Genomic DNA, 68600 nt, shown 5'->3' on the forward strand with positions numbered 1-68600 from the left:
CTGGGTGGGCATTGTGTGTTTTCAACAGTTGCGCTGAGCGCTCATGGCAGGGCCTGCCTGAGCTTTGGCTCCAGGCAGGAGGGAGCCCTGCGGGAACCATTTGAGGACTTACAGGCCAATGCCCCCTCAACAAGGGAGCCATTCAGAGAGGGACACATGGACATTCCAGGGAGAGCAGACTGAGGATTGGGAGTGGAAACAAGGTGTGTATCAAGATGATAAGGAGGGAGTCTGTGCTGAACAGGGGACTGTGGGTGGCTAAGCATTGATGACCAAGCATTGGTGGCTGGCTCCCTTCCCAGCTTTGTGGACCTTCCTTGTCTTTGGACTGGGGCCTCCCCAACTCATGGCACTAGGGCCACACAGGACACCTTCCTGGGTAACCCTTGGCAGACTTTTTAAATGTCCATCGGAGGTCAGGGCTGTGGCCTCCTCCTGGAGAACAGGATCAGAAAGACTGAAATGTCCCCCTAAAAATGCTGCTGCCTCCACCCCACCTTTGTCCAGCCATGGGGTTGCAGCCACTGTCCAGGGGTGACAGGCCATAAGATCATGGCCACTTATGTTCCCAGAAGTCAGTGGGCACCTCTCTCTCTCTCTCTCTCTCTCTCTCTCTCTCTCTCTCTCTCGGGTCATGGTTGCTGGGTCCCATGATGGAGTCCAGGATGACTACCTGCAGGAGAATACCTCCTAGAAGATCAGAGAAGGATGGATAAGGCTTGGATGATTAGAGAAGGTACCCCAGCTGAGGGAGACAGCCTGGGCAAAGGTGTTGAGGTGGCAATAAACCTTTTTTTTAACTGCAACCTAGAGAGAGAAGGGGCCAACCCTGCTTTAAGACTAAAAAAGCCGCAGTCCAGAGAGTCTCCGGGGCTCTGTGGCTCCTGAAACAAGTTTATTGGGTTCATTAACTTTAACAAGTGACGAAGACACGCCCCCTCTGCTCTGCTCGCCCAACTCAGAGGACTGGTTCCTGCTCGGCCCCTGAGGTGCACAGGATCCCCATCCTCAGGCTACGAGATCAGCCCGCCCCCGCCGTCGGGCCGCGGAGCTCCAGACGCCCTGCACCCAATCGGAGCCCGGCCCCGCCTACAGCCCGTCCTGCGCTCAATCCTTCTGGGCTAGGCTCTACCCCTACCGCTATCCCTTGGCGTGGCTCCGCCTCCAGCCTGAGCCGAGCTTGGGCCGCACCTAACTTCGCCTTCGCTCCGCCCTAACTTCGCCTTCGCCAATCACCGGCCCCGAATCTCCTATGGCCCCACCTCCGGCCCCGCCCCGGCCCAGTCCCGGGCCTGACTCGCTCCGGCCCCACCCCCTGCCCGCCCTGCGGTCGGTGCGCGGCGGCCTGGAAGGCACCGCCCGCAGACGCTCGGAACTGTCGACCTGGGAGCTACCCGTAGAGGGCCGGCGGCGGGAGCGGAGTGGGTCGGGCGGGGCCGAGCCGGGCCGGGGCCGTGTGGGGGCCGGGCAGCGGCCGGGCCGGCGGACGGCGGGATGGGCTGCACCGTGAGCGCCGAGGACAAGGCGGCGGCCGAGCGCTCCAAGATGATCGACAAGAACCTGCGGGAAGACGGCGAGAAGGCGGCGCGGGAGGTGAAGTTGCTGCTGTTGGGTGAGGCCGCACCCTGCGCTGGGACCCCCCGATTCCCCGCCCAAATCCCCGACTTTGACCTGAGCACTAGGGCTTCGAACTCTCAGACTCGGCCTGGACCCCCACACCTGGACTTGAATCCCCCCAAACCCGCCTGGCAAGGACATACAAATAATGGATCAAAACTCTGGGTTGGCCTAGACCTGTGATCCATAGCCCAGACTCTTAGATCACATCCTCAACTCATCCCAGACCCCAAACCCCCAAATACAGCCACCAGTGCCCCAACACCCGCTGCCCAGAACTCTGCTTCACCATCCACCCTTGCTGACCAACCTCACAGATCCTCAGAGCCCCTGCCTGTCCTTCCATACTTCCCTAGACTTTACCCAACCCCCCAGAATCCCACTCGGCCCCCACCTTCAGGCACCACCTGTTCCCTCACCTGCTACCCCTATTCCTATTGGGCATGAGTATCTCCAAGGCCCCTCCCAAGCCCCCACTCACTCCCTCCTTCCCCCTCTGTGCCCCATCCCTACTCTGGACCTTATATCCTCCATCTGTGCACCTTGAACCCAAGGGACCTCTCAAGTGGGATGACTGCTTATAATCTCTCTCTCCAGCCAGAACCCCCAAACCTTTAGAGACCCCTGCTCCCTGCATCTGGCCCAGTAGCTCCCTCTCTGCACACATCTCTCCTCAAACCCTCTGCTCCCCTGCTCTTAAGTCCTCTCCCACACTCTGGCCTTCTCCAGGTTCCCCCACCCCTCCTACACCAGGTGGGCCGGGCTGAGAGGACTGGTCCCAGACCTCTAAGGGGCTGGACTGAGGCTCCACTGGTCATGTTGGGGGAGGGGACCTGGCCTCAAGCTTCCCAGGGAGTTCTGCTGGCTATCTGTTTCCCAGTTTCTAAACCCTGTCTGGGCCAGTGAGGGGGGCGTCTGGGAGTAGGAGGGAGTGTGGAGGAGTTTGGGTTGCGTTGCCTCCAAGGCCAGGGAAGATGGTGGCTGCTTGAGGGGTGGGGGGAAGTGGAAGTGGTGAGACAGCCGACATATTGCTGCCCCCGGCGGGCAGGCCAAGGAGATCTGCTGATGGGTGCTAGTCTTCCTGCACCCTTTCTGGGCCCAAAGGCCTGGGACGTGGCCTCCGGGGGTGGGTGGGCCTGTCGGATCTTGAGGCCCTGTGAGGGGGGAGTGGTGGACCTGCTGGTTGAGTAGTTGGGGGCCTGCTGGGGGTGGGCTTCTGAGATGGATTTGTGCAAAGGCTGCGGGCCTGGTAGTTGTCCCTGTCCAGCCTCCCCCTGGGAGCAGGTGTGGTGCCCAGTGGCGGCCTGATTTTGGGGGGTTTCAGGCATGGGGGTGAGGGAGGCCCTCGCGGCAGCATTGGAGGCTGGACCTGTATGTGGGGGGGGTGTGGTCCCTCAGCCCCAGAGCCGCGTGGGGTCCCCAGGCTGTGAAAATAGGGGCTTTTCATGCTGAGTGTTTGGCCGAGGGACAGCGTGTCTTCCATCCCGGGCCTATCTGTTGACTGTCCCTGGGGGCCTGGCCTCAGGGGCACAGCCCCGGAGGTTTCAAAATGGCATCCGCTCCTCTGCCACTGCGGGGAGGAAGAGAAGGGGCGGGAAGGGGCGGCGGCCCAGCCTCCTGGGCTGTTTTGCGTTGGGCGCTTGCCTCTTCCTGTCTCTGCTGCGAGTGCGGCAGCGGCAGCGAGTGGGTGTCGTCGACGCGGCGGAATGCCCATCGCTGCTGCCCGCTGGGCCTGGGGAGGGTGCTTCCGGTACTGCTGCCTCCCAGTGCCCGGCCAGGGGGTCTCTAGCCAGCCCCTTCCCAGGCCGATTGCAGTTATGGCAGTGCCCGAGAAGATGTGGGACTGGGCCATGGGGCTCCTGGCCTGTTCTGTGTCCTGACCCCATCCCACCAGACTTGCTCCTTGGAGCCCCACTCAGGTTTTAGGCCTGGCCACCCCTCCCATGCTGGGCCGGCAGCAACCAGGGGTGCAGGGTCCCCTAGAAATGCTCAGCATTTTCTAGACTGGGGAGTCCATCTCAGCATTCTGCCCTTCTGGCCTTTGCTTCCTCTGTGAAATGGGCTTCCTGGGTTTGGGCCAGAGGAGTGCTGTGCCCAGGATGGGGGGAACAGGGACCTCGTGGAGGTTCCTGTTGGGAGTGGGAAGTGGGGGCTAAAACCCTGCAGAGGATGCACTGTAAGGGGCTGGGAGACCAAACTTTGCCTGAAATTGAGGACTCCATCTGCCAGGACTGCCTGGAGGAGGATCCTGGCTGGCCATCCCTTTCCTATCCAGGTACAAGGAGGTGATGGGAGCCTAGCTGAGGCAGCTTCAGAGAGCTGGGTGCCTGTCCCACGTAGCGGAAAGACTCTGTCCAGGCAGCGGAACTCAGGCTGGGCAATTGCCAGCCTTGCCTCCCAGCCAGAACCACGCCTGCTGCCCCACCCGCATACTGGCTCCTTCCCGTCCTGGGTTGCCCCGCCAGCAAGCAGGCATAGTCACTGTCACCGTCACCAAGGCAAAGGCAGATGTGGTACACACTAACTGGTGAGAGGGTTTTTTCTGGCAGCTTGGTAGGGGGAGCAGAGTTGCTGATACCACCCCTACTTCAGCGATACCCCCGCCTCTACCCAGTTCAACTTGACTGACCAGCTATCCCCAGGTAGAATTTGGGGACTCAGGCTGGGCACTTAGGGGAAAGTAAACCAGAGTGTGTGTGTTTAGGGAGTGACTGATTTGTTTGGGCTCGTGTGGGCAGTCTACAGAGAAAGGAGAGACAGTGCCCATCGCTGGCCCCAGGAAGGCTTCAGGGTATAAATATAGCAGTTCTCTCTTGCCCCTGGGACTTTGTATCTGTTCCCTTCACTTGATGTACTTTTCCACCTTTTCACTCCTACTTGATTGTTCTTCAAGACTCTGCTCAGGGATCGCCTCCCAGGATCCTTCTTTGACAGACCCCCTTCTCCAAGGATCCTCTGCCCCCCGCCACCCGCCTCCCCAGCGCTACCCCCATCAGAGCGTGGTATTTGTCCGTGTCACAGCTGCCCTCCCTTGCGACAGGGGCAGGGCTGCGTCCTGTTCATTTCTGAGCCTTCTGTGCCAGCATGGAGCCTGGTACCTGTTGGGTGCTTCTTGTCTGTTTGTTGAATGAAAGAAGTGCTACTGGTGTGAACTTGGTCTTGGGGATGGGTAGATGGAGGAGCAAGATGGTGGTCACTGAGCCATCGCCTGCCATATCATGGGCAGGTGGCAAGGGATCAGTGTAGGGCCAATGACCAGGACTGGGTTGGGGGGAGACTGAGGGAAAAGTTCTTCAGGCTGTTTCCTCCTGGTCTCATCAGGCTATGCTGACACCTCGGAGACAGCCCTTATCCCACTCCATGCAGATCTCTTGCTGACGAGTGTGCAGCCTGTCACAGGGCACAGCACACAGTAGGGACTTCAACTGTTCATATGGGAGACTGGCTTTACATGCTTCCTTTCAGCTCAGGCTGTTTGGGGACTGTTGCAGGCCCGCCATCTCTGCCACTCCAATAGAGCCTGTCTAGCTCTTAGGGCTGGAGCTGCCCCATAGTCATGTGGCTCAGACCAGAGTAATGCTGCAGGAGTTCTTGGCCTGGCCAGTGCGGAGACTGCACATACAGGGGCTCAATTAGGTTTATCAAATGAAAAGGAGGGGAGTTTTGTGACCTTTGTCCTGTCTGTGTCTCTCACAAGGGGCCTGGCACACTGTAGGTGCCTATTCAGTGTGTATGAAAAGAGTGAAACTATTGCGAACATCCGTGAACAGGGATAAATAATTCTGGGGCTGCTGCTTGGAGCTTGGTGTAGCTGGAGTTAGTGGGAAGGGCTAGCCCAGGATCCTGGCTGGCTGGATAATGGGTAGAGGCTAATGATGCCTATGAGTGCAGGGGGGTTGCTTCCTGGAGAAGGGGTCCTCTGGGTAGCCTTGAAAAATTAGCAACATTTGCCAGGCTCAGGCATTGGGGGCAGAGGGACCAACTCGGTTCCCAAGCCTTTGGGTGGGTGTTTCCTGGCCTGTGGCGAGGAGGGCTCACCCTCCTTAGACTGGCTCTTGGGGTCACACAGACCTAGGTTCAAATCCCAGCTCCACCTAGTGTACTGGCTGAGAAACCCAGTGACAGGTGAAATCCTAGTAGGTGACCTGCTCTCCATCCATAACCTGGGACGTGGTGCCTGCCTATAGCCACAGGTGTTGTGGGGACAGTACACCAAAGTCTGGGGGTGTGAAAACAGGTGGGGGACCCTCTGCTGACTCACGCAGAGCTGAGAGTTTGGTGGGGAGGGATCTCCCCAGCCTGGAGGCTGCCTGGCCACAATATGGAGCCCCTGGGAACCCCCTCCCTTTCCCTTAGGCAGCTGCTCACAGCAAGTGGGAGACTGAGGCTTGCAGACATTGGGTGCCATCTGGAGTGACACACTGTCCTGGGGACCTTAGGCCCAACCTCTGGGGACTGAGCCACCTTCCTGGGGGTCTAGGGTTGGGGGTGTGGTAGGACCCTGGGTACCACGTGGGCCGGTACCCAGGCCAGCCTCCAGCCTCCCTATTCTCCCCATAGCCTTCACCATCCCACCATCCCGCTATCCCGCTATCCCGCCGTTGGGCTGGAGCTCATTAGCACTTGAATGGGGGGCGGGGCAGCTTGGGCCTCTGAGTCTCTTCTTCCCACCCCTCCCCCAGGCTAAGCCAGGCTTTGTCTTCCTGAGTCGGTAGTGCAGTGCTGGGGCTCCCAAGTTAGGGAGTGAGTAGGGGTCTAAGCCATTTCTGACCCCCTCTGCCTGGGTCCTGCTCAGGCCTCCTGGGCTCAGCCCCTGCCCATGACTCCAGTGTTGGTGCAGCCAACATGAAAAGTTGTACCTCTAGGATAGGAGTGAAACTGGGTCCTTCAAGTGATACCCCTGAGCTGGGAGACTGGGTGAATAAGGGCAGTTTTGCAAATGAAGTGACACTGGAGCTCAGCTGAGGGTATCCCAGGAGGGTTGGGGGTTGGAGAACCCCAGACAGAGGTCAGAGCGGGTGGTAAGGACAGAGGGAATGCCTGCCACTGTGGCCGGAGGTGGAAGTCAAGCCAGTTGGGGAGCTCAGGCTTCCATGCCAGGCCCTGAGGCAGCGTTAAGCCACCCACTGTGCTTGAGTTGGAGCCTAGGCTGCCAGATGGGGACTGGCATGGTCAAGGACCTCTTTGGGTTGGCCCAGGGTTGGCCCTGGGCTGGCCTGAGCTGCAGGATCCCTGGGTAGCATCATCGATACCCTGGGTAGCATCATCGATACCCAGGCCTGCAAACGTTGCCCAGTTGCCCAGCAAGTGACAGCAGGTAGCACTGGGGGTGGGGCCTGATGGGATCCCAGTGAGGTCCCTAGGCTCCAGCAGAGCAGGGACTGGCAGTTGGGACAGCTTGGGCCAGAGGCAGGCACACTGGTCCTGTACACCCTGCGCTCGATCTAAGTCCCTAGATGTGTCTCTCTCGGTCTCTATCACTAGAAGCCACCCATTCTTTTGGCAGGAACAGGATGGAGGAAGCTTTGTCCACATAAGCCCTTAGCCTCTGAGGGACCAGGGACTTGCCTCACCACATCCCCAGCAGAGGACGAGACAGTCCGACCCAGAGCCTAAGTGCTGTCTCCCCAGTAGGATGGGGGCAGGGTGCAGGCCAGCTTCTGTCTCACCTTCCCAGTATCTCAGGGCAGGAGTCCTAACCTAAAAGTTCAGTGAGGGAAAGGAGTTAACAGGTTCTGGCCAGGCCACAGCTGATGGGCCTGCCTAAGAATGCCCTGGGGAGGGCAAGGACTAGGCCCTTTGATGGTGGCCCTACTACCTGCTGCTCTCAGGCAGCCCCTCCCTCAGCCACAGGTGCAGGGTGGGGCCCCCTCTGCCCAGCCCCACCCAGCCTCTCTAGCCTGTAGCTCTTGTTCTTACTAAACCCCAAACACTCCACCCTCACCCCGATGCTGCTTTTGGGGCTATGATCATCTTGGTGGTTGGAGGAATAATCTCCCTGGAATAACCACACATTCCCTAAACTGGGCTGGACCTTCAGTGTTGGCCTTCTGGGTACACTTCCAAGGCTTGGCAGTAAATGCCAGGCCAGTTTGAGCCAAAGCCTAGAGGTGGGATCATATAAGGCTTGTTGAGAAGGTGTCCTTATGGCTCGGAGGATTCCGGGGTGCCAAGGCTGCTACAGCCTCAGAATATCCAGAGGGGGTGTTGATGGCAGCACCTACTGTGCCCCAGGCTGGAGGAGGGGCAGTGAAGTCTGCATGGCAGGGCTGGGCCTTTCAGGGAAGTGGTGTCCACACCAGAGGAAAAGGAGGAAGCAGCTGGAGGAGGAGGAGCCCAAAAGGGGAAGAGGCTAGAGAGCCGCTCACACTCTGCACTGGGGTGCAGAGTGTAAGCCAGGTCAACTGGGGGATTTAGAAGGTGAGCCCCACCTGTGCAGGCTCATCTGCATATCGCTATGGTCGACCCTACTGGTAGTCACTGGGTTGGAGTCAATCTAGACAGCTCTGTCCCTCGTCCTGTCCCAGCAACCACTGGGCCCAAGATCTCAGAGAAGGTGGCGCCTCTGAGAAGGATTCCAGGCCCCTCCTTTGACCACAGGAAGTGGTGGATGGGAGAGGGATGCCGGCAGGGGGGCTAGCAGGAAAGCAGAGGGCTGCTCCTGTGTTCCCGAGCAGCCATTGCCCTCCGAAGCCGGAAGGCCGGCTGCAGGCCCAGATGAATACCCGGAAATGGAGCAGCAGCCCGGGGATTAGCTCACTCTGGGTTTCCCCTGCCTGGGGGTAGACAGAGGGGCCCTTGATCCAGCCTAAGGATTCCCCCCACCCCACTACTCACTGGGCCTGGGGGTGCCTTCACTGGGCCTCAGTTTCCCCTCTGGTGATAACAGCAGCTGCCTCTGATTGATGACTGTCGTGTAGGGCTGGTCTCATCGTATTTAACCCTGCAAGGCTGGGACTGACATTACATCCACTTCACTGATGCAGAAACGGAGGGTCTGGGACATCATGTGACTTACCCAATAAGTGGAGACACCAAAATGCGACCCAGGTAGTGACCCTGAGCACCTGCCCCCAACTATTGTCACCCCTCAGGAGCCTGTGCCCAGTTGGCAAGAACTGCTCAGTCAGGATGACAGGCAGATGCTCTGGGTGCTCGTGTGTTCTGCATTTGCCTGGAGGGGGGACCTCAATTCTTCTTTTAGGAGATTGAAAGGGGACCATCTGCCCAGGAGGATGGGACCCAAGACTCTGTGCGTGAATCTTTCTCCTGCTTAAAGCCAGAAATCTGCTGTGTGGCCATGGGGTGACCTCGTCCTAATATATCTGGCCCGTGTCCCCTCACAGGAATACTTAGGTCACAGTCAGGCAGCTTAGCGCTTCGCTCTTCCCCTAACATTACGCTTGTGCTTCCCACAACCCCCAGGCTTGGACTGAGACCAGGCCTGAGGAAAGCTCAGAGGCTGTCAGAGTCCAGCATGGGGGCCCCTGAGCCTGGTCTGAAGACTGGGAGTTGTCCAGATGAGGAGCAGGGAAGAGTGTTTCACGAGAGGGTCCCCACTAAGAGCAAAGCCCGTGTACGGTACTGTGTGGCGACTGATATGTCTGTGGTGTGGGCTGGCTACAGCATGAGACGTGGTGAGGCCGGTCCTCATGCTACTTGGCCTCCAAAATCCAAGTTTTCTTGCCTTGCCTTCCCCCACGGAGGTTCCCAGGGTTTTGCTCTGGGTTGTCAGGCCAGGCCCTAGGGAACTGAGGAGCCTAAAAGACTTAGGAGAGCTAGAGCAGAAGCAGCAGAAGCATCAAGGTGTCAGTGGGCCGTGAGGCCACACACAAAGCTGAGAACATGCATCCTCATGGCCAGTTAAGACTTCGGGGCCCAGAGCGCCCACTCCCCCGTCTTCCTCACTGTGTGACCTCAGGCTGTCCTCTCCTCTCTCTGTGCCCAGTGCTGGGACCTGTGATGTCTTGATTCTCAGCACGGTCCATGGCTTGTGAGCACATAGGCAAACTGCCCGCTTGGGCTGGACAGTTTGGGGTGGGTGTGAGGACCCAAGGGAGGCTGCTCAGGGCAGGCGTTGGGCTTGGCACACTCCCCTGAGGGGTACATTTCATAGATGAGGACACTGAGGCCCAGGCATGGGCATCTCACCCAGGGTCTACCACAGTGAATCAGGAAGAAAGGTAGGGGTTATTCAGATTCTTTGAAAACAGCAAAGCGATTCCTTAAATGAAGAAGCCTCAAGAAGAGGGGTGTGCCAGTGGCCTGGCTCCTTGTATGACCTGGGCCCTGTCCAGCACCGCCTGGCTCCTGTGGAGGGTGAGACCTGTAGCCTGAGTGGCCAACAGTGCACAGGTCTCAGGGCCTCCTCTCCTCCAGGGTGGCCTTCCTTACACGGTGCCTCAGTTTCCCTCTGTACAGTGGGCAGGGCCCCACTGAGGGAGACACAGCCCTGCCCTGGAAAGCCCTCTCCATGTCTGGCAGAACCCGAGGCCTGTTTCCCTTGCACAGAGAGCTCTGACTTGGCAGTAGCAGGCCAGGCCCTGGTTGTTGGTGCTTCCCTGATGGGCATCATGAAGCCGTGGAAGCCGCTGGAGGCTTCCCAAGTGGCAGAGACTGGAGGGAGGGAGGTTCCGGGTTTGTTGGGGCACCTGGAGGAAGCCAAGGCCATGCACGTGGGTGGGGGTGTCACAGGGTCCATCCAAGACCCACTGCCCAGCCCCTCACAGTGCCAGACCCCAGCTGAGCCTCCTTGGCGGGAGTGAGGGGGCCAAAGAGCAGCACCTGGAGGAAGGAAGAGACGCCAGGGGCGGGGCTTGGAGGGCCTTTGTCTGGCGGGGCCCTCTCCCCCTCCCTGCCGTCTCCATTGTTCCCTGGCGTGCCGCGTCTCTGCGGGCCGAGGGCTTCCCAGGCTCGGGAGGGGGCCGTGGCTGCGGCACCTCCCCCAGCTGCCCCTAGCTGCGGCTGCTTTCCAGAAACCAACGCTCCTCTGCGCCGCCCAGCCCCCACCTCCTCCACCGGGCCTCTGGCTGACGGGCTCCCCCTGGTGGTGGCGGGGCGGGACCCTAAGGCTGCAGGGGAGGGGCGGGAGCTATGGGGCCCCAGAACCGCAGGCTGCGCTGGAGACGTGGCACCTTCCTGGGATGACCGTGGGAGGTGCTGCCAGGGCTGCCTTAGGGGTGGGCTTCCCAGGGCTCACCCCTACCTTCCCCCAGTGCCCCCCCCCCAGGGTAGGCCAGTGGAGGGGGTTGGGAGGGGGGCGGTGGGGGCGAGGGGGCGGGCCCGTGCTGTGGGTTTGAGCTGGGCTGCTGCCCAAGTCTACCCTGTGGTCCCAGCCACTGCCGCTTCTGAGAATCTCTGCCCTCAGGCCTGCCACGTCAGTTGGCTGCTCTCCCAAGCCCCACATGTTCCAGGGGAGCCCACCAGCACAAAAGCCTCTGCAGGGAGGCCTGTTACCCAGCCTGCCCAGCCTTCTGGGTGAGGAGAGCCAGTGAGCAGTGTCTGCCGTGAGGCTGCTGGGCGGGAAGGAGTACCCCGCTGTGGAGAAGTGCCGGGTTGTGAAGGGAAGTGACAACTAAGAGCAAAAAGCCAGCAAAGGAGTGAGTGGCTCTGACTCTGGTCCCAGGTTACACAAGTCCCGCCAGGGAACCACCGCTGCTGAGTCAGCCTCTTAGCCACTGGTCATTGCCCTGTGCTGTGCTTTGTCTGAAAGCCTCAGAAACTCGCCTTCAAAATGAGATGGTCACAGCAGGCCCCTCTGCATGCTGCAGTTGTAGTGACCTATGCAGCGTGGTCACTGTGGGTTGTAGGAAATGAGAGGTTTGGGGAAATCTGTCATCTTCCAAAGGGTAAAAGAAATAGTGATAATAACTTTGATCTGAATGCTCACCGTGTGCCGGGCACTCACCCGTCTCCTCGGACGAGATAATGGTGGTATCCTGTTTCGCAGATGAGGTGCCAGAGGAAGGGCAGGATAGGGCTGCAGCTCTTGGAGATCTCAGGGAGAATCGGGGTGGACACCAGGGCTCTGGCAGGTCTGGACCTCCCTCTGGGAGAGGATCTGAAAGTGAGAGATGGGCCTGCTGGCCACTCGAGGCTTCACAGCTTCTGCAGAAGGGAAAGTGGGGCCAGAGAGGGAAGTGGCATGTCAGGGCCTCCCTGCAGGACAAAGGCTTGTCTGGGAGGTAGAGGGTTCAAGATAGACCACAGCAGAGACCTGATGTTGGGGCTTGGGATCAGCATCAAGCCATTGGACCAGTGGCCCTGTCTCTGCTGCAGAGGCCCTGCTGGCCTTGTTCAGGCAGGTGGAGCCGTTCTTTCTCCCTTCCCCCATCTGTTCCCTCCTCTGTTGGGGCCCAGCGCTCCCAGAGTGGAAGCAGATGTTCTAATGCAGAGCAGCCGCTGTCGCCCAGCACATCTCGGCAATTACTGCCTGCCCGCTGGGGGCCCAGCAGCTGCGCCCCGGGGCAAGGGCTGCAGAGGCTTCTTCCTTGGTGGGAAGAGGTATGGCCCAGTGGGAACACTGAGGGCACCCCAGGGATCCTCTGTGGGTCCCTCTGGTCTCAGCTGGAGAAGGAACGCCTGGTGGGCCCGCTGTGGGTAGGAGACTCCTGGCACCTTCTACTGGCTGAGTTCCCCCCACCCAGCACCTTTGCAGCAATCCGGATCCAGCTAGTGAAGACCCCTTCTCTGAAGGGAAGGTGCAGGGCTGGGTGGGGAGAACTGGGTGCCTAGGATTAGCAAGGTACAAGCAAACTCTGCTCCAGGTACCAGCCTATCTAACAGGGGGACATCATCAGGCCCCGATGGAAAAGGAGTTCCTGGGGCATCTAGCTTGTGGGCTGCCCGAGAACCAGGGTGTCCACCTGGATATCATGCTGTGGCCCCACCCACCTCTGTCCCCTGATCTGCTTGCTGTAGCTGCTCCTGGGCCATGCCTCTGATTCTGTCCTGGTGTTCTCCCCTGCTTTCTGCTTGGCTGCCAGCACCACACCCTTGTCCTGCCACTTAACTCCTTCCCTCTTGAGTCACAGCTGCTGGAAGGACAATGGAACTGCTTTGAGTCCAGGGATGGGGGCTCCATGACCTTGGTTTGTCCACCTGTCAAATGGGAGTTGTTCTGCAATGACCCCTGCTGGGGGCAGAGAATGTCCTCCTAACTCTTTAAAGGGAGAGGAAGGGAGACTGAGGCTCGAAGGGGACAGGGAAGGGAACCTCAGTGTCTGCCAGGTCTGCCGCGGCTAGGAAAATCAGATGCAAAGCAAGTTTGTGCTGTCATCCCCATCTCTGGGCAGGGTCATGGAGTGGCCCACACCCTTTACCAAGAGAGTAATCAAAGGGCCAGACAAGGAGACTGGTGCCTCACGTGGACGATGGTCCCAAAATCACCCTCACCTGTGGTCCCCTACGCCCTGGAGATCTACCCGCTCTGAATCTCAGTTCGCCTGGCTGGGGACGGCATGATCGATCTGACCCATCACTGTGTATCCTTGGCCTCCACTCTTGCACTGGGCCCCCAGTCCTGGCTGAGATTTGTGGCTCCTGGGTCTTCCTTTGCTCCAGGATGTGTTCCCTCCCTCCTGCTCTGTGGGAGCAAGTGACTAGGTGGGAAGGACAGCCAGGCGGTCACCTGGCCCTCGTGGTTAGCCAGTCCAGTGCTGTCCTCCCTGCCCCGTGGATATTCTGGGCCCTGGGAAAAGGGCCTCAGTGATTAGGCATCACCATCAGGCCTTCCCAGGCCCTCTCCCCATGTCCCCGCTCTGCAGGTGGGAAGTGTTAGTGTGAGGGGTCCTAGCTGTTCCCCTGCCATGCACAGCCCAAGGGAAAGGGAAGGATGTTGCCATTGACCAGAGCCCACACCCAGGGGAATGCACTGGGACTGGGGCCACTAGTGCCCAGGGGCCGGACCGATAGAGGGGCTCGTGCCCCAGCCTGCCCAGAGCCTTCCCATTTGTGCCACCCCCAGTGCTCCCCTATCCTGGGAAGCAGGCCTGGGACAGTCAAGCCCAGTGATTCCAGGCAGCTGGTGGTGTTTGTGAGGCCTCCTCAGGGAGGCCTCTGGGTTGTGGACATGCCCAGGCTCACAGCTGTGAGGGCCGCAGCTGCACCTCAGGTTCCTCCTGGTCAATGGGGATCTGGGGTGGGAGGTAGGGGGGATGCAGGCAGGGCCTCAGCAGGGTCTGCTGCTTCTCGGAGGGCACTGCAGAGACTCGGACCTGTGTCTGCCTGGGAAATAAACCCAGTGGCAAGGACTGTGTGGCCCAGCCACAGTACCAGGCATGCAACATTGCAGGGTGGGCCACCTGCAGAGGGGCTATAACCGTGTGACAGCAGCCTCTCTCAGTTTCCTTTTTTTTTTTTTTTAATTTTTTAATTTTACTTTTTGGCCACGCCCTGCGGCTTGCGGGATCTTAGTTCTCCGACCAGGGATCGAACCTGTGCCCCTACATTGGAAGCGCGGGTCTTAACCACTGGCCTACCAGGGAAGTCCCTCAGTTTCCTCATTTTCGAGGTGGTGGTGAGAGTAGAGCTACCCCCGGGGCTTGTTGTGAGGTTACTTAGTGGGCGTGATAGGCATAGAATAGCATCTGACACGTAGGGAGCACCATTCACAGCTCGGCCGTGATCATCATTGCTGATGTTATTGCTTGCTGCTCATGGTAGTTTGTGTGTTAGCACCTTCATCCTCTGAGGTTGTCTTAACCAACCCTGAGGGATATGGGGGCCAGAGTCCTCAAGTGTGACTTCCCCACAGACCCCACCACACACCCTGCTGAGCTGTTCAGAGGGACAGACCCGCCACAGTGATCAGGAGGGTTGGGACACACGTAGGTGGAGCATGGGGCAGGTGTGCCCAGCAAAGAGAACTGCATGGGCAAAGGTCTGGAGTTGGCAAGAGGAGATGCCTGGCGGTGATGGGGCAGAGCAAACAGTCTGGGCAAAGGCTGGGAGGGAAAGCCAGGCCCAGCTGAGGTGCGCTCTACTTGGAGCTCAGGACAGGGAGCGAGCCGCAAAGGGAAGAGGTGAGACCCTGCCTCCAACCCCTCCATCCCCCAGCCAGGAGTTGAGTGGCCTTTCTGGTCTCACACTTCCCTGCAGACTCCCTGGGGAATGCAGATTTCTGGGCTGCACCCCTCGAGATCTGGCTGTGTGCCTGGGATGGGGCCTGGGAATCTGCTTTTAAAAAGATGAAAAAAAAAAAAAAAACACCCTCCCGAGGCATCGTCCTGCAGCATCTGAGCCACATTTTGAGAAGGGCTGGGCAGGCCAGGCATCATCGTCGTACATGTCTCCCTGCCTTTCTGAATCCTGGCTACATGATCTTGGGCCAAGACTTTAATTTTCTGAGCCTCAGTGTCCTTGTCTGTAAAATGGGAGAAACAGTACCTATCTCTGGGGCTGCTATGACAGTCACAAGAGAGTGCCAGCAAATCCCTCAGCAGTGGCCAAAGAGAAATACAGGATGGGGCTCTGCCAGGGAAGCATCTTGAGTCAGTACAGGTAGGGGTGTGTGTGTGTGTGTGTGTGTTTGTGTGAGTGACACTGCATGTTTCCCAAGTCCTGGTCTCTATCTGCTCAGAGCAGACCTGGGCCCAGTGAGCAGGGCGCTGGGCCTTGGGCCATGTCTGGGAGGCAGGGGTATGACGCCGTGCCCGGATCCAGGCCCCTTGGCAGCTGCGGCTCAGAGTGGAGGGAGAGAGGGCTGCTGCCCTGCTGGAGTGAGCAGGGCTCCTCTGCTAGCTGTGCCTAGGCGCCATGTTGGGGAGCATTAGCCGCAGAGTGGCAAGCCTGCATGTGTGAGGATGACAGGGTGACTCCTGAGCCTCAAGTCTCCAGCCGAAGCCCCTGAACTCAACCAGGGCAGTGGGGAGCCATGGTGGGCAATGGACCTTGTGGGAAGCGAAGGCCTGGAGTGAGTCCACCATGGGGTCCAGGTGGCCGAGGTTGCCTTCACCCCTGTGGCCCTGCCAGCTGCACCCCTGGTAGCTCTGCTGCCCACCAGGCCCGACTGCCTCCATCTCACTGTGCAATTGATGGGGAGGGTGAGTTCTGCCTCCAGGCCACGTGGCTGGCTTACCTCTGTAACCCCACTGGGCCTGCCCCCTGACCAACTGTGCCCTTTGTTCCAGGTGCTGGGGAGTCAGGGAAGAGCACCATTGTCAAGCAGATGAAGTAAGTGCTGTGTGCGGGAGGCAGCCTCCAAACCTTGATTTCCCCTCTTCTTCCTCTGGGCCTGTACTGGGTCCAGTATACCCAGCCCAAGTATAGGCCCAGCCGTGTCAGCCAGGTCCAGGACCTTCCCAGAGGCAGCATCCATCCTCAGGTCCCAGTGGTTTAGAGGCAGTTTCCTCCTTTCTTTTTTTTTTTTTAATTTATTATATTATATTATATATATAAAATATTATATTTTATTTTTGGCTGCATTGGGTCTCCGTTGCTGCACACGGGCTTTCTCTAGTTGCAGCGAGTGGGGGCCACTCTTCATTGCGGTGCACGGGCTACTCATTGCGGTGGCTTCTCTTGTTGCGGAGCACAGGCTCTAGGCGATGCGGGCTTCAGTAGTTGCGGCACGCAGACTCAGTAGTTGTGGCGCACGGGCTTAGTTGCTCCGCGGCATGTGGGATCTTCCCGGACCAGGGCTTGAACTCGTGTCCCCTGCATTGGCAGGCGGATTCTTAACCACTGCGCTACCAGGGAAGTCCAGTTTCCTCCTTTCTGAAGTAGGTCTCTCCAGGCCCCAGCAGCCCCAGGCAGCCATGTGAGGTCCCTGTGCCCTGTACACCCTAACCCCTGACTCCTGGCTGCCAGGATCATCCATGAGGATGGCTACTCAGAGGAGGAATGCCGGCAGTACCGGGCAGTCGTCTACAGCAACACCATCCAGTCCATCATGGCCATTGTTAAAGCCATGGGCAATCTGCAGATTGACTTTGCCGACCCCTCCCGCGCGGTACGTGGACTCCCCAACCCTGCCTCCCTCCCATAAGGCTTCAGCGCAAGTCTTGTCCTGGGGAAGCTGAGAACACCCCAATATGGGCCTCATTCCGGAGGCCTCCCTGCCTCTGACAGGTGGGGTGGGGGCGTGCTCCTGCGACTAGCTGACCACTCACTGCTGTGCCCAGGATGACGCCAGGCAGCTGTTTGCACTGTCGTGCACGGCTGAGGAGCAGGGCGTGCTCCCTGAGGATCTGTCCGGTGTCATCCGGAGGCTCTGGGCTGACCATGGTGTGCAGGCCTGCTTTGGCCGCTCGCGCGAGTACCAGCTCAACGACTCTGCCGCCTAGTGAGTACTCCAAGGGGCTGGGCTGGGGGTGCAGCGTGGGGAAACCTGGACTATAGCCTGAACCAGAGGGCCTGAGCACCCTTAAAAAGATACTGCCAGCCTCTGTTCGTGAAGCTGCTGACTGTCAGCCAAGGTCTTGGTGATCTTGGGTTTGGCCTGGTGCAGGGCTGTGGAGGGACATCCAAACAGATGGTGCCACCCAGATAGGCTGCTGGCCCTGTACTCTCATCTCTCCTCTCCTACCTCAGCTTAAGCCAGTCCCTCTGTCTGAACAGCTTTCCCAGTCCCACTGCCCATCCCATCCTGAGCCCACCCAGAGAGGGGCTGGACCTCTGTGAAAGTGGGTGGGAGGCTGGTCTTGCCTGGCCATGGCACCTGAGCCCTGCCCGTCACATGGACAGCCGCCCCACTCTCCCTGCAGGGGCCTGAATGCACTTGTGAGTGCACGCCCCCCCGCAGGAGCTGCAGAGTCACAGCCAAACACTGCGGGGGAACTCCCCAGAGGTCACAGGCTCAGTGCCAGCAGAGCTTTTGGGTCCTGGAGGCAAGGAGGGGTGGGTCCTATCAACCACTGCCATCTCAGTGCCCAGGATACTCAAGGAGGGCAGGGTTAGGGCCACCTTCCGGCTGCTTCCCACTCCTCCATCATCCTCATCCCTATTCTTCATTCACCAGACATTAAGTACCCACCTTGTGCCCAGCACCGTTCTGGGTGTGGGGATTCAGCCGTGAATGTGGGTCCTGCCCTCCCAGGCAGGTTTATGCCATGACAAGATCACCCAGAGGTGGGGAGCAGATTGGAACACTCCAGGGACCAGGGATACTCCAGCCCCTCCTCACAGCAATCCTCCAAGGCTGCTGTGGGGCAGTGGGTCCCTGGGGTGAGCCCACCTGTTGGGGACAAGGGAAAAACTAGTGTGGAACCCACCATGAGGCCTCTGGGCTGGAGGCTCTCAGTAGGGGGCAGGGTACAGTTTGCAGGTCACAGCACATGCGTCATGGTCCCCCATAGCCCTTCCTGTTTTTCTGTTCTGTCTCTGCATCTCTGAGGTCATTTCCCTCTGGCCTAGCTGCTGGTGGGAGCCAAGGGCTGGCCCCAGCAGCCCTGCCCCAAGAGCAAGACACTGGTACTGGGCAGTGGCTGGGAGGCCTGGACCCATCCCCCAGGACGCAGCAAGGATATTGAGGCAGGCAGCAGAGCTGGTCTCAGGGCTTGGCCGGGGCGGCTTGGATTCTAATTAAGAGAGCTGGAAATGAAGAGCCCCTGGGACCCCTGCCAAGCGAGTGTTGATGCCTTCCCCCTGAGGAGCCCAAATTTTACTGGGCACAGAGCCCACTGGGCCTGGCAGGCCCCAACCTGTCCAGCCCTGCATCGAAGGGCACGCCAGGCTGCTCTGTGGCGGGTGCCGTAATTACGCCGATTAGCATCCTGAATCTCTCACTGAAGGACTAATTTGCCCCCTCCCACCGCCCTTGCCTGTAGTTCCACCACCCTGGATCTTGTCTGACGCAGGCCTGCCTCAGACCTGGGTGCTGGGGCTTGGCTGGCTAGCCACAGAGCTGCCCCTCCTCCCAGGCCCATTCCACAGGCGGGAGGCAGGGGTTCTAGTGCAGGTTTCCTCATCTGAGCAGTGAATGCAGTGCAGGCAAGTGTTAAAGAGGCAAGGGCTATGCCTGGGAAATGAGGGGATGGGAGGGAAAGGGGCCCAGTGGCCCCCACTGATCCCCCACCCCCGATCCCAGCTACCTGAATGACCTGGAGCGCATCGCACAGAGTGACTACATCCCCACGCAGCAGGATGTGCTGCGGACTCGCGTGAAGACCACGGGCATCGTGGAGACGCACTTCACCTTCAAAGACCTACACTTCAAGTGAGTGAGCATGTGGGCAGGGTAATGGGGCAGGAGCTGCCAGCCTTGCAGGTGACAGGGTAGAGATCCTCACTCCAGGGCCTGCCAATGGCTGTTGGGAAAGAGGGCTGGTCCAGGATCCGCAGCCCCACTCTGAAGTTTCTCAAGGCTTTGTGGTTGCCAGCAGCTCACAGCCTCTGCTGACCCTGCCCCATGTGGAGGCAGCCTACCCTGCTGACCAGCCTGACCCTGCTGGGCCAGACATGCCCTGGCCTAGAACCCCAGGGGTAAGGTGGGCCAGTGTGGATGATTCCATGGAGGCAGCTGCCATACTCTGAGCAGGCCTCTGTCCTCAGTCGGTCAACCTGTGAAATGGGGCAGGGACCTTCTCCCAGAACTCCCTTCTCTGGAGCTAAGGTGCTGTGTCTGCAGGATGTTTGATGTGGGCGGTCAGCGGTCTGAGCGGAAGAAGTGGATCCACTGCTTTGAGGGCGTCACAGCCATCATCTTCTGCGTAGCTTTAAGCGCCTATGACCTGGTGCTAGCCGAGGACGAGGAGATGGTGAGAGGCCCAGAGGCCACTGGGGGAGGGTGGGTGCCGGGGTGGGGGCAGGGGCTGGTGCTGAAGGCGCTGTCCTGCCCCCAGAACCGCATGCATGAGAGCATGAAGCTGTTTGACAGTATCTGCAACAACAAGTGGTTCACGGACACGTCCATCATCCTCTTCCTCAACAAGAAGGACCTGTTCGAGGAGAAGATCACACACAGCCCCCTGACCATCTGCTTCCCTGAGTATACAGGTGTGGGGTCTGGGCCTCTGGGGAGGAGCTGGTGGTGACCAGGTGGCCCACGGGCGCCCCCTGCTGGAAAGAAGGGTAACTGTGGGACACACGCAAGGGCTGGTGCCTCACAGGCTTATATATCGATACTTGTGTCTGTACACCCCAGGGCCCTTTTTAACACACTCAGGCATGTACTCTGTACGTCACTGAGCATCCTCCTTCACACAATCAGGTGCCCCTCTTTGCACACTCAGACGTGCCTGTGCCCTCTCACGATTGTCACACGTTATATGCTTGTCAGTTCACACGCATAGTACCTCGCTGTACCTGTGGGACAGGCCTGCCTGCCGCACATGCAGCACGAGTCCTCACCATTTTGTCTCCCACAGGGGCCAACAAGTACGATGAGGCAGCCAGCTACATCCAGAGCAAGTTCGAGGACCTGAACAAGCGCAAGGACACCAAGGAGATCTACACGCACTTCACGTGCGCCACCGACACCAAGAACGTGCAGTTCGTGTTCGATGCTGTCACCGATGTCATCATCAAGAACAACCTGAAGGACTGCGGCCTCTTCTGAGGGGCAGCGGGGCCTGGCAGGATGGTGAGCCAGAGGGGGCCGGGCAGGGAGGAACAAAGTGGGGCCACTGAGCCCAGAGAAGGGACACGGTTGGGGCTGGGGAAGGTCCAGGTGGGGATGGTGAACTTGGACACCCACTAGGAGACCAGAGGGCAAGGGGAGGGAGGCACAGGGTGCTGAATCAGGAGGGTGATGGAGTGCAGGGCACTGAGGAGGTGGCACAGGTAAGCTTGGGCTCCGTTCTGCCCATTGGTCCAGACAGTAGAAATGCCTGGTTGTGTCCTAGGACAGAACTAGAGAGCTGTCCCGATTTTCCTTGGAGAAAACTCACTTCTCACCCACCAGGCCACTGGCCTAGCCTGAAGGATCTAGATGACAGAGGGGGCCCAGCTGCCCCAGCTGCCCGCCACTCAGTATGACCAGCTCTGCACTCATCCCTGCTGTATTCCCCTCAGACCTATCTGAGGGCCCTGGTCTGAGGCTGGCCCCACCAGCCCTGGGAGAGGTGGGGAGGATTCTGCCAGTGCTACAGGCTCCCCGCCCCCACGTAACCCAGCAACACATACTGGCTTCTGGGCGGCCACTGTGTCCCTGGTAACGAGTGGGTGGGGAAAAAGGAGAAGGGTCATTGTCTAGGGAGGCGGGAGGAGAGACACACACTGGCTACCTCCCTCCCTCCCGACCCATGCCCTGACTGTCCCCCACCTCCAGGGCCACCGCCGACTCTGCTCCCCCCAGCCCCTGAGGAAGATGGGGGCAAGAGGACCACGCTCCCCGCCTGTCCCCCTGGCCGCTTTTCCCCTTCTCTCCTCTCTCTGTTCTTGGCTCCCCCTCTCCCCTCCCTCAGCTCCAGAGACTTGGGGGAAGGGTTGCCACAGGCCTCCCTGTTTGAAGCCTGCCCTTATCCCAGGTGCAGGGAATGGCCGCCGTACCCCCTCCTGGCATCTGTTCTGGTTTTAACTGTTGTCTTGTTCTGTGATGGGGGAGGGGAGCACATGCTGAGTCTCCCAAGGCCTGTGTTTGGAGGGGCACCCACTTCTCCAGCCTGGGACCCCTGGCTTCGCCCAGCACCAGCCCATGGCCCAACCCAAGTCCAAATGTTTACAGGGAGCCTCCTGCCCCCACCAACCCCCCTGCCCCCCCGCCCCCAAGACACTCGGAGGCCCCAAAGGAAAAAGCACAAGAAGCGTGAGACGCCACCATTCCTGGAGACCACAGTCCACCGGCTCATTCTCGTAGCTTTTTTTTAAAAAAAAGAAAGGCAAAGGGAAAAAAAAAAAAAGAGAGAAAACTGCAAACCTAGAACACTTTTTAGAAAAAAAACTATTTAAAACTGTCAGGTCCTGACCAGCACCCACCCAACACCCTTCCCGTGATTCCGTGCCTTGAGTGTGTCTGCGTGTTTACACCCATCCCTCTGCTGGTTGCCCCCTGTGCGGGCGGCACCCCTGCCCTGCCCTCTACAGAATTGGGTTTCAAGGGCTGTTCCAGACAACTGCCAACGTCACTGAGGGCCCCGCCCCAGCGGCCCTGGGCCCTGGCTCCATTAACCTAAATGTAGCTCCTTAGCGCTAACCTAGGAACCGCCGCTGCCTGCTGAGGGGCCATGCCCCTCATGCCCTCACCCCAGGCCCGGGTCCTTCAGCGTTGAACACTTCCTTGCTTTTTTCACATGTTTTATGGAATTGTTCACCTGGTTTGAAATAATAAAATGTAGAAAGAAAAAATACCAAGAACTGCTCGGCATTCTTCTCTCCAGGGGGCAGAGACCCAGGCTAAGATGTGCCAAGGTGATGGTAGTCTGGACCTGGATCCTCACTGGTGGCAGGGCCCTGGGCACTCAGCTCGCAAGTCATACTCAGGCCCAGTACTCATCACTTTACTTTTCCCCCTTGGACTAGTCATCTTACATGTTGGGGCCTCTGTGTCTCCCCCTCTTCCCTCAGCACCTCTGCAGTCTTGGGTCTGGGGCAGCCTTCTGGAACAGTGGGGCAGATTTCTTAAGGAGCTCTTCTCCTAAGGGATTCTTCCACATTGGGAGCAGGAGGAGTGTCCAGTGAGTCTAGTGCAGAAGGAAATGTGACTTCTGACCTCCCAGGCCCAGGGCCCAGGGACAGTGTGTGTTGCTGAGGCCACACAGCCAGGTGGGCTGCAGCCCCCTGCATACCCTCCCTTCTTCCTGTCTGAGACATTGCCCAGAGCCCTGCCCAGAACTGAGGCCCCTTGGGCTTGACTAAACAGAAAGTTGAGGACAGCGGGGGCCTTGAGACATGTTCAGAAAGGTCTCTGACCCAGAGGTCCCCCTCCAAACCTGAGGAGGGCAGGGACAGGCAGGTGGCTACACTTCAGTGTGACTGTAGCCACCGGCAGGGCAGCTGGATAGCTGCAAGGCTATGGCTATGTTGGGACCAGGGCTCTCAGAGTGCAGAGCCTTCCATGAGGCTATGGGAAGTGCTCGTGCATTGCTGGAGGAGGGAGCAGCAGATGACAGGGCCGAGGTGCCTGTGGTGTGAGCCCCTAGCTCCAGGCAAGGCACCTGGACCTAGGGATCTGCAGCCCTCTGAGCCTGTGGGAAGGGCTCGGTAAAAGGCCCTCCTCTGCTGGGCGGGGCTCCTAGGCGAACTCTTCCGCCTTCGGCCGCCAGAGGGCGCAGCAGCCCGTGCTGGGCCCCGCCGGGCCGGTCGCGGAGGCTGACGTCATCGAGTCCTGCGGAGGCCGCCGGGCACAAAGGCAGCTTTGTAGGGCGGCGGCGGCCCCGCGCCCTCGGCGGGACAAAGCGGCCTGGGCCGGGGTCGGCGCCGCGGAGGCGGAGAGGGCGGGGCGGGTGGGAGGGTAGGGCCGGGGACCTGGGACCCCTCCTCCGCACACCTGACAGTCCCCCTTCGGCCTCGGGGCCCCGAGTCCTGGCGAGAGATGAGGGGCTGTGGCCGCCCCCTCGGAAGGAGTTCAACGGTCCCCACCCCCGTCCCCGCCCCAGTCCCTCGGGCCTTTCCTGCTACCCCTGCCGCTGAGGGCTGAGGATCGCCGACTGACAAGGAGAACAGAATCCCACGCCCAAGCCAGGATCCCTTCCTGCCCTCAGCGGTCAGCCCTGGATCGCGCTGAACCCCAGATATGCGGGCGGGGTGGGAGCTCCGGTGCCCTGATATCCGCCCAGCAGGAAGCGGGAGACAGAGATGGTTCCTTCCTTCCGTCCTGAGGGAGAACCCCGCCGCACAGAGGGACCATTGAGGAGCTGGCATTGTCTGCCTGATGAACCCAGTGTCTCCCTCCCTGAGTGGGCCACGCAGGATTCTGGCCAGGATCCCCTTGTACCCGGCTTGGCAGTGGGTCTGGGTGGGGTCCTGGCAAGCAGTACTTCCCTGGGGGCAGACAGCTAGGCCCCCACCTGCCCTTGGCCTTCCTACCCCTGCTCTGATTTTGAGAGCATAAAGCTTCATTGTCCCAGCACTGGCTGGGGCGGCCTCTCAATTCATCCTTGTCTTTCTTGGTTGGGAAATTCCCAGCCATGGGGGGCGGTAGGCAGGGGGCTGCATCCCAGGTGTCCTGCACCCCAACAGGAGGGACTCAATGAAAGTGACACCTGGGGATCCCCCCATTGCCTAGAACTGTTCAGGGCTGTACCTCAGCCATCCCGCATCCCTGGGTCAGGAGACCCAGAGATTCAGTGCTCCTTGGCTGTGTGTCCCCCAGCGTTCTCCCAGCCTAAGAAGGCCCATCTTCCTGGCCCCACCCATGGGTAGCTGCAACTATGAGGCTCAGGACCCTTAGACAGGCAGAGCCAGGCAAAGGACCCAGGCTCCTGCTCCCAGACCAAGCCGTGGATCCCAGTTTGAGGTAGGCTGTCTCCAGCCAGTGGGGACCACCACAAGGCTGATCCATCTCTCAGAGGGCCCGCCCCACTCCAAATAGTTGCTCAGGCTACTGATGTGGTAGCAGCCTTGCTATTTTTAACCCATTTGGGAGGGTGGGGTGGGTGGGGAAATGGCTGGGAAGAGAGAAAGAGACAAGCTCTGAGAGAGAGTTCTGAAGAGGGAAGGATGTAGGGAGACCCTGTGGGGAGAAGCCAGTCCTGGCCTGCAGCCACTTTCCAGCTCTCCTGGGCCAGACCTCCCACCCCCAGCAGGGGGGTGGAGGCCCAGATGCCAGGTGCAGAAAGGGGAGGGGGCCCCATTAGGACTGGAGCCTCTGAGGCTGCGGGAGATTCCAAGACCTAGAATAACCCCTTACCATGTTTCAGGGCAGCCCCATAGCTCCTCCTGAGGTCAGGAAATCCTCCCACTCCCCTCAGAGCCCCTCAGAATCATCCCCCCCTACCCCAGAGTGCCAAGCCAGCCATGAAGGCTGTAGAATACAAGTCCTGACTCCAGCCACCTGGCCTGTGGCATGGCCAGCCAGGTCCTACTTGCCCTGGGAGTCAGGGACGGGACTGCAGCTTCTCTTGGCTGAGTTCTGGGTCCAGGCCCACTCCCAAACCACTGACCCCAATCCTTGGGTCTGTTTCCCTAAAAGAGATCCTAGGCGACCTCATCCCTGCCGTGAGGCTGTGCATTCCCCCAAGTCCGTCCCCCCCCCACCCCGCCTTTTAAAAAGATTAATTTTATTTATTTATTTTTGGCTGCGTTGGGTCTTAGTTGCTGTGCGCGGGCTTCTCATTGAGGTGGCTTCTCTTGTTGCGGAGCATGGGCTCTAGGCACGCAGGCTTCCGTAGTTGTGGTTCGCGGGCTCTAGAGCGCAGGCTCAGTAGCTGTGGCACACGGGCTTAGTTGTTCTACGGCATGTGGGATCTTCCCGGACCAGGGCTCGAACCTGTGTCCCCTGCATTTGCAGGCGGATTCTTAACCACTGCACCACCAGGGAAGCCGCCCAAGTCCCCCTTGAACCCCCAAAGTGGAAGCCAGCTCCCAGCACACCCCCAAGGAGAGCCTCAAGCCAGCTGAGGTCTGCGTGCAGCTGTGTGACCCCAAGTATGTCCATGCCTGCCAGCCAATCAGCTCCTCAGTTAACCACACAGCGACGACGGGCACTGGTATCCAAGGGGGCAGGGGTCAAGGCCATGGATCTCTTTCTTTTCCCTGCTTTGGTTTCCCCCCTTACAGGAGACTTGACCTCACAGGTGATCTTATTTAGGAGAAAAATCGGTTTGACATTCTTTGGCATTTACTCTGTTTTCTGACCTCATTGTGGGTGGAGGGAGTCAAGGCCTGAGTGACTGAAGCCTGAAGGGGCCTGAAGTCTCTCTTCTCCAGCAACCCCCCATCCTCACCCAGGTTCAGCAGGCCCAGGAAGGTGGCAGGGCTTCCTGCGGGCACTCTATCTCTTGCTTCCGTGTGCCTGGGGCCCCCAAGGGATGGTGGCTGCTGGGCAACCCAGAGCCCTGCAGAGAGGCTTGGACCTGGTGTTATAAGCACCTGGGGCTTCACAGAGAAAAGTGGGTAGTGGGTGATGAGGAAAAGTCCAGCAGGTGGCAAAAGGGCAGAGGGCACAGCCCAAGCTAAGTCCTAGCAAAGGAACAGATGCCACCTCCCAGAGATGGGGTAGCTGGAGCGCTGGCAGGGTTAGCCAGGGCCGAGCCAGGGAGGGGTGTGTGAATGCCTGGCTAAGAGCCTGGGATGTCCCCGGGCTTCAGCAAGTTCTCTGAGTGAGGAGCTGGGGAGGCAGGGTACTGCAGTGGGGAGGCACTGGGAGGAGAACTGGCAGAAGGACCACGGGGACCCCCAGGCTGGGTACCTGGGGAAGGGGTCAGGCTTCAAGCTGCAGGGAAAGGAGCTGGGGACTTGTTCTATCTTAAAGGAGACAGAAGTCCTCCCTGAGTTGGGGGCTCTCTGGAGGGAGGAGGGTGTGGGCTTGGGCACTGCTGGGGGTGGGTTGGAGACCTGTGGAGTAAGAAGACTGAGGAATCCCCAGCAGCTGGGGAGAGAAGGAGGTTCAGGTGGAAGGTCAGGGTGTTGTGCTGGGGGCTGGACTTGTGGCCGGGGGTGGGGGGGCGGGGGGGGGTAGGGAAGGGGGCAGGAGGGGAGTCAAGCCTGAGAAAGGGCCCCATGAAGCTGGGCTGGAAGAGGCAACAGTGACTCCCTCGAGGCCTCCAGGCCTGCATGCCACAGGATGCCCAGCGCTGAGGTGGCAACTGGAGTGCACACCTGTGTACCCCACGGTGTGCCAGACCTGCCTGGCCCACCATTTTCAACGGCGGGGCAAGTGAGGAGAGTGATCTGAGAGGTTCAGTCTCCCCCTAGGGACACACAGCTGGTGAGCAGCAGAGTCAGGATTCAACCCCACCCCTTTCTGGCTACTGGGGAGAGGATTCTTGGGTCGGGCTCTGGTCTGCCCTCCCAGAGCATCCCGAGCCCCCAGCCAGTACTCCTGGGAGTCTCTCCCCCTGACTAGTAAGGGATTGTAGCATTTATGTTAATGTATGTTAATGAGTACAGGGTGCCTCCGGAGTCTACTTTGCCGCATTCCTGACACCTCCTCCCCCCCTCCCCCAGGCAATGGAGAAGGAGGGGAGAGGGAGGCCCCACCCCCAGGCCCCTCTTCCCGCCGCCCCGCTGGGCAACGAAGAAAACAGAAGTGAGTGAAGAGCTGTGATGTGGCTGGTGGGGGGGGCTCCCCCATCCCGGAGGGGCTGACCTCAGCCAGGGAGGAATGTGCAGGAGGCGGAGGGCAGGGGCGGAGCGGGTGGGGGTAGGGCCCCAGCTAGAGGCCCAGGGTTCTGGGTGGCCCCTCCCTCAGCCCCTCCACCTCAGCTCTGACTTGGCCCTCAGAAGGGAACAGGCAAGGAAGGAGGGGAGGAGCTCATCTTTCCGAAAAGGTGGGCTGGGGGTCCTCGGGGAGCCTGGAAACCAGGTGGGGGGTGGATGGGGGAAATGCCAGAAAGACCCTTCCCGGGAGATCCCCTGGAGTGGGTAGCAGATTGTCAGGGAAGTTAGGCCTCAGCTGGGCTTTCCAGGGCCCACTTTCCACCGCTTCCCTCCCCCCATGCCTAAGTCCTCAGGGTAGCACGTCCTAGTACCCACGTGACCGGAAGAGGGAAAGGTCGAGACTTTGGAGCCACCAGCCCTGATGGCTAAAGCAGGTGTGAGTGGGGAGCCAAGGCCCAACCCAGCCCAGGCTGGGCACTGGGAGTGTTGGCTGTAGCCTTCCTCAAATGGATGTCTCACCTCAGCCCAGTCGCACCACCCAGAGTCCAGGCAGGGTGCAAGGGGCAGGCCCAGCTGGCGATGAGGCCTGGGGAGGCAGGTGCTGGGACTTGGCACAATCCACTTATTTCCAGAAGGAAAAACCAAGGCCTTGGCAGGCTGTGCCACTGATAGGCAGCACCAGAGACCCAAGCTGCCTCCCCTGGTTTGTTCCATTCTGTCCAGACCCAGGCCCAGGCTGCATGATTCCAGAATCCTTGGGGACTTCCAGAGCCCAGTGTGACCCACAGCCAGTGACCCTGCCCCTAGAGGGCTGCCTCCATAAGTTTCCTACCCAGGGTCTGCATACGCTGGGACCTGGGGCTGAGGAGCAGAAAGGAGACCTTGTGGGATGGGGACAACTTGAGCTCCCACTCCTGGGGATCTCCCTTCCTGCTCCAGGGAGGGGGACACATCTGGAAGTGGGAAGGCAATGCCAAGGGCTCAGGTGGGCCAGGAACAGCCCAGTCCCTTCGGCTGGGGGTTGAGTCCCAGGGTGTTGGACAGATGGGGGGGGGGGTCCTGGTCCCATTTTCCAGTATGGACACTGGGTTGGGGGTGGGGATGAAACAGAGGCTGGGACCCTGGGCCTGAAGAACTAAAAGCAGTGGGGGCAAGTAGGGGGTACCGTGCAGTTGGGTAGGGACCTCAAAGGCACTTGCTGATTTTGGCTGCTTGGGTGGAAAATTGTAAACAGCCAAAGAATTTTGTTTGCTTGCATGAGGCCAGGGGACGCTGCCCAGGTCCAAGGCAAAAGAGCCTGGGAGGAGGGAGAGGCCACATCCTGGAAGCCCAGGAGCTCAGGCAGGGGTATGTCACCCCCACTCCCCCTCCTGAAGGCCCCTGGTCCTCCCACTAACCCCCACCCTTCACCTGCCCATCAGCCAGCCAGGCAGGGCCAGAAACACCAGGCCTGAAGTTCAGGAAAGAGGGGCATGGCCCCACCCTGGATGGGCACAGACACTTCTACTCCAGGGACTTGGCAGGAGATGGGCAGCAGAACCATGCACACTTGAAGTGCCCACATGGCCTCCCTCACAGACCCCTGAGGAGCTGCTGATAGCCTTGGGGAGGATGTAGGAGGATGCATTTTGGGGGGATTGAGGGGTGGAAGCCCACCTTCAAGCCCTGGTATGTTCACCCAGGTGGACCTGAGGGCCCCCCTTGACCCTTGTCAACATTCAATCCCTCCAAGGAAGTAGCCCTGGCAGTACAAACAGGGTGTGTCCACCAGACTCACCTTTAGGCCAAGACCCCAGACCCTTCCCAAATGAGGCGCTGAGGTGTAGGAGCCCCATCCTATCCTTAAAGCCCCCTTAGGTACCTCACTCTGTATTTGGTGGGGCAGTTCCTCCCACCTTCAACCTTGGAAGAACGACTGGAGTTCATGGAGATGGCATAGAATGCCCCTCACCTCCCAGCAGAGACATGGGACCACCGGTCAGGACGGGTCTCTGGATGGTCCCACACCCTGCAGTGCAGAAGTGAGACTTGCCGCCTGCCTCCCTGCCCTGCCTGCCCCTCTGGCCCTCTTCTCCCGCCCCAGACTGGCTGTCACCAAAGCCACTGCCAGCCAGGTGACAGAAGTACTAAGTGGCCCAAGCCCTAAGGAAGGACTGGGGCAGGGTCTTGGGGGCCCATCAAACCTCCACTTGAGAACCCCCTCTCTGACCTCTGACCGGCCCTTCCCAGCTGGCTCCTGGGGACTGAGGTGGCAGCTAAGCCCCTCATTACCCACCTCCAGCTCCCCAGCTATGGAGGGACAAGTGAAGAAACGAGTCCCTGGGGGTGCCCCGTCTGACCAATCCCTCTGCCGGAGCTGCCTGGGGCTAGGGGGGTCTCTATTGCTTCTTCCTTATTTGCCTTGACTGCCGGCCCCACTTCCAGGACCGCTGCGTGGGGCATCCTGCTCTGAAGCCCTACGGGGGAGGGGTCGGCCCTACCCGCCCCTCCCTTGTGCCCGCTCCGCTCTGGCCACCAACTCCAGGCGGTCCGGCTGCCTGCCCAGTCACCCGATCCGCCCCGTAAACTTGACGGCGGGGCGCGGCTGGCTTGGTGGGGGCGGGGGCTGCTCCTTAAAGGAGCCGTCAGAGGGTGCCCTGGGGCCCCTCGGCTTCTCCCCTTCTGCAGGGTGAGAAGGGGCCAGGGTGAGGAGCCGCTGCTGCCGGAGCTCTCGGTGGAGTGTGGGAAGGCAATCTGGTGTTTTGTGACGTCGCAGACCTCACGGGCCTAGAAGAGGCAGCGGCAAGTGTCAGTGGAAGGAAGGAGGGAGGTGGGAGTCCTAGGGTGGGAGGGGTCTGGAAGCGGCGGAGCTAGGCGGGGGTTTGGGGAGAGCAGTCTGGAACGTGCCCCGGCAGCTGTGCCCCTTGCTTGAATGCACCCCAGGACCTAGCCCCACGCCAGGGCTACTGTGCCCGGCACCTGCCCAGCTAACTTCTGGGAAGGAGGGTGGGCATTGCAGCCAGAGCCTGGCCCCATCTGAGAGGTCCAGGGAAGGGCTCTGGCTCAGAGAAGTGGAGGGTCTCAAAGATGGGGAAACCCTGAGGGCGAAGACGGGATGGAGAGCCTCAGGGAGACTCTGGAGGCTGGAGAGGGAAGGGCAGCTCACCCGAGCTGGGGGTGAGAATCTGCTTCAGGACCTTGGCTCTCCCCACTTGATTCCTCTTGGGTCTGAAGTCTGAGCTCACAGAATTTCTGTGTGTGACCAGCCCCTCCCACCCTCTGGGGTGGGGAGAGAGAGGTCAAGCACAAAGCTGGGGCTGCTGGATCCAAGTGGGAGCAGCTCCCAAATCAGAAACTGAGGCGTCTGCCCAGCCCTGGGTCTCCCGGCTGCACTTCTCCCTCTGAGAAGTGGGTTTCTGGAGTGTCTCAGAGTTGAAGGCAGTGATTGACGCTGCAGTTATAATTTGCTCACCTGCATGTCCAGAGAGACTTGTACACTTGTGCACAAACACATACACACATGTGCAACACAAACACGTATATTCTTACAAAGTGTACACACCCCCAGACATGTACACACTGTGTAGACATGCATACAATGCCGTGTGTGCACACATGCATGCCACACCTACGTGTGTAATACAACGCACACGCCACATGGTTTCACATAGATATGTACGCATATGCCTGCATACACACTACACACACACATACATACACACTGCGGAATACAGATACACAAAGGGATCCTTAGAAGCACATTCACACTCAAAGACGCCCACACCATTGGCTCCAGCTCCAAATATGCTTCTGTTCCTCTGTGGGCCCGTGGGTGCACAGCTACCTCCAGAGGCCTGACCCCCCTCCTGTTACCCTCACGCCCATGACTGTCTTGTTTTGCTCATTACACTTGGCACCACTGCAATGACTACACCAATCTGAGTCCTTGTTGGTACTCTGCCCCCTCCTGCAGGAGGACCTTGTCTGTGTGCCCCACTGCCCCCAGCCCCAGTCCCAGGCTGGCATGACGTAGGCACGCAGAGTTTGTGAATTAATGTCTGTGAGTGTGTGTACAGGAGGGCGGGTTACTGGGGAGGGTGACGTGGTGGGGCAGGCGCCTGCCAGTGTGGGGTTGACCCCGAGGGTGTGCCCAGCGTGGGTGTGTCTGTGATTATGGCCAGGCAGGGCACCCTCCAAGGGAGAGGAGGGCTTGCAAGTGGAATGCGACCCCCCAGCCTCTTTCCCCTAGGGGCTGTAATCTGATCCCTGGGGACTCCCCCCAGCCTCCCTCCCTCGCCCTCGCTGCAGCTCCTTCTCTTCCAGATCCCGGGGCAGAGTCCAGGGTGGCTCAAGTCTCCTCCACACACGCCCGCTGAACCCTGAGCTCCCTGAGCTGCAGGGATGGGGCGGGCTGAGGCCGCCGCCATGATCCCAGGCCTGGCCCTGCTCTGGGTGGCAGTGCTGGGGGGTGCTGCCCCCAGCATGCCACGCCTTCGCCTCTCCTTCCAAGGTAGGTGCACCTGGCAGGCGGGAGGGCCCACCTCAGCGTAGGCAGGAAAGGGGCCCAGTGTGGGTAGGGGGCATTGTGTTTGCTGTTGCACTGTGTGTGTGCCACTGGCTGGGTTGGATTGGGGGCACGCTCAGGCCATCTCCAATTAACCCTTTCCTGGCCTCAGTCCCCAAGCTCTCTGCCCACATTCTCCTCATGCTTTCCCAGAAAGCATGGCAACAGATCCTGCCTCTGTTCCATCCCCTGCTCCCAGGGAAGTTGAGATGTGGGGACCATTAGAGCCCCCTTCCCACACCCCCTACACAGGGTGGTTACTAGGCAGTGGCATCATACTGAACCTAGGCTGGTGGCAGAGAACCCTCAGCCTGACTTTGGGGTTGGGGTTCTGGCTGTCCCAACATGCAGGCCTACCCCAGAACCCTTGCCTCCTCGTGCGCTCGCCTGGAGACACTACTTGTCTGAGGTTGCCCTAGAAGCTCCACCTGCTTCCCCCCTGGGGGCAGGGGTGGGCTGCACTGCCCACCCTGGAAGCTCTGCCCCTGGGTGGGCCTGTCCCCCTGAGTGTAAACTCACACGCGTGTAAATTCACATGTGTGTGGGCCAGGTCACATGTACAACCTTGGCCTGTGAGAGAGACAACAGGCAGGGCCTGGGAGAAGCTTCTAGCATGACTGGCGAATCCTCAGTGGTGTCCCCACCCCACAGAGCTCCAGGCCCAGCACGGTCTCCGGACCTTCAGACTGGAGAGGACGTGCTGCTACGAAGCTTTGCTGCTGGATGAGGAGCGTGGGCGCCTGTTTGTGGGCGCCGAGAACCATGTGGCCTCCCTCAGCCTGGACAACATTAGCAAGCGGGCCAAGAAGGTGCCAGGGACCCCCAGCCTCAGCACTGCCCCGGGACCCCACTCCAGGCTTCCTGGAGGAAGGGCCCCCTGAGTGGACACCCTCAGCATAGAGAACATCCCGAGTCCCTGACCTGTGTTCTCCCTCCCCCACCCTCCCCATAGCTGGCCTGGCCGGCCCCTGTGGAATGGCGAGAGGAGTGCAACTGGGCAGGGAAGGACATTGGCGTGAGTGTTGGCTGCCTGGGTGGGAGTGGGGAGGGTCAGCCCCTCACTCTAGAGATGGGCATTGCTAAAACAGAGGCCTGCCTGTTCTGGCTATGATGGGGGCAGGAGGGTTGAGGTGGCTGAGGTCCAGAGGTAGTGAGTCAGGGTGGGGGCTATGTGATTCTTCTTGGAGGCCTCTGCGTCATGGGGGGCAATGCAGGCATGCTTCCCAATGAACCCATTCTGGTGAGAGGTGAGCCGGGCTGGTCACCAAGGGCACCTGAGTCCCTAGAGCCCATGTTAGTACTTGCCTGGACTAATGCAGAAAAGAAGAAGGGGTGGGAGTGCCACTGGTGAGCTGGGAGCCCTTAAGGCCACCTCCCTGGGGGAGGCCTCATTGTTCCTGCCCCTGCCCGCGTGCACGCTAGACTGAGTGCATGAACTTCGTGAAGTTGCTGCACGCCTACAACCGCACCCACTTGCTGGCCTGTGGCACAGGGGCCTTCCACCCAACCTGTGCATTTGTGGAGGTGGGCCAGCGGCTGGAGGTAAGGCCAGGTCTGGTCAGGGAGGGAGGTTGGGAGGGTAAGGAAGGGCCTGCAGTAACAACTGCCCCCTGCCTCCCAGGAGCCCATGCTTCGACTGGACCTTCGAAGGCTAGAGGATGGCAAGGGCAAGAGTCCTTATGACCCCAGGCATCGGGCTGCCTCCGTGCTGGTGGGTGAGTCCAAAGGCTGGGGCCCCAAGAGAGCTCCTGGAACCCCTCAGAGACTCTAGTATCTCACAAAGTCCCAAGACCCTCCCTAGAGCCCCAGGGATCCCCCATAGCCTCACTGGCTCCCCAAGAGCCCCCAGAGCTCCATAGTGCCCCCAGCCCACCACAAGAGCCTTTGGTTTCACTAAGCAGCCTTGCCATGTCTACAGGGGAAGAGTTGTACTCGGGAGTAGCCGCAGACCTCATGGGCCGGGATTTTACCATCTTCCGCAGCTTGGGTCAGCGTCCAAGTCTCCAAACAGAACCACACGATTCCCGCTGGCTCAACGGTGAAAGGCTGGTGGGACTGTTGGGAGGGGGCCCTCATCTCCAACAGAGCAGGTGCTGAGTAAGGCTCATAAAGGGAGTGAGCAATGAGTGCTCACCAGGTAGTACCCTGGGTCAGACCCTGCACTAGGCACTGGGTCGCAGGGCGGACAAGATAGGTATGGCCCGTGCCCTCTTTGAGTTCACAGACCTCAGAATGAATACACAATAAAATCAGTTCCAATGGCCAGGAGATATAATGACAGAATGGAGAGGAAGGGAAAAGGAGACTAGGCAGCTGTGGTGGTGGTGGGAGGGTTGGGGAAAGGAAGCCACCCTGCTGAGAAAAGGTATGCGCTAATGCCCAAAACACAGCAGGATTGCGGGAAGAGCATAAGACTATTCCAAGCAGAGGGAGAATTAGTGCAAAGACCCTGGGGGCAGGAACAAGCCAAGGAACAGACTCATGAAGGGAGCAATGATAAGGGGTCCGGACTGTCAGCACAGGGTAGGGCCAGGGTAGATTATTCTAAGAGTGATGAGACCCAGCAGAGTATTTGAAGCAGGAGTGGGGGCATCTACTTCCTGCAGAGAGGAAGATTCATGAGTGAAGGTAAAACCAGATACCCCATATCCCTCCTTTCTTGGCCCACTGGCATAGAGAACTGCCAGGGGAGAGGCGAGAGGCCCACCACTGGCCAGGGTCAGCCTGCCTGTGGGGCCAGGTAGCCATGGTCTCTGCTGCCCTCTCGTGGCTGCTTCTTGACTCGCAGGCCCTCTTCCTTTCGATTGTGTCCTCCGGGAGCACCATCTGAACTTGGTCCTAGAGGCTGGGTGGTCAGCTGCTGCCCTGAGGGCTTCTGCCGGCACGAAAGGAAGGGGAGGCAGTGCCTGGGCCTCCTAGCAGGGGGCAGGGCCAGGACCTTGCTGACCCCACGCCTCCTGCTGTGGCCAGAGCCCAAGTTTGTCAAGGTCTTTTGGATCCCGGAGAGTGAGAACCCGGACGACGACAAGATCTACTTCTTCTTCCGTGAGTCGGCAGTGGAGGCCACGCCGGCCCTGGGACGCCTGTCTGTGTCCCGCGTTGGCCAGATCTGCAGGGTGAGGAGTCCCTGGGCCTCATTTGGTGATCTTGCCACCGCCCCTTTGCCTGTCTGTCGGGGCCTCGCCCTCATCCCCTCCTACTGACCCCGCAGAACGACGTGGGTGGCCAGCGCAGCCTGGTCAACAAGTGGACTACGTTCCTGAAGGCGCGGCTGGTGTGCTCAGTGCCCGGTGCTGAGGGCGATACGAACTTTGACCAGCTCCGTAAGTGCCAGGAGTGGAGGATGGGGGTGTGGGGAGGGGATGCAGGGGCGCAGACCCTGAGCCTGGCTGTGCACCCTCCCCCAACTCGGTCCCTTCCCTGCAGAGGACGTGTTCCTGCTGTCCTCGCGGGATCGCTGGACCCCGCTGCTCTATGCTGTCTTCTCCACGACCAGGTGAGGTGTGGGAGGTAGTGGGGCAAGGCTGGCTAGGCCCCACTTGAGCCCCTTGCTCCACTTACATCTTCACCTGCAGCAGCATCTTCCAGGGCTCCGCAGTGTGCGTGTACAGCATGAATGATGTGCGCCGGGCCTTCCTGGGACCCTTTGCACACAAGGAGGGGCCCGTGCACCAGTGGGTGTCCTACCAGGGCCGTGTCCCCTACCCCCGACCTGGCATGGTGCGTAGCCCAGGGACTCCCACCACAACCCACTTAAAGCTTCAGGGGTGGAGAACTTGGCCTGGGGTTTTCTTGGTGAATGTTGTGTCTTCTTTTTTTTATGGGTGGGAAAACATCATCTTCATTACACAGGGCTCCTCAGAGGAAGGCCATGTTTCCCCCTCAGACCCCCAAAGGCAAGGCTGGAGTTCCTCTTCAGATTCCCAGGGCAGGGTTCTGTCCAACACCCGCCCCCTGTGCGCGCGTGCGCACACACACACTCACACATGCTCAGGTTCTGGGAGGTGTCCTGTGGACGGCTGCCCACCAGGCCTTCACATCCACATCCTTGTCATGCCTCCTTCCCACCCCCCAGTGCCCCAGCAAGACCTTTGGCACCTTCAGTTCCACCAAGGACTTTCCTGATGATGTCATCCAGTTTGCCCGGAACCACCCCCTCATGTACAATTCGGTCCTGCCCATGGGGGGGCGCCCCCTCTTCCAACAAGTGGGTGCCGGGTACACCTTCACCCAGATCACCGCGGACCGTGTAGCAGCTGTTGACGGATACTATGACGTCCTCTTCATTGGCACAGGTCAGTGTCCTGCCATGACCACCCACAAGACCCAGCCCAGGCTCTTTGGCCTGTTAGTGGAAGCTCCCCCTGTTCAGTCCCATCTCCATATTTTTCCGGGGGCTATGCCCCCATCTCCTTCTGGATGCTGCTCTGATTGCTCCAACCCACATTCTTCACCATCCCAACCATGCAGAGGGTGGAGGCCTCAGAGGTGAGGAGACCCCTGGCCCTGGCTCTCAGGGAACACAAGGAGTCACTCACCCTTCTCATCCCTGCAGATGCTGGCACCGTGCTGAAGGTGATCTCCGTCCCCAAGGGTGGCCGGCCTAATGCTGAGGGGCTGCTCCTGGAGGAGCTGCACATGTTTGAGGTGAGGCCTAGCCTCCGTTGCCTGGGGTACCCCCACCCCACGGAGCCCTGATCCCAGCACCCCTCCTCCCTCTCAGGACTCAGCTGCTGTCACCAGCATGCAAATCTCCTCCAAGAGGGTAAGTGACCAGAAGGCTTGGGGGTGGAATGGACCCAGCCTGTTCCCAGGTGCCCCCACCCCCATTCTTCTCTTGGTAATTACAAGCCCCAGTTTCCAGTACAGGCTCTGCCCTCACTAGACTGGGGGACCTGAGACCTCAGTGTTCCCTTTTGTCAAATGGGGGAAGGGATCCCTGACCTATGGGAGGCGGGCACGGGGCCACCCTCGGTCAGCCTGGAGCCCCTTGTACCCCTAGCACCAACTGTACGTAGCCTCTCGGAGCGGGGTGGCCCAGATCCCGTTGCACCGCTGCGCTGCCCACGGCCGCGCCTGTGCCGAATGCTGTCTGGCACGTGACCCTTACTGTGCCTGGGATGGGGCCGCGTGCACGCGCTTCCAGGCCAGTGGCAAGAGGTGGGTAGGATCAGGGGCGGGCTGCCTGGAGGGAGTCTTTATCCGCCCCTGGCTAAAAGAAGGGCTCACGGAGGCTCTAATGTCCCCCCTCCCCAGGAGGTTCCGACGGCAGGATGTAAGGAACGGCGACCCCAGCACACTGTGCACCGGGGGTGAGTGTCCCAGCTGCTCCCACCCCCCAACCCTTAAAGATTGCCCCACCCTGCCCTGCCTTGTCTGAATCTGACATTCCCTTTGCCCCCAGACTCATCCCATCCTGCGCTGCTGGAGCGGAAGGTGTTCGGTGTGGAGGGAGGTAGCGCCTTCCTGGAGTGTGAGCCCCGCTCGCTGCAGGCGCGCGTGGAGTGGACCTTCCAGCGCGCGGGGGAGGCGGCCTACACTCAGGTGAGCCTCCCGTCACTCCCCTCCCAACCAGGCCCTTGTTCCGACTCCTACGTCCAGGAAGTGCCCGCCCTGATTAATGAGGCCCTTGGCCTGCTCCGCACATCTAGATGCGATCCAGCTCCGCCCAGTGAGTCTCCGCCCAACCAGACCCCTAACGCCTAGTTTGGCCCCTTGCCTGCACTCCGCATCCTGGTGAGGCCCCATTCCTCTAACTAGGCTCCTGACGCCCGCGCCTCAGCCCAGTCTGAAGGAAGCCCCGCCCTTGCCCCGCCCACTGGGGGGGGGTTTCTCTGCCGCGCCCCCACTATAAGGCGAGCCCCGCCCCGTTTCCTAACGCCCCGCCTCACGCTGATCCGGCCCGCAGGTACCCGCAGAGGAGCGAGCAGAACGCACGACGCGGGGCTTGCTGCTTCGCTGGTTGCGGCGTGGGGACTCAGGCGTGTACCTGTGCGCAGCCGTGGAGCAGGGCTTTTCGCAGCCAATGCGTCGCCTGGCGCTGCACGTGCTGAGTGCTGCGCAGGCTGAAAGGCTGGCCCGTACCGAGGACGCTGCGCCCGTCGCGCCGCCGGGCCCCAAGCTCTGGTACCGGGACTTCCTGCAGCTGGTGGAGCCGGGCGGCGGTGGTACGAACTCCCTGCGAATGTGTCGTCCGCAGCCCGCGCTGCGCCCACCGCCTCCCGAGTCGCGGAGGAAGGGCCGCAACCGGAGGACACACGCCCCAGAACCGCGTGCTGAGCGGGGGCCGCGCAGCGCAGCGCACTGGTGACTCGGCCGTCCTCACGCTGGGGACTGGAGAGGTGGCAGCAGCAGGGAGAGGGGGCGGTCAGACCCTGGGAAGCAGCTAGGGGCCCGGCACACAGCGGTTCCTGGTGGAGGGAAGACACCGACCCGACAGGCCCTGGCCAAGAGGCAGCCATGCCGGCTTATTTATTAACAGAGAATAATCCTTGAATGTAACCCCGATAGGGGCGGCCCAGGCTGCGCACAGGGTCCAGCTGGTCAGGAGGAGGCAGAGAATCAGGGTCCCCGAGCAACGACCTGGGTGGGGGAGGTGCCCAGAATGCCCACCCTGGGGTAAGGGCCACCTCTTTGGGCAGTGAGCAGAAAGCTGTGAACAGGCTGGGGGGGTGGGGGTGGGGCAGGCCGACTGTACTAATGCAATAAACATGTTATCAGCTGAAGCTGGAACGGCCCCATCAGACAGCCGCTGGTCTTAGTGTTACTGACCCAGGTTCTTGGACTCTTTAATCAATAGAAGTTGGTAAGAGGTCAGATGAGAAATTCGGGCAAGGCTTTATTGGGGCTCATGCTGCAGCACAAGGGAGTGAAAATAAGAAACAGGTGCCCAACAAGCAACAGGTGCCCTTGCTTGCTTGCTGGGGGAACAAGGGTTTGGGGGAGGGTGGCTCCGAGCTGGTTCCTTGAGTGAGAGTAGGGGCACATCCATGGGTCAGGCCAGAGGGGTGGCTTAGGTTGTCTACCCACCGTCTTGGTGGTGTCGTGTGCAGGAATCATGAGCAGTCCCCTGCTTTTCTCCCAACACCTCAGAAGTGGCAGTTGGGTTTTTGGTTTTTTTGCGTCTTGCTCATAATTTGCCCCAGTTGCAGGTGTGTGTGGTTATTTTTAGTCCCTTATAGTTTCTTGTATTCTGTTGCTCCAGGAGATGTTTGTCCAGGTGTAAGCACTGCAGCAAAGGGACCCAGATCCCAGCCTGTCTCATTCCCCCCTGAGGGATTCTACACCCTTTATTTTTAAGGATTAAGGGACCGAAGGTCTCTTCTTCTGAAATGTCTTCCTGCTGGACAGGGGCTGCAGATCCTAACGTGCCCTAGAGGTATAGAAGTCCCTTGCTGACTGTTTTAGGGACCTGGGTTACCCTTGTCTGGAATGGGTTGAAATCCTTGAGCCATCATGAGCCTTCCTTGAAACTGTTGGAGCCTAGAAAACACAAACAACCAAAAGCTTAAACAGACAAGGGCCAAAAAGGAGAAGAACAATAATAGCCACAAGAGAGCCTAGGAAGGGAAGGAATCATGTTAACTTTGGGAGGGCTTCCCTAACTGCTGACCAGACAACGGAGGCGATATCACCCCTGCCAAAATTGTGAAGCCATTCTGCTTGGGTGTATATTTCTTTAATATTAACTTCTGTCTGTCCTGTGACACTGATTTAGGTGCAGCAGGAAGTAATAGTTATCCCACAAATTGTGCCTTGTTCTGTCAGAAGGTAATCAAGAGCTAGATGATTATCAAGAGCTGCATTAACCAAAGTAACGGGAGGTCTTAAGTCCTGTTAAGGCTTGCCCTGTCTGTGTTATCACATAACCAAGCTGTCTGGTGAGATTTCTCAGTGTTGCTTCATGATAAGGGAAGCCTCCCCATGGAGCTGCCAGTCCTGTGGCCAGCGCTGCCCCTGCTAAGATCATTCCTAGTGCTCTCCGGGTTTGGTGGTGAGCTAGAGTGGTCCTGTTATAGATCACAATCCCTCTTAGCCCTGTAGTTCCTAGAGGGCACTCTCCTATGAAGTGGACATTATCAGTGCACTTATAGGCCAGAGCTTGGTTGGAGAAGGACAGGGTCTGGCCATAAATTTTCTAACATATGATGGTTTGGATGTCCACAGAGGAAAACAAACCCTTCAGGGGTGCAGGCCTGAACGTCTGTCTCACAGGGGTTAAGATTTGATAGTCCTTGAAGGACATAGCTGTTGCTACTACCTGTTCGACTAGGGGGGGACAGCAAACTGTTGTTGGTAATTTAGATCATATGATGTTATAAGAATCTCTCTCTCTCTTTTATTTTTATCTTTGGCTGTGTGGGATCTCAGTTCCCCGACCAGGTATTGAACCCGGGCCACAGCAGTGAAAGCCTGGAATCCTAACCACTAGGCCACCAGAGAACTCCTGCAAAGCTCTTGTTAATGCAGTTAGCTCAGCATTCTGGGCCAATGTCTGTGGTGGCAGGGCCTTGGTTTCTCTGACTTCATCTAGACCAACTATGGCATACCCTGCCTTCCGAGTTCCCATCTCTATAACACTGCTCCCGTCAGTAAACCATTTGACCTCAGGGCTGTCAAGAGGTTCATGTAGAAGATCAGACCTGCTGGAGTAAGTTTGTTCTATGATCTCTATACAGTGATGCAGTAAATCTCTACTCCCGACAACTGGAAGGAGGGTTGCCGGGTTCAGGGTTTGGCACACCTTTATGTCAAGGGTGTCCATGAGGAGAGCCTGATATCTTGTCAGTCTTCCTCCAGTCAACCAATGATGTCCTTTGACGTCCAGTACAGATTGTACTTGATGACGGGTTAATACATCTAAGTGTTGTCCCAGGTTGAGCTTGGAAGCCTCATTAACTAAGAGACCTGTGGCTGGTATTGCCCGTGAAAATAAGAAACAGGTGCCCAACAAGCAACAGGTGCCCTGGCTTGCTTGCTGGGGGAACAAGGGTTTGGGGGAGGGTGGCTCCGAGCTGGTCCCTTAAATGGAGTGAGAGTAGGGGCACATCCAGGTTGCTGGGCCATCCCAGGGTTATTGAGTCCAGTTGTTTTGAAAAGTAAGCCACTGGTCTCTGATCTGGTCCCACATCTGATCCCAGCTTTTGGGTCAGGACTCCTAGCGCTATCCCTGACTTCTCATGAGCATATTGGTTGTTGAGCATATTTGGCTTGTCCAAATTTGGAAGTCCCAGTGCTAGTGTTCTGTTTAACTCAGCCTTTAGAGTCTCAAAGTCCCATTGGTGGTCCCTATTCTGGTGAAGGAGTTTCCTTTCTTTTCCCTTTAGAGCCTTATAGGGACTTTGCTGGTGGTCCAGTAGTTAAGACTCTGTGCTTCCACTGCAGGGGGTACGGTTCTATCCCTGGTTAGGGAACTAAGATCCCACATGCTCTGCGGTGAGGCCAAAACACACACACACACAAAACACAAAAACAATTATCTAGAGCCTTATATAGGGGTTTGGCTATAATGCCATAATTTGGAATTCAGATATGACAGAACCCAGCCATCCTGAGAAAGCCTTGGAGTTGCCTCTATGTGGTTGGAGATGGTAATGCACTAATTGCTATTCTTTTTTAAAAAAAATTTATTTATTTTTATTTATTTATGGCTGTGTTGGGTCTTTGTTTCTGTGCGAGGGCTTTCTCTAGTTGTGGCAAGCGGGGGCCACTCTTCATCGCGGTGCACGGGCCTTTCACTATCGTGGCCTCTCTTGTTGCGGAGCACAGGCTCCAGACGTGCAGGCTCAGTAGTTGTGGCTCACGGGCCTAGTTGCTCCGCGACATGTGGGATCTTCCCAGACCAGGGCTTGAACCCGTGTCCCCTGCATTGGCAGGCAGATTCTCAACCACTGCGCCACCAGGGAAGCCCCTGTCCCTAAGCTTTTCAGGGTTCTCTGAGAACCTGCCAAATCACTCCTTACAGATTTCTAGGTCCCCCAGTGAGAAGGGATCACACACTCTAGTAATTCCTCTGTTTTCCTGGAGCGGGTAAAAGCCTGGTGGGGCAAAAGTGCGGGCAACTTTGAACCTGATCAGAGCCCCGTTGGGGAAAGCACCGCGGGTACTGATTTTGAGGTTTCTGATTTGACAGGGTAAGGTGTGGGACTGGGGGCTGAGGGAGATGGTGAAGGGGAAGAAATGGGGGCCTGACAATGAGGCTCGGTGTGCTGACGGCTACTTGGCGGTTGAAAGAGGGGATCCGTGAGAAGGTCTGGCTTCACACCTTTTGGGGGAAACCTGGAAATAGAGACTAAACACACATGACAAGAATCCCTCAGACCTTAATCTTGATAAAGTTTTATAAAGGCCTGTACATATGGGACTTCTCCCCATTTGGGGGACTGTTAACAAAACAAGTCCAGTAGTAAAATGGTGTTAAAGATAAGGGATTCATTCTCTGACCACTTCTGATGGTCATCCAAAGCATTTTGGGGCCAGGCTGTGTTGCAAGAAAAAATCAGCTTATTCCTTTTTTTTTCCTTAATTTTAAAAAATTTTGTACTGGAGTATAGTTGATGTATAATGTTGTGTTAGTTTCAGTTGTACAGTTAAGTGATTCAGTTATATATATATATATATATATATATATATATATATATGTATCCATTCTTTTTCAGATTCTTTTGCCATATAAGTGAATAATTACAGAATATTGAGTAGAGTTCCTTGTGCTATATATTAGTAGGTCTCTGTAGATTATTTTTTTTAACAATGGAAGACACTTTATTATTTTTTTAAAATCATCTCTCAACATTTCAACTCTGGGTAGAAATCAAACGCATAGATCATCTTTTTGATAAAAAGTGTGTATACTTAAATCCCAAACTCCAAATTTATCCCTCACCTGCATGTTTCTTCCTGACTCATCCCCAGCAAGCATAAGTTGGCTTTCTTTTTTTTTTTTTAATTAATGAATTATTTTATGGCTGTGTTGGGTCTTAGTTGCGGCTCGGGGTCTTAGTGGACCCTCGGATGTGGAAACTTAGATCCCCGTCTAGGGATGAAAACAACGTCCCCTGCATTGGAAGGCGGATTCTTAACTACTGGATCACCAGGGAAATCCCACAAGTTGGCTTTCACGTCTGTGCTTCTGTTTGTGTTCTGCAAATAAGTTCATTTGTATCGTGCTTTTTTTCTTAAGCCACACTTAAGTGATATCCTATGATATTTGTCGATCTCTGTGAGTCTGTCACTGTTTGGTGAATCAGTTCATTTGTATCAATTTTTAGATTCCACATATAAGTCATATCCCATGATATATGTCAGCCTCCTTCCGACTTTACTTCACTTAGTTAGATCGTCTCGAGGTCCTTCCATGTTGCTGCAAATGGCAGTATTTCCTTCTTTTGTATGGCTGAGTAGCCTTCCATAATAGATATGTACCACTTCTTCTGTATCCAGTCATCTGTCGGGGGACATTTTGCCTGCTTCGGTGTCTCGGTTGTTTTATAGAGTGCTGTCATGCCGGTTGCGGTGCGTGTAGGTGTTTGAACTATGGTTTTCTCTCTGTGTTTGCCCAGAAGTGTGATTGGGGATCAGATGGTAGTTCTATGTTTCGTTTTTGAATGAACCTCCCAAGTGTACTTCCCAGTGGCTGTACCAGTTACATTCCCCCCAGCAGTGGAGGAGGGTTTGATTTCTCCATGCCCTCTCTGGAATTTATTGTTTGGAGACATTTTAATGATGGCCATTCGGACTGGTGTCAGATGATACCTCTTTGCTCCTTTGATTTGCAATTCTCAAGTAACTGGTGATCTTCAGCGCAGGTGTTATTTTTTTTAAAGCCCTGCAGGCCTTGTGAATGGTAGTGCCCAGAAACACCGGTTTCCAAGTTGTTGTTCCAGGAATCGTCCACAAGGCGGCAGACTTCTTCGTGCCCATCTCTGGTCCCTCTGGCAACCAGAGCCTTAGCGAAAGAAAGCGGTGTTCCCGGGTTGTAACTTGGAGGGGCACGTGCCAGAACCAGCACCCAAGGGCTTGTGTCTCCTTCCTTTCTGCCTGTTACCCTTCGCCCCCACACAAGTCGCAACCCTTGCCAAAGTGCTACACTGAGGGAGGGTGCCGAGGGTACTGTAGTTGGTACGACACGAAGGCAGGAGGCTGGAGGTGGGAACCCCAGCAGCAGGAGATGTGGAGATCAGGTGACATTTCAAAGCTCTTGCAGGCCAGAGGATCCACCCTCCTTTGGGTGCACTAGGCTTGGTTGAGCTATAGGAGGGCCTGCCTGGATCTGGAGATTGTGGTCCCATTTCGAGTGGACCAGACACTGCAGGTCCCAGGGGGACTCATTTGCTGGCACATCCTCCCCAGTCCCCTCAGCCCCTCGACAACCAGCCTTGAGACACAGTCTGCTGAGGATCCAGGGATGTGACACCAGCCCAGGTCCCCGAGGCTGCCAAAAATCGAGTACACGTCTTTTATTTTCTTTCTTTCTTTTTCTTTAACTGCATTTTTCTTTCATTTTCAAGCAACTTGATGGACCATGTTGTGTCTCTTGCAGGTGTAAAGCGTTGTGATTTAGTCGTACATATGCATATGTCTATTTTTTTAGGATCCTTTTCTTATATAGGTTGTGACAAAGTGTTGAACAGAGTCCCCTGTGTTGTAGAGTAGATCTTTGTGGAGTATGTATTGTATATATGTCCATGTATACATGTTAATGCCAACCTCCTAATGTATCCCTCTCCCCCATCTTTCCCCTTTGGTAAGCATAAGTTTGTTTTCTACGTCTCTGAGTCTGTTGCTGTTTTGTGAATCAGTTGATTTGTATCAGTTTTTAGATTCCACATGTAAGTCATATCCCATGCTATTTATCGACCTCCATCTGATTTAATTCACTTAGTTAGATCATCTTGAGGTCCTTCCGTGTTGCTGCAAATGGCAGTATTTCCGTCTTTTGTATGGCTGAGTAGTATTCCATCGTAGATATGTACCACATCTTCTGTATCCAGTCATCTGTCGGGGGACATTTTGCCTGCTTCGGTGTCTCGGTTGCTGTATAAAGTGCGGTCATGCAGGTTTGGGTGCGTGTACGTTTTTGAACTATGCTTTTCTCTGGGTGTTTGCCCAGAAGTGTGATTGGGGATCAGATGGTAGTTCTATGTTTCGTTTTTGAAGGAATCTGCCAAGTGTACTTCCCAGTGGCTGTACCAGTTACATTCCCCCCAGCAGTGGAGGAGGGTTTGATTTCTCCATGCCCTCTGTGGAATTAATTGTTTGGAGACATTTTCATGATGGCCATTCTGGCTGGTGTCAGATGATACCTCTTTTCTCTTTTGATTTGCAATTCTCAAGTAATTGGTGATCTTCAGCATCTTTTCATGTTGTTTTTCTTTTTCTTCTTTCCCAACAGTGTGAGTGAAATGTACCTCTTGAAATTGTCTTCTGACAAATCCGGCCTGTTCTGATGTCTTTTCAATTACGTATCCTAGGACATTTCTTGAGCGCAGGTGTTATTTTTTTAAAGCCCCGCAGGCCTTGTGAACGGTAGTGCCCAGAAACACCGGTTTCCAAGTTGTTGTTCCAGGAATCGCCCACAAGGCGGCAGGCTTCTTCGTGCCTATCTCTGGTCCCTCTGGCAACCAGAGCCTTAGCGAAAGAAAGCGGTGTTCCCGGGTTGTAACTTGGAGGGGCACGTGCCAGAACCAGCACCCAAGGGCTTGTGTCTCCTTCCTTTCTGCCTGTTACCCTTCACCCCCACACAAGTCGCAACCCTTGCCAAAGTGCTACACTGAGGGAGGGTGCCGAGGGTACTGTAGTTGGTACGACACGAAGGCAGGAGGCTGGAGGTGGGAACCCCAGCAGCAGGAGATGTGGAGATCAGGTGACGACGTTTCAAAGCTCTTGCAGCCCAGAGGATCCATCCTCATTTGGGTGCACTAGGCTTGGTTGAGCTATAGGAGGGCCTGCCTGGAACTGGAGATTGTGGTCCCATTTCGAGTGGACCAGACACGGCAGGTCCCAGAGGGACTCATTTGCTGGCACATCCTGCCTAGTCCCCTCAGCCCCACGACAACCAGCCTTGAGACACAGTCTGCTGAGGCTCCAGGGATGTGAAACCAGCCCAGGTCCCCGAGGCTGCCAAAAATCGAGTACACGTCTTTTATTTTCTTTCTTTCTTTTTCTTTAACTGCATTTTTCTTTCATTTTCAAGCAACTTGATGGACCATGTTGTATCTCTTGCAGGTGTAAAGCGTTGTGATTTAGTCGTACATATACATGTGTCTATTTTTTTTGGATCCTTTTCTTATATAGGTTGTGACAAAATGTTGAACAGAGTCCCCTGTGTTGCAAAATAGATCTTTGTGGAGTATTTATTGTATATATGTTCGTGTATACATGTTAATGCCAACCTCCTAATGTATCCCTCTCCCCTATCTTTCCATGTTGGTAAGCATAAGTTTGTTTTCTAAGTCTCTGAGTCTGTCGCTGTTTTGTGAATCAGTTGATTTGTATCAGTTTTTAGATTCCACATGTAAGTCATATCCCATGATATTTATCGACCTCCACCTGATTTACTTCACTTAGATTATCTCGAGGTCCTTCCGTGTTGCTGCAAATGGCAGTATTTCCGTCTTTTTATGGCTGAGTAGTATTCCATCGTAGATATGTACCACATCTTCTGTATCCAGTCATCTGTCGGGGGACATTTTGCCTGCTTCGGTGTCTCGGTTGCTGTATAAAGTGCTGTCATGCACGTTTGGGTGCGTGTACGTTTTTGAACTATGCTTTTCTCTGGGTGTTTGCCCAGAAGTGTGATTGGGGATCAGATGGTAGTTCTATGTTTCGTTTTTGAAGGAATCTCCCAAGTGTACTTCCCAGTGGCTGTACCAGTTACATTCCCCCCAGCAGTGGAGGAGGGCTTGATTTCTCCATGCCCTCTCTGGAATTAATTGTTTGGAGACATTTTCATGATGGCCATTCTGGCTGGTGTCAGATGATACCTCTTTGCTCTTTTGATTTGCAATTCTCAAGTAATTGGTGATCTTCAGCATCTTTTCATGTTGTTTTTCTTTTTCTTCTTTCCCAACAGTGTGAGTGAAATGTACCTCTTGAAATTGTCTTCTGACAAATCCGGCCTGTTCTGATGTCTTTTCAATTACGTATCCTAGGACATTTCTTGAGCGCAGGTGTTATTTTTTTAAAGCCCCGCAGGCCTTGTGAACGGTAGTGCCCAGAAACACCGGTTTCCAAGTTGTTGTTCCAGGAATCGCCCACAAGGCGGCAGGCTTCTTCGTGCCTATCTCTGGTCCCTCTGGCAACCAGAGCCTTAGCGAAAGACAGCGGTGTTCCCGGGTTGTAAGTTGGAGGGGCACGTGCCAGAACCAGCACCCAAGGGCTTGTGTCTCCTTCCTTTCTGCCTGTTACCCTTCGCCCCCACACAAGTCGCAACCCTTGCCAAAGTGCTACACTGAGGGAGGGTGCCGAGGGTACTGTAGTTGGTACGACACGAAGGCAGGAGGCTGGAGGTGGGAACCCCAGCACCAGGAGATGTGGAGATCAGGTGACGACGATTCAAAGCTCTTGCAGCCCAGAGGATCCACCCTCCTTTGGGTGCACTAGGCTTGGTTGAGCTATAGGAGGGCCTGCCTGGATCTGGAGATTGTGGTCCCATTTCGAGTGGACCAGACACTGCAGGTCCCAGGGGGACTCATTTGCTGGCACATCCTCCCCAGTCCCCTCAGCCCCACGACAACCAGCCTTGAGACACAGCCTGCTGAGGCTCCAGGGATATGACACCAGCCCAGGTCCCCGAGGCTGCCAAAAATCGAGTACACGTCTTTTATTTTCTTTCTTTCTTTTTCTTTAACTGCATTTTTCTTTCATTTTCAAGCAACTTGATGGACCATGTTGTGTCTCTTGCAGGTGTAAAGCGTTGTGATTTAGTCGTACATATGCATATGTCTATTTTTTTAGGATCCTTTTCTTATATAGGTTGTGACAAAGTGTTGAACAGAGTCCCCTGTGTTGTAGAGTAGGTCTTTGTGGAGTATGTATTGTATATATGTTCATGTATACACGTTAATGCCAACCTCCTAATGTATCCCTCTCCCCCATCTTTCCCCTTTGGTAAGCATAAGTTTGTTTTCTAAGTCTCTGAGTCTGTCGCTGTTTTGTGAATCAGTTGATTTGTATCAGTTTTTAGATTCCACATGTAAGTCATATCCCATGCTATTTGTCGACCTCCATCTGATTTACTTCACTTAGTTAGATCATCTCGAGGTCCTTCCGTGTTGCTGCAAATGGCAGTATTTCCGTCTTTTGTATGGCTGAGTAGTATTCCATCGTAGATATGTACCACATCTGCTGTATCCAGTCGTCTGTCGGGGGACATTTTGCGTGCTTCGGTGTCGCGGTTATTGTATAGAGTGCTGTCATGCACGTTTGGGTGCGTGTACGTTTTTGAACTATGCTTTTCTCTGGGTGTTTGCCCAGAAGTGTGATTGGGGATCAGATGGTAGTTCTATGTTTCGTTTTTGAAGTAACCTCCCAAGTGTACTTCCCAGTGGCTGTACCAGTTACATTCCCCCAGCAGTGGAGGAGGGTTTGATTTCTCCATGCCCTCTCTGGAATTTATTGTTTGGAGACATTTTCATGATGGCCATTCTGACTGGTGTCAGATGATACCTCGTTGCTCTTTTGATTTGCAATTCTCAAGTAATTGGTGATCTTCAGCATCTTTTCATGTTTTTTTTTTTTCTTCTATCGCAACAGTGTGAGTGAAATGTACCTCTTGGAATTGTCTTCTGACAAATCCGGCCTGTTCTGAAGTCTTTTAAATTACATATCCTAGGACATTTCTTGAGCGCAGGTGTTATTTTTTTAAAGCCCTGCAGGCCTTGTGAACGGTAGTGCCCAGAAACACCGGTTTCCAAGTTGTTGTTCCAGGAATCGCCCACAAGGCGGCAGGCTTCTTCGTGCCTATCTCTGGTCCCTCTGGCAACCAGAGCCTTAGCAAAAGAAAGCGGTGTTCCCGGGTTGTAACTTGGAGGGGCACGTGCCAGAACCAGCACCCAAGGGCTTGTGTCTCCTTCCTTTCTGCCTGTTACCCTTCGCCCCCACACAAGTCGCAACCCTTGCCAAAGTGCTACACTGAGGGAGAGTGCCGAGGGTGCTGTAGTTGGGACGCCACGAAGGCAGGAGGCTGGAGGTGGGAACCCCAGCACCAGGAGACGTGGAGTTCAGGTGACGTTTCAAAGCTCTTGCAGCCCAGAGGATCCACCCTCCTTTGGGTGCACTAGGCTTGCTTGAGCTATAGGAGGGCCTGCCTGGATCTGGAGATTGTGGTCCCATTTCGAGTGGACCAAACACTGCAGGTCCCAGGGGGGCTCATTTGCTGGCACATCCTCCCCAGTCCCCTCAGCCCCACGACAACCAGCCTTGAGACACAGCCTGCTGAGGTTCCAGGGATGTGACGCCAGCCCAGGTCCCCGAGGCTGCAGAAAATCGAGTACACGTCTTTTATTTTCTTCCTTTCTTTTTGTTTAACTGCATTTTTCTTTCATCTTCAAGCAACTTGATGGACCATGTTGTGTCTCTTGCAGGTGTAAAGCGTTGTGATTTAGTCGTACATATGCATATGTCTATTTTTTTAGGATCCTTTTCTTATATAGGTTGTGACAAAGTGTTGAACAGAGTCCCCTGTGTTGTAGAGTAGGTCTTTGTGGAGTATGTATTGTATATATGTTCATGTATACACGTTAATGCCAACCTCCTAATGTATCCCTCTCCCCCATCTTTCCCCTTTGGTAAGCATAAGTTTGTTTTCTAAGTCTCTGAGTCTGTCGCTGTTTTGTGAATCAGTTGATTTGTATCAGTTTTTAGATTCCACATGTAAGTCATAACCCATGCTATTTATCGACCTCCATCTGATTTACTTCACTTAGTTAGATCATCTCGAGGTCCTTCCGTGTTGCTGCAAATGGCAGTATTTCCGTCTTTTGTATGGCTGAGTAGTATTCCATCGTAGATATGTACCACATCTGCTGTATCCAGTCGTCTGTCGGGGGACATTTTGCCTGCTTCGGTGTCGCGGTTATTGTATAGAGTGCTGTCATGCACGTTTGGGTGCGTGTACGTTTTTGAACTATGCTTTTCTCTGGGTGTTTGCCCAGAAGTGTGATTGGTGATCAGATGGTAGTTCTATGTTTCGTTTTTGAAGGAATCTCCCAAGTGTACTTCCCAGTGGCTGTACCAGTTACATTCCCCCCAGCAGTGGAGGAGGGTTTGATTTCTCCATGCCCTCTCTGGAATTAATTGTTTGGAGACATTTTCATGATGGCCATTCTGGCTGGTGTCAGATGATACCTCTTTGCTCTTTTGATTTGCAATTCTCAAGTAATTGGTGATCTTCAGTATCTTTTCATGTTGTTTTTCTTTTTCTTCTTTCCCAACAGTGTGAGTGAAATGTACCTCTTGAAATTGTCTTCTGACAAATCCGGCCTGTTCTGATGTCTTTTCAATTACGTATCCTAGGACATTTCTTGAGCGCAGGTGTTATTTTTTTAAAGCCCTGCAGGCCTTGTGAACGGTAGTGCCCAGAAACACCGGTTTCCAAGTTGTTGTTCCAGATATCGCCCACAAGGCGGCAGGCTTCTTCGTGCCTATCTCTGGTCCCTCTGGCAACCAGAGCCTTAGCAAAAGAAGGCGGTGTTCCCGGGTTGTAACTTGGAGGGGCACGTGCCAGAACCAGCACCCAAGGGCTTGTGTCTCCTTCTTTTCTGCCTGTTACCCTTCGCCCCCACACAAGTCGCAACCCTTGCCAAAGTGCTACACTGAGGGAGAGTGCCGAGGGTGCTGTAGTTGGGACGCCACGAAGGCAGGAGGCTGGAAGTGGGAACCCCAGCACCAGGAGACGTGGAGCTCAGGTGACGTTTCAAAGCTCTTGCAGCCCAGAGGATCCACCCTCCTTTGGGTGCACTAGGCTTGCTTGAGCTATAGGAGGGCCTGCCTGGATCTGGAGATTGTGGTCCCATTTCGAGTGGACCAAACACTGCAGGTCCCAGGGGGGCTCATTTGCTGGCACATCCTCCCCAGTCCCCTCAGCCCCACGACAACCAGCCTTGAGACACAGCCTGCTGAGGTTCCAGGGATGTGACGCCAGCCCAGGTCCCCGAGGCTGCCAAAAATCGAGTACACGTCTTTTATTTTCTTCCTTTCTTTTTGTTTAACTGCATTTTTCTTTCATCTTCAAGCAACTTGATGGACCATGTTGTGTCTCTTGCAGGTGTAAAGCGTTGTGATTTAGTCGTACATATGCATATGTCTATTTTTTTAGGATCCTTTTCTTATATAGGTTGTGACAAAGTGTTGAACAGAGTCCCCTGTGTTGTAGAGTAGGTCTTTGTGGAGTATGTATTGTATATATGTTCATGTATACACGTTAATGCCAACCTCCTAATGTATCCCTCTCCCCCATCTTTCCCCTTTGGTAAGCATAAGTTTGTTTTCTAAGTCTCTGAGTCTGTCGCTGTTTTGTGAATCAGTTGATTTGTATCAGTTTTTAGATTCCACATGTAAGTCATATCCCATGCTATTTATCGACCTCCATCTGATTTACTTCACTTAGTTAGATCATCTCGAGGTCCTTCCGTGTTGCTGCAAATGGCAGTATTTCCGTCTTTTGTATGGCTGAGTAGTATTCCATCGTAGATATGTACCACATCTGCTGTATCCAGTCGTCTGTCGGGGGACATTTTGCCTGCTTCGGTGTCTCGGTTATTGTATAGAGTGCTGTCATGCACGTTTGGGTGCGTGTACGTGTTTTTTTTTTTTTTTTCTTTTATTTATTTATTTATTTATTTATTTTTAATTTATGACTGTGTTGGGTCTTCGTTTCTGTGCGAGGGCTTTCTCTAGTTGTGGCAAGTGGGGACCACTCTTCATCGCGGTGCGCGGGCCTCTCACCATCGCGGCCTCTCTTGTTGCGGAGCACAGGCTCCAGACGCGCAGGCTCAGTAATTGTGGCTCACGGGCCTAGTTGCTCCGCGGCATGTGGGATCTTCCCAGACCAGGGCTCGAACCCGTGTCCCCTGCATTGGCAGGCAGATTCTCAACCACTGCGCCACCAGGGAAGCCCGCGTGTACGTTTTTGAACTATGCTTTTCTCTGGGTGTTTGCCCAGAAGTGTGATTGGGGATCAGATGGTAGTTCTATGTTTCGTTTTTGAAGGAACCTCCCAAGTGTACTTCCCAGTGGCTGTACCAGTTACATTCCCCCAGCAGTGGAGGAGGGTTTGATTTCTCCGTGCCCTCTCTGGAATTTATTGTTTGGAGACATTTTCATGATGGCCATTCTGACTGGTGTCAGATGATACCTCGTTGCTCTTTTGATTTGCAATTCTCAAGTAATTGGTGATCTTCAGCATCTTTTCATGTTTTTTTTTTTTCTTCTTTCCCAACAGTGTGAGTGAAATGTACCTCTTGAAATTGTCTTCTGACAAATCCGGCCTGTTCTGAAGTCTTTTAAATTACATATCCTAGGACATTTCTTGAGCGCAGGTGTTATTTTTTTAAAGCCCCGCAGGCCTTGGGACCGGTAGTGCCCAGAAACACCGGTTTCCAAGTTGTTGTTCCAGGAATCGCCCACAAGGCGGCAGGCTTCTTCGTGCCTATCTCTGGTCCCTCTGGCAACCAGAGCCTTAGCGAAAGAAAGCGGTGTTCCCGGGTTGTAAGTTGGAGGGGCACGTGCCAGAACCAGCACCCAAGGGCTTGTGTCTCCTTCCTTTCTGCCTGTTACCCTTCGCCCCCACACAAGTTGCAACCCTTGCCAAAGTGCTACACTGAGGGAGAGTGCCGAGGGTGCTGTAGTTGGGACGCCACGAAGGCAGGAGGCTGGAAGTGGGAACCCCAGCACCAGGAGACGTGGAGTTCAGGTGACGTTTCAAAGCTCTTGCAGCCCAGAGGATCCACCCTCCTTTGGGTGCACTAGGCTTGCTTGAGCTATAGGAGGGCCTGCCTGGATCTGGAGATTGTGGTCCCATTTCGAGTGGACCAAACACTGCAGGTCCCAGGGGGGCTCATTTGCTGGCACATCCTCCCCAGTCCCCTCAGCCCCACGACAACCAGCCTTGAGACACAGCCTGCTGAGGTTCCAGGGATGTGACGCCAGCCCAGGTCCCCGAGGCTGCAGAAAATCGAGTACACGTCTTTTATTTTCTTCCTTTCTTTTTGTTTAACTGCATTTTTCTTTCATCTTCAAGCAACTTGATGGACCATGTTGTGTCTCTTGCAGGTGTAAAGCGTTGTGATTTAGGCGTACATATGCATATGTCTATTTTTTTAGGATCCTTTTCTTATATAGGTTGTGACAAAGTGTTGAACAGAGTCCCCTGTGTTGTAGAGTAGGTCTTTGGGGAGTATGTATTGTATATTTGTTAATGTATACACGTTAATGCCAACCTCCTAATGTATCCCTCTCCCCCATCTTTCCCCTTTGGTAAGCATAAGTTTGTTTTCTAAGTCTCTGAGTCTGTCGCTGTTTTGTGAATCAGTTGATTTGTATCAGTGTTTAGATTCCACATGTAAGTCATATCCCATGCTATTTGTCGACCTCCATCTGATTTACTTCACTTAGTTAGATCATCTCGAGGTCCTTCCGTGTTGCTGCAAATGGCAGTATTTCCGTCTTTTGTATGGCTGAGTAGTATTCCATCGTAGATATGTACCACATCTGCTGTATCCAGTCGTCTGTCGGGGGACATTTTGCCTGCTTCGGTGTCGCGGTTATTGTATAGAGTGCTGTCATGCACGTTTGGGTGCGTGTACGTTTTTGAACTATGCTTTTCTCTGGGTGTTTGCCCAGAAGTGTGATTGGGGATCAGATGGTAGTTCTATGTTTCGTTTTTGAAGTAACCTCCCAAGTGTACTTCCCAGTGGCTGTACCAGTTACATTCCCCCAGCAGTGGAGGAGGGTTTGATTTCTCCATGCCCTCTCTGGAATTTATTGTTTGGAGACATTTTCATGATGGCCATTCTGACTGGTGTCAGATGATACCTCGTTGCTCTTTTGATTTGCAATTCTCAAGTAATTGGTGATCTTCAGCATCTTTTCATGTTTTTTTTTTTTCTTCTTTCGCAACAGTGTGAGTGAAATGTACCTCTTGAAATTGTCTTCTGACAAATCCGGCCTGTTCTGAAGTCTTTTAAATTACATATCCTAGGACATTTCTTGAGCGCAGGTGTTATTTTTTTAAAGCCCTGCAGGCCTTGTGAACGGTAGTGCCCAGAAACACCGGTTTCCAAGTTGTTGTTCCAGATATCGCCCACAAGGCGGCAGGCTTCTTCGTGCCTATCTCTGGTCCCTCTGGCAACCAGAGCCTTAGCAAAAGAAGGCGGTGTTCCCGGGTTGTAACTTGGAGGGGCACGTGCCAGAACCAGCACCCAAGGGCTTGTGTCTCCTTCCTTTCTGCCTGTTACCCTTCGCCCCCACACAAGTCGCAACCCTTGCCAAAGTGCTACACTGAGGGAGAGTGCCGAGGGTGCTGTAGTTGGGACGCCACGAAGGCAGGAGGCTGGAAGTGGGAACCCCAGCACCAGGAGACGTGGAGCTCAGGTGACGTTTCAAAGCTCTTGCAGCCCAGAGGATCCACCCTCCTTTGGGTGCACTAGGCTTGCTTGAGCTATAGGAGGGCCTGCCTGGATCTGGAGATTGTGGTCCCATTTCGAGTGGACCAAACACTGCAGGTCCCAGGGGGGCTCATTTGCTGGCACATCCTCCCCAGTCCCCTCAGCCCCACGACAACCAGCCTTGAGACACAGCCTGCTGAGGTTCCAGGGATGTGACGCCAGCCCAGGTCCCCGAGGCAGCAGAAAATCGAGTACACGTCTCTTATTTTCTTCCTTTCTTTTTGTTTAACTGCATTTTTCTTTCATCTTCAAGCAACTTGATGGACCATGTTGTGTCTCTTGCAGGTGTAAAGCGTTGTGATTTAGTCGTACATATGCATATGTCTATTTTTTTAGGATCCTTTTCTTATATAGGTTGTGACAAAGTGTTGAACAGAGTCCCCTGTGTTGTAGAGTAGGTCTTTGTGGAGTATGTATTGTATATATGTTCATGTATACACGTTAATGCCAACCTCCTAATGTATCCCTCTCCCCCATCTTTCCCCTTTGGTAAGCATAAGTTTGTTTTCTAAGTCTCTGAGTCTGTCGCTGTTTTGTGAATCAGTTGATTTGTATCAGTTTTTAGATTCCACATGTAAGTCATATCCCATGCTATTTATCGACCTCCATCTGATTTACTTCACTTAGTTAGATCATCTCGAGGTCCTTCCGTGTTGCTGCAAATGGCAGTATTTCCGTCTTTTGTATGGCTGAGTAGTATTCCATCGTAGATATGTACCACATCTGCTGTATCCAGTCGTCTGTCGGGGGACATTTTGCCTGCTTCGGTGTCTCGGTTATTGTATAGAGTGCTGTCATGCACGTTTGGGTGCGTGTACGTGTTTTTTTTTTTTTTTTTCTTTTATTTATTTATTTATTTATTTATTTTTAATTTATGACTGTGTTGGGTCTTCGTTTCTGTGCGAGGGCTTTCTCTAGTTGTGGCAAGTGGGGACCACTCTTCATCGCGGTGCGCGGGCCTCTCACCATCGCGGCCTCTCTTGTTGCGGAGCACAGGCTCCAGACGCGCAGGCTCAGTAATTGTGGCTCACGGGCCTAGTTGCTCCGCGGCATGTGGGATCTTCCCAGACCAGGGCTCGAACCCGTGTCCCCTGCATTGGCAGGCAGATTCTCAACCACTGCGCCACCAGGGAAGCCCACGTGTACGTTTTTGAACTATGCTTTTCTCTGGGTGTTTGCCCAGAAGTGTGATTGGGGATCAGATGGTAGTTCTATGTTTCGTTTTTGAAGGAACCTCCCAAGTGTACTTCCCAGTGGCTGTACCAGTTACATTCCCCCCAGCAGTGGAGGAGGGTTTGATTTCTCCGTGCCCTCTCTGGAATTTATTGTTTGGAGACATTTTCATGATGGCCATTCTGACTGGTGTCAGATGATACCTCGTTGCTCTTTTGATTTGCAATTCTCAAGTAATTGGTGATCTTCAGCATCTTTTCATGTTTTTTTTTTTTCTTCTTTCCCAACAGTGTGAGTGAAATGTACCTCTTGAAATTGTCTTCTGACAAATCCGGCCTGTTCTGAAGTCTTTTAAATTACATATCCTAGGACATTTCTTGAGCGCAGGTGTTATTTTTTTAAAGCCCCGCAGGCCTTGGGACCGGTAGTGCCCAGAAACACCGGTTTCCAAGTTGTTGTTCCAGGAATCGCCCACAAGGCGGCAGGCTTCTTCGTGCCTATCTCTGGTCCCTCTGGCAACCAGAGCCTTAGCGAAAGAAAGCGGTGTTCCCGGGTTGTAAGTTGGAGGGGCACGTGCCAGAACCAGCACCCAAGGGCTTGTGTCTCCTTCCTTTCTGCCTGTTACCCTTCGCCCCCACACAAGTCGCAACCCTTGCCAAAGTGCTACACTGAGGGAGAGTGCCGAGGGTGCTGTAGTTGGGACGCCACGAAGGCAGGAGGCTGGAGGTGGGAACCCCAGCACCAGGAGACGTGGAGTTCAGGTGACGTTTCAAAGCTCTTGCAGCCCAGAGGATCCACCCTCCTTTGGGTGCACTAGGCTTGCTTGAGCTATAGGAGGGCCTGCCTGGATCTGGAGATTGTGGTCCCATTTCGAGTGGACCAAACACTGCAGGTCCCAGGGGGGCTCATTTGCTGGCACATCCTCCCCAGTCCCCTCAGCCCCACGACAACCAGCCTTGAGACACAGCCTGCTGAGGTTCCAGGGATGTGACGCCAGCCCAGGTCCCCGAGGCTGCAGAAAATCGAGTACACGTCTTTTATTTTCTTCCTTTCTTTTTGTTTAACTGCATTTTTCTTTCATCTTCAAGCAACTTGATGGACCATGTTGTGTCTCTTGCAGGTGTAAAGCGTTGTGACTTAGGCGTACATATGCATATGTCTATTTTTTTAGGATCCTTTTCTTATATAGGTTGTGACAAAGTGTTGAACAGAGTCCCCTGTGTTGTAGAGTAGGTCTTTGGGGAGTATGTATTGTATATTTGTTAATGTATACACGTTAATGCCAACCTTCTAATGTATCCCTCTCCCCCATCTTTCCCCTTTGGTAAGCATAAGTTTGTTTTCTAAGTCTCTGAGTCTGTCGCTGTTTTGTGAATCAGTTGATTTGTATCAGTTTTTAGATTCCACATGTAAGTCATATCCCATGCTATTTATCGACCTCCATCTGATTTACTTCACTTAGTTAGATCATCTCGAGGTCCTTCCGTGTTGCTGCAAATGGCAGTATTTCCGTCTTTTGTATGGCTGAGTAGTATTCCATCGTAGATATGTACCACATCTGCTGTATCCAGTCGTCTGTCGGGGGACATTTTGCCTGCTTCGGTGTCTCGGTTATTGTATAGAGTGCTGTCATGCACGTTTGGGTGCGTGTACGTTTTTGAACTATGCTTTTCTCTGGGTGTTTGCCCAGAAGTGTGATTGGGGATCAGATGGTAGTTCTATGTTTCGTTTTTGAAGGAACCTCCCAAGTGTACTTCCCAGTGGCTGTACCAGTTACATTCCCCCCAGCAGTGGAGGAGGGTTTGATTTCTCCATGCCCTCTCTGGAATTTATTGTTTGGAGACATTTTCATGATGGCCATTCTGACTGGTGTCAGATGATACCTCGTTGCTCTTTTGATTTGCAATTCTCAAGTAATTGGTGATCTTTAGCATCTTTTCTTGTTTTTTTTTTTTCTTCTTTCCCAACAGTGTGAGTGAAATGTACCTCTTGAAATTGTCTTCTGACAAATCCGGCCTGTTCTGAAGTCTTTTAAATTACATATCCTAGGACATTTTTTGACCGCAGGTGTTATTTTTTTAAAGCCCCGCAGGCCTTGTGAACGGTAGTGCCCAGAAACACCGGTTTCCAAGTTGTTGTTCCAGGAATCGCCCACAAGGCGGCAGGCTTCTTCGTGCCTATCTCTGGTCCCTCTGGCAACCAGAGCCTTAGCGAAAGAAAGCGGTGTTCCCGGGTTGTAACTTGGAAGGGCACGTGCCAGAACCAGCACCCAAGGGCTTGTGTCTCCTTCCTTTCTGCCTGTTACCCTTCGCCCCCACACAAGTCGCAAACCTTGCCAAAGTGCTACACTGAGGGAGAGTGCCGAGGGTGCTGTAGTTGGGATGCCACGAAGGCAGGAGGCTGGAGGTGGGAACCCCAGCAGCAGGCGATGTGGAGATCAGGTGACGACGTTTCAAAGCTCTTGCAGCCCAGAGGATCCACCCTCCTTTGGGTGCACTAGGCTTGGTTGAGCTATAGGAGGGCCTGCCTGGATCTGAAGATTGTGGTCCCATTTCGAGTGGACCAGACACTGCAGGTCCCAGGGAGACTCATTTGCTGGCACATCCTCCCCAGTCCCCTCAGCCCCACGACAACCAGCCTTGAGACACAGCCTGCTGAGGCTCCAGGGATGTGACACCAGCCCAGGTCCCCGAAGCTGCCAAAAATCGAATACACATCTTTTATTTTTTTTCTCTCTTTTTCTTTAACTGCATTTTTCTTTCATTTTCAAGCAACTTGATGGACCATGTTGTGTCTCTTGCAGGTGTAAAGCGTTGTGATTTAGTCGTACATATGCATATGTCTATTTTTTTAGGATCCTTTTCTTATATAGGTTGTGACAAAGTGTTGAACAGAGTCCCCTGTGTTGTAGAGTAGGTCTTTGTGGAGTATGTATTGTATATATGTTCATGTATACACGTTAATGCCAACCTCCTAATGTATCCCTCTCCCCCATCTTTCCCCTTTGGTAAGCATAAGTTTGTTTTCTAAGTCTCTGAGTCTGTCGCTGTTTTGTGAATGAGTTGATTTGCATCAGTTTTTAGATTCCACATGTAAGTCATATCCCATGCTATTTATCGACCTCCATCTCATTTACTTCACTTAGTTAGATCATCTCGAGGTCCTTCCGTGTTGCTGCAAATGGCAGTATTTCCGTCTTTTGTATGGCTGAGTAGTATTCCGTCGTAGATATGTACCACATCTGCTGTATCCAGTCATCTATCGGGGGACATTTTGCCTGCTTCGGTGTCTCGGGTATTGTATAGAGTGCTGTCATGCATGTTTGGGTGCGTGTACGTTCTTGAACTATGCTTTTCTCTGGGTGTTTGCCCAGAAGTGTGATTGGGGATCAGATGGTAGTTCTATGTTTCGTTTTTGAAGGAACCTCCCAAGTGTACTTCCCAGTGGCTGTACCAGTTACATTCCCCCAGCAGTGGAGGAGGGTTTGATTTCTCCATGCCCTCTCTGGAATTAATTGTTTGGAGACATTTTCATGATGGCCATTCTGACTGGTGTCAGATGATACCTCGTTGCTCTTTTGATTTGCAATTCTCAAGTAATTGGTGATCTTCAGCATCTTTTCATGTTTTTTTTTTTCTTCTTTCCCAACAGTGTGAGTGAAATGTACCTCTTGAAATTGTCTTCTGACAAATCCGGCCTGTTCTGAAGTCTTTTAAATTACATATCCTAGGACATTTTTTGACCGCAGGTGTTATTTTTTTAAAGCCCCGCAGGCCTTGTGAACGGGAGTGCCCAGAAATACCGGTTTCCAAGTTGTTGTTCCAGGAATCGCCCACAAGGCGGCAGGCTTCTTCGTGCCTATCTCTGGTCCCTCTGGCAACCAGAGCCTTAGCGAAAGAAAGCGGTGTTCCCGGGTTGTAACTTGGAGGGACACGTGCCAGAACCAGCACCCAAGGGCTTGTGTCTCCTTCCTTTCTGCCTGTTACCCTTCGCCCCCACACAAGTCGCAACCCTTGCCAAAGTGCTACACTGAGGGAGAGTGCCGAGGGTGCTGGAGTTGGGACGCCACGAAGGCAGGAAGCTGGAGGTGGGAACCCCAGCACCAGGAGACGTGGAGTTCAGGTGACGTTTCAAAGCTCTTGCAGCCCAGAGGATCCACCCTCCTTTGGGTGCACTAGGCTTGGTTGAGCTATAGGAGGGCCTGCCTGGATCTGAAGATTGTGGTCCCATTTCGAGTGGACCAGACACTGCAGGTCCCAGGGGGACTCATTTGCTGGCACATCCTCCCCAGTCCCCTCAGCCCCACGACAACCAGCCTTGAGACACAGCCTGCTGAGGCTCCAGGGATATGACACCAGCCCAGGTCCCCGAGGCTGCCAAAAATCGAGTACAGGTCTTTTATTTTCTTTCTTTGTTTTTCTTTAACTGCATTTTTCTTTCATTTTCAAGCAACTTGATGGACCATGTTGTGTCTCTTGCAGGTGTAAAGCGTTGTGATTTAGGCGTACATATGCATATGTCTATTTGTTTAGGATCCTTTTCTTATATAGGTTGTGACAAAGTGTTGAACAGAGTCCCCTGTGTTGTAGAGTAGGTCTTTGTGGAGTATGTATTGTATATATGTTCATGTATACACGTTAATGCCAACCTCCTAATGTATCCCTCTCCCCCATCTTTCCCCTTTGGTAAGCATAAGTTTGTTTTCTAAGTCTCTGAGTCTGTCACTGTTTTGTGAATCAGTTGATTTGTATCAGTTTTTAGATTCCACATGTAAGTCATATCCCATGCTATTTATCGACCTCCATCTGATTTAATTCACTTAGTTAGATCATCTCGAGGTCCTTCCGTGTTGCTGCAAATGGCAGTATTTCCGTCTTTTGTATGGCTGAGTAGTATTCCATCGTAGATATGTACCACATCTTCTGTATCCAGTCATCTGTCGGGGGGCATTTTGCCTGCTTCGGTGTCTCGGTTGTTGTATAGAGTGCTGTCATGCACGTTTGGGTGCGTGTACGTTCTTGAACTATGCTTTTCTCTGGGTGTTTGCCCAGAAGTGTGATTGGGGATCAGATGTAGTTCTATGTTTTGTTTTTGAAGGAACCTCCCAAGTGTACTTCCCAGTGGCTGTACCAGTTACATTCCCCCCAGCAGTGGAGGAGCGTTTGATTTCTCCATGCCCTCTCTGGAATTAATTGTTTGGAGACATTTTCATGATGGCCATTCGGGCTGGTGGCAGGTGATACCTCTTTGCTCTTTTGATTTGCAATTCTCAAGTAATTGGTGATCTTCAGCATCTTTTCATGTTGTTTTTCTTTTTCTTCTTTCCCAACAGTGTGAGTGAAATGTACCTCTTGAAATTGTCTTCTGACAAATCCGGCCTGTTCTGATGTCTTTTCAATTACGTATCCTAGGACATTTCTTGAGCGCAGGTGTTATTTTTTTAAAGCCCCGCAGGCCTTGTGAACGGTAGTGCCCAGAAACACCGGTTTCCAAGTTGTTGTTCTAGGAATCGCCCACAAGGCGGCAGGCTTCTTCGTGCCTATCTCTGGTCCCTCTGGCAACCAGAGCCTTAGCGAAAGAAAGCGGTGTTCCCGTGTTGTAACTTGGAGGGGCACGTGCCAGAACCAGCACCCAAGGGCTTGTGTCTCCTTCCTTTCTGCCTGTTACCCTTCACCGCCACACAAGTCGCAACCCTTGCCAAAGTGCTACACTGAGGGAGGGTGCCGAGGGTACTGTAGTTGGTACGACACGAAGTCAGGAGGCTGGAGGTGGGAACCCCAGCAGCAGGAGATGTGGAGATCAGGTGACGACGTTTCAAAGCTCTTGCAGCCCAGAGGATCCACCCTCCTTTGGGTGCACTAGGCTTGCTTGAGCTATAGGAGGGCCTGCCTGGATCTGGAGATTGTGGTCCCATTTCGAGTGGACCAGACACTGCAGGTCCCAGGGGGACTCATTTGCTGGCACATCCTCCCCCATCCCCTCAGCCCCACGACAACCAGCCTTGAGACACAGCCTGCTGAGGCTCCAGGGATGTGACACCAGCCCAGGTCCCCGAGGCTGCCAAAAATCGAGTACACGTCTTTTATTTTCTTTCTTTCTTTTTCTTTAACTGCATTTTTCTTTCATTTTCAAGCAACTTGATGGACCATGTTGTGTCTCTTGCAGGTGTAAAGCGTTGTGATTTAGTCGTACATATGCATATGTCTATTTTTTTAGGATCCTTTTCTTATATAGGTTGTGACAAAGTGCTGAACAGAGTCCCCTGTGTTGTAGAGTAGGTCTTTGGGGAGTATGTATTGTATATATGTCCATGTATACATGTTAATGCCTACCTCCTAATGTATCCCTCTCCCCCATCTTTCCCCTTTGGTAAGCATAAGTTTGTTTTCTAAGTCTCTGAGTCTGTCGCTGTTTTGTGAATGAGTTGATTTGTATCAGTTTTTAGATTCCACATGTAAGTCATATCCCATGCTATTTATCGACCTCCATCTGATTTAATTCACTTAGTTAGATCATCTCGAGGTCCTTCCGTGTTGCTGCAAATGGCAGTATTTCCGTCTTTTGTATGGCTGAGTAGTATTCCATCGTAGATATGTACCACATCTTCTGTATCCAGTCATCTGTCGGGGGGCATTTTGCCTGCTTCGGTGTCTCGGTTTTTGTATAGAGTGCTGTCATGCACGTTTGGGTGCGTGTACGTTCTTGAACTATGCTTTTCTCTGGGTGTTTGCCCAGAAGTGTGATTGGGGATCAGATGGTAGTTCTATGTTTCGTTTTTGAAGGAACCTCCCAAGTGTACTTCCCAGTGGCTGTACCAGTTACATTCCCCCCAGCAGTGGAGGAGGGTTTGATTTCTCCATGCCCTCTCTGGAATTAATTGTTTGGAGACATTTTCATGATGGCCATTCGGGCTGGTGGCAGGTGATACCTCTTTGCTCTTTTGATTTGCAATTCTCAAGTAATTGGTGATCTTCAGCATCTTTTCATGTTGTTTTTCTTTTTCTTCTTTCCCAACAGTGTGAGTGAAATGTACCTCTTGAAATTGTCTTCTGACAAATCCGGCCTGTTCTGATGTCTTTTCAATTACGTATCCTAGGACATTTCTTGAGCGCAGGTGTTATTTTTTTAAAGCCCCGCAGGCCTTGTGAACGGTAGTGCCCAGAAACACCGGTTTCCAAGTTGTTGTTCCAGGAATCGCCCACAAGGCGGCAGGCTTCTTCGTGCCTATCTCTGGTCCCTCTGGCAACCAGAGCCTTAGCGAAAGAAAGCGGTGTTCCCGTGTTGTAACTTGGAGGGGCACGTGCCTGAACCAGCACCCAAGGGCTTGTGTCTCCTTCCTTTCTGCCTGTTACCCTTCATCGCCACACAAGTCGCAACCCTTGCCAAAGTGCTACACTGAGGGAGGGTGCCGAGGGTACTGTAGTTGGTACGACAGGAAGGCAGGAGGCTGGAGGTGGGAACCCCAGCAGCAGGAGATGTGGAGATCAGGTGACGACGTTTCAAAGCTCTTGCAGCCCAGAGGATCCACCCTCCTTTGGGTGCACTAGGCTTGGTTGAGCTATAGGAGGGCCTGCCTGGATCTGGAGATTGTGGTCCCATTTCGAGTGGACCAGACACTGCAGGTCCCAGGGGGACTCATTTGCTGGCACATCCTCCCCAGTCCCCTCAGCCCCACGACAACCAGCCTTGAGACACAGCCTGCTGAGGCTCCAGGGATATGACACCAGCCCAGGTCCCCGAGGCTGCCAAAAATCGAGTACACGTCTTTTATTTTCTTTCTTTCTTTTTCTTTAACTGCATTTTTCTTTCATTTTCAAGCAACTTGATGGACCATGTTGTGTCTCTTGCAGGTGTAAAGCGTTGTGATTTAGTCGTACATATGCATATGTCTATTTTTTTAGGATCCTTTTCTTATATAGGTTGTGACAAAATATTGAACACAGTCCCCTGTGTTGTAGAGTAGGTCTTTGTGGAGTATGTATTGTATATATGTCCATGTATACATGTTAATGCCAACCTCCTAAGGTATCCCTCTCCCCCATCGTTCCCCTTTGGTAAGCATAAGTTTGTTTTCTAAGTCTCTGAGTCTGTCGCTGTTTTGTGAATCAGTTGATTTGTATCAGTTTTTAGATTCCACATGTAAGTCATATCCCATGCTATTTATCGACCTCCATCTGATATAATTCACTTAGTTAGATCATCTCGAGGTCCTTCCGTGTTGCTGCAAATGGCAGTATTTCCGTCTTTTGTATGGCTGAGTAGTATTCCTTCGTAGATATGTACCACATCTTCTGTATCCAGTCATCTGTCGGGGGACATTTTGCCTGCTTCGGTGTATCGGTTGTTGTATAGAGTGCTATCATGCACGTTTGGGTGCGTGTACGTTCTTGAACTATGCTTTTCTCTGGGTGTTTGCCCAGAAGTGTGATTGGGGATCTGATGGTAGTTCTATGTTTCGTTTTTGAAGGAACCTCCCAAGTGTACTTCCCAGTGGCTGTACCAGTTACATTCCCCCCAGCAGTGGAGGAGGGTTTGATTTCTCCATGCCCTCTCTGGAATTTATTGTTTGGAGACATTTTCATGATGGCCATTCGGGCTGGTGGCAGGTGATACCTCTTTGCTCTTTTGATTTGCAATTCTCAAGTAATTGGTGATCTTCAGCATCTTTTCATGTTGTTTTTCTTTTTCTTCTTTCCCAACAGTGTGAGTGAAATGTACCTCTTGAAATTGTCTTCTGACAAATCCGGCCTGTTGTGATGTCTTTTCAATTACGTATCCTAGGACATTTCTTGAGCGCAGGTGTTATTTTTTTAAAGCCCTGCAGTCCTTGTGAACGGTAGTGCCCAGAAACACCGGTTTCCAAGTTGTTGTTTCAGAAATCGTCCACAAGGCGGCAGGCTTCTTCGTGCCTATCTCTGGTCCCTCTGGCAACCAGAGCCTTAGCGAAAGAAAGCGGTGTTCCCGGGTTGTAAGTTGGAGGGGCACGTGCCAGAACCAGCACCCAAGGGCTTGTGTCTCCTTCCTTTCTGCCTGTTACCCTTCGCCCCCACACAAGTCGCAACCCTTGCCAAAGTGCTACACTGAGGGAGGGTGCCGAGGGTACTGTAGTTGGTACGACACGAAGGCAGGAGGCTGGAGGTGGGAAGCCCAGCAGCAGAAGATGTGGAGATCAGGTGACGACGTTTCAAAGCTCTTGCAGCCCAGAGGATCCACCCTCCTTTGGGTGCACTAGGCTTGGTTGAGCTATAGGAGGGCCTGCCTGGATCTGGAGATTGTGGTCCCATTTCGAGTGGACCAGACACTGCAGGTCCCAGGGGGACTCATTTGCTGGCACATCCTCCCCAGTCCCCTCAGCCCCACGACAACCAGCCTTGAGACACAGCCTGCTGAGGCTCCAGGGATGTGACACCAGCCCAGGTCCCCGAGGCTGCCAAAAATCGAGTACAGGTCTTTTATTTTCTTTCTTTCTTTTTCTTTAACTGCATTTTTCTTTCATTTTCAAGCAATTTGATGGACCATGTTGTGTCTCTTGCAGGTGTAAAGCGTTGTGATTTAGGCGTACATATGCATATGTCTATTTGTTTAGGATCCTTTTCTTATATAGGTTGTGACAAAGTGTTGAACAGAGTCCCCTGTGTTGTAGAGTAGGTCTTTGTGGAGTATGTATTGTATATATGTTCATGTATACACGTTAATGCCAACCTCCTAATGTATCCCTCTCCCCCATCTTTCCCCTTTGGTAAGCATAAGTTTGTTTTCTAAGTCTCTGACTCTGTCGCTGTTTTGTGAATCAGTTGATTTGTATCAGTTTTTAGATTCCACATGTAAGTCATATCCCATGCTATTTATCGACCTCCATCTGATTTAATTCACTTAGTTAGATCATCTTGAGGTCCTTCCGTGTTGCTGCAAATGGCAGTATTTCCGTCTTTTGTATGGCTGAGTAGTATTCCATCGTAGATATGTACCACATCTTCTGTATCCAGTCATCTGTCGGGGGGCATTTTGCCTGCTTCGGTGTCTCGGCTGTTGTATAGAGTGCTGTCATGCACGTTTGGGTGCGTGTACGTTCTTGAACTATGCTTTTCTCTGGGTGTTTGCCCAGAAGTGTGATTGGGGATCAGATGGTAGTTCTATGTTTCGTTTTTGAAGGAACCTCCCAAGTGTACTTCCCAGTGGCTGTACCAGTTACATTCCCCCCAGCAGTGGAGGAGGGTTTGATTTCTCCATGCCCTCTCTGGAATTAATTGTTTGGAGACATTTTCATGATGGCCATTCGGGCTGGTGGCAGGTGATACCTCTTTGCTCTTTTGATTTGCAATTCTCAAGTAATTGGTGATCTTCAGCATCTTTTCATGTTGTTTTTCTTTTTCTTCTTTCCCAACAGTGTGAGTGAAATGTACCTCTTGAAATTGTCTTCTGACAAATCCGGCCTGTTCTGATGTCTTTTCAATTACGTATCCTAGGACATTTCTTGAGCGCAGGTGTTATTTTTTTAAAGCCCCGCAGGCCTTGTGAACGGTAGTGCCCAGAAACACCGGTTTCCAAGTTGTTGTTCCAGGAATCGCCCACAAGGCGGCAGGCTTCTTCGTGCCTATCTCTGGTCCCTCTGGCAACCAGAGCCTTAGCGAAAGAAAGCGGTGTTCCCGTGTTGTAATTTGGAGGGGCACGTGCCAGAACCAGCACCCAAGGGCTTGTGTCTCCTTCCTTTCTGCCTGTTACCCTTCACCGCCACACAAGTCGCAACCCTTGCCAAAGTGCTACACTGAGGGAGGGTGCCGAGGGTACTGTAGTTGGTACGACACGAAGGCAGGAGGCTGGAGGTGGGAACCCCAGCAGCAGGATATGTGGAGGTCAGGTGACGACGTTTCAAAGCTCTTGCAGCCCAGAGGATCCACCCTCCTTTGGGTGCACTAGGCTTGGTTGAGCTATAGGAGAGCCTGCCTGGATCTGGAGATTGTGGTCCCATTTCGAGTGGACCAGACACTGCAGGTCCCACGGGGACTCATTTGCTGGCACATCCTCCCCAGTCCCCTCAGCCCCACGACAACCAGCCTTGAGACACAGCCTGCTGAGGCTCCAGGAATGTGACACCAGCCCAGGTCCCCGAGGCTGCCAAAAATCGAGTACACGTCTTTTATTTTCTTTCTTTCTTTTTCTTTAACTGCATTTTTCTTTCATTTTCAAGCAACTTGATGGACCATGTTGTGTCTCTTGCAGGTGTAAAGCGCTGTGATTTAGTCGTACATATGCATATGTCTATTTTTTTAGGATCCTTTTCTTATATAGGTTGTGACAAAGTGTTGAACAGAGTCCCCTGTGTTGTAGAGTAGGTCTTTGGGGAGTATGTATTGTATATATGTCCATGTATACATGTTAATGCCTACCTCCTAATGTATCCCTCTCCCCCATCTTTCCCCTTTGGTAAGCATAAGTTTGTTTTCTAAGTCTCTGAGTCTGTCGCTGTTTTGTGAATGAGTTGATTTGTATCAGTTTTTAGATTCCACATGTAAGTCATATCCCATGCTATTTATCGACCTCCATCTGATTTAATTCACTTAGTTAGATCATCTCGAGGTCCTTCCGTGTTGCTGCAAATGGCAGTATTTCCGTCTTTTGTATGGCTGAGTAGTATTCCATCGTAGATATGTACCACATCTTCTGTATCCAGTCATCTGTCGGGGAGCATTTTGCCTGCTTCGGTGTCTCGGTTGTTGTATAGAGTGCTGTCATGCACGTTTGGGTGCGTGTACGTTCTTGAACTATGCTTTTCTCTGGGTGTTTGCCCAGAAGTGTGATTGGGGATCAGATGGTAGTTCTATGTTTCGTTTTTGAAGGAACCTCCCAAGTGTACTTCCCAGTGGCTGTACCAGTTACATTCCCCCCAGCAGTGGAGGAGGGTTTGATTTCTCCATGCCATCTCTGGAATTAATTGTTTGGAGACATTTTCATGATGGCCATACTGGATGGTGTCAGGTGATACCTCTTTGCTCTTTTGATTTGCAATTCTCAAGTAATTGGTGATCTTCAGCATCTTTTCATGTTGTTTTTCTTTTTCTTCTTTCCCAACAGTGTGAGTGAAATGTACCTCTTGAAATTGTCTTCTGACAAATCCGGCCTGTTCTGATGTCTTTTCAATTACGTATCCTAGGACATTTCTTGAGCGCAGGTGTTATTTTTTTAAAGCCCCGCAGGCCTTGTGAACGGTAGTGCCCAGAAACACCGGTTTCCAAGTTGTTGTTCCAGGAATCGCCGACAAGGCGGCAGGCTTCTTCGTTCCTATCTCTGGTCCCTCTGGCAAACAGAGCCTTAGCGAAAGAAAGCGGTGTTCCCGTGTTGTAACTTGGAGGGGCACGTGCCAGAACCAGCACCCAAGGGCTTGTGTCTCCTTCCTTTCTGCCTGTTACCCTTCACCGCCACACAAGTCGCAACCCTTGCCAAAGTGCTACACTGAGGGACGGTGCCGAGGGTACTGTAGTTGGTACGACACGAAGGCAGGAGGCTGGAGGTGGGAACCCCAGCACCAGGAGATGTGGAGATCAGGTGACGACGTTTCAAAGCTCTTGCAGCCCAGAGGATCCACCCTCCTTTGGGTGCACTAGGCTTGGTTGAGCTATAGGAGGGCCTGCCTGGATCTGGAGATTGTGGTCCCATTTCGAGTGGACCAGACACTGCAGGTCCCAGGGGGACTCATTTGCTGGCACATCCTCCCCAGTCCCCTCAGCCCCACGACAACCAGCCTTGAGACACAGCCTGCTGAGGCTCCAGGGATATGACACCAGCCCAGGTCCCCGAGGCTGCCAAAAATCGAGTACACGTCTTTTATTTTCTTTCTTTCTTTCTTTTTCTTTAACTGCATTTGTTTTTCATTTTCAAGCAACTTGATGGACCATGTTGTGTCTCTTGCAGGTGTAAAGCGTTGTGATTTAGTCGTACATATGCATATGTCTATTTTTTTAGGATCCTTTTCTTATATAGGTTGTGACAAAGTATTGAACACAGTCCCCTGTGTTGTAGAGTAGGTCTTTGTGGAGTATGTATTGTATATATGTCCATGTGTACATGTTAATGCCAACCTCCTAAGGTATCCCTCTCCCCCATCTTTCCCCTTTGCTAAGCATAAGTTTGTTTTCTAAGTCTCTGAGTCTGTCGCTGTTTTGTGAATCAGTTGATTTGTATCAGTTTTTAGATTCCACATGTAAGTCATATCCCATGCTATTTATCGACCTCCATCTGATTTAATTCACTTAGTTAGATCATCTCGAGGTCCTTCCGTGTTGCTGCAAATGGCAGTATTTCCGGATTTTGTATGGCTGAGTAGTATTCCATCGTAGATATGTACCACATCTTCTGTATCCAGTCATCTGTCGGGGGGCATTTTGCCTCCTTCGGTGTCTCGGTTGTTGTATAGAGTGCTGTCATGCACGTTTGGGTGCGTGTACGTTCTTGAACTATGCTTTTCT

The 68600-nt window shown here is 54.2% G+C and overlaps 2 protein-coding genes across 13 annotated transcripts; both read left to right on the forward strand.

Moving 5' to 3' along the window:
* Nucleotides 1–1350: 1350 nt before the first annotated feature.
* Nucleotides 1351–21849, forward strand: GNAI2 (G protein subunit alpha i2). The gene is made up of 9 exons (XM_082413145.1): nt 1351–1612; nt 15747–15789; nt 16426–16567; nt 16740–16900; nt 18644–18772; nt 19184–19313; nt 19398–19551; nt 19923–20137; nt 20825–21849. Exons 1-8 carry the CDS (start codon nt 1495–1497, stop codon nt 20111–20113), a joined length of 1068 nt encoding a protein of 355 aa, XP_082269271.1. The 5' UTR covers nt 1351–1494; the 3' UTR covers nt 20114–20137; nt 20825–21849.
* Nucleotides 21850–26853: 5004 nt separating this feature from the next.
* Nucleotides 26854–40943, forward strand: SEMA3B (semaphorin 3B). Of its 12 annotated transcripts, none has more exons than XR_014250843.1 (20): nt 26854–26924; nt 28016–29541; nt 31057–31243; nt 31949–32106; nt 32250–32312; nt 32720–32839; nt 32919–33012; nt 33216–33335; nt 34268–34413; nt 34509–34620; nt 34724–34793; nt 34873–35017; nt 35373–35592; nt 35853–35944; nt 36021–36062; nt 36300–36457; nt 36554–36609; nt 36702–36841; nt 36949–37033; nt 37206–37294. XR_014250843.1 is itself a non-coding variant. In XM_082413119.1 (20 exons), exons 4-20 carry the CDS (start codon nt 31135–31137, stop codon nt 37605–37607), a joined length of 2247 nt encoding a protein of 748 aa, XP_082269245.1. In that variant the 5' UTR covers nt 26856–26924; nt 28016–29541; nt 30707–30793; nt 31057–31134; the 3' UTR covers nt 37608–40943. The 12 variants fall into 12 exon arrangements, 11 of the variants coding, with proteins under 11 accessions (XP_082269255.1, XP_082269245.1, XP_082269248.1 ...); XM_082413119.1 differs by lacking the exon at nt 36949–37033 and adding an exon at nt 30707–30793 and having other exon boundaries at nt 26856–26924; nt 37206–40943; XM_082413122.1 differs by lacking the exon at nt 36949–37033 and having other exon boundaries at nt 26856–26924; nt 28016–28101; nt 28640–29541; nt 37206–40943.
* Nucleotides 40944–68600: the final 27657 nt, after the last annotated feature.

Source organism: Balaenoptera physalus, assembly GCF_965194825.1.
Source record: "Balaenoptera physalus genome assembly, chromosome: 11".
NCBI classification, from domain to species: domain Eukaryota; kingdom Metazoa; phylum Chordata; class Mammalia; order Artiodactyla; family Balaenopteridae; genus Balaenoptera; species Balaenoptera physalus.

What these genes read in the sequence shown, in the direction of transcription:
- SEMA3B (XM_082413129.1), top strand. Translation starts at nt 31,135, where the DNA reads ATGGGGCGGGCTGAGGCCGCCGCCATGATCCCAGGCCTGGCCCTGCTC. An exon ending in AGGTGGGCCAGCGGCTGGAG is followed by an intron (nt 32,840 to 32,918) that starts GTAAGGCCAGGT and finishes CCTGCCTCCCAG; the next exon opens with GAGCCCATGCTTCGACTGGA. An exon ending in TGCAAATCTCCTCCAAGAGG is followed by an intron (nt 36,063 to 36,299) that starts GTAAGTGACCAG and finishes TTGTACCCCTAG; the next exon opens with CACCAACTGTACGTAGCCTC.
- GNAI2 (XM_082413145.1), top strand. Translation starts at nt 1,495, where the DNA reads ATGGGCTGCACCGTGAGCGCCGAGGACAAGGCGGCGGCCGAGCGCTCC. An exon ending in TTGCCGACCCCTCCCGCGCG is followed by an intron (nt 16,568 to 16,739) that starts GTACGTGGACTC and finishes TGCTGTGCCCAG; the next exon opens with GATGACGCCAGGCAGCTGTT. An exon ending in TAGCCGAGGACGAGGAGATG is followed by an intron (nt 19,314 to 19,397) that starts GTGAGAGGCCCA and finishes TCCTGCCCCCAG; the next exon opens with AACCGCATGCATGAGAGCAT.